Source organism: Podarcis pityusensis, assembly GCF_964106645.2.
Source record: "Podarcis pityusensis genome assembly, chromosome: 8".
NCBI lineage: Eukaryota > Metazoa > Chordata > Lepidosauria > Squamata > Lacertidae > Podarcis > Podarcis pityusensis.
Genome location: NC_138033.1, coordinates 55,955,463 through 56,027,551, shown reverse-complemented (window position 1 = coordinate 56,027,551; position 72,089 = coordinate 55,955,463).

Here is a 72,089-nt window from a genome sequence, read left to right as displayed (position 1 = left end):
GGTAGGGGAAGGCTGGAGTTCAGTGATTACATATCTATATATACCTCAGGAAGTTACCACTTGGTAACTGCTCATCCCGAATGTTTCCGAAACTTTAGGAGAGATGGGAAAAGGCTTCAGGGAAATATGGTCACAGTCTGTTCATCTTTATTGTTTCAACAGGCTTTATTTGCAGAACAAAAGCCTAACAACTGTTGTTCTTTGTAGATTTCTCACTGAAGGATTGGTCCATCAAAACAATCTTGTCATTTATAAGCTGTGGGATGGTCACAGACAACAAAATCCTGCCGTCTCTGCAGAATGATAATAACAAAGGCTACATCTGGCATAGTCTTACATTTATTCCAGAATTAACTATCCAAATTACTTCTAGGCAACTTATTGCAGACTGTAATTTATAGGTAAGCAAGAAGCATCAACATTTGTAATTGAGATGGTGCCTGTAATCCCAAATACATCACACTAGGTAATTGTCAGTTTTCTGTTGCTGAATTGATAGCATTATGTGGTGGCAAGTGGCTTACCCAGATAAAATGAAGAGATGCCTTTTATCATTTCTGGTTGTGGATATTTCTCCCACCCCCACACCTCATCTCACCATATGTTTCCACTTTTATGAAGCTACATACATGGTTCTCCCCTTTTGAATCTTAAGGGAGAGGTTTGTTTCTTGAGTGGTCAGCTACTGACCATGTCTCAATAGTATGAGGAACCACAGGAAGGTGTGGATGTAAACGTGTCTGTATGCAGTTTTGACAAATACACACCTTTTTGCAAGGAATTTTTCAGAATATAATGCATTTTTTATGTTATTTCCACTAATATACCCTCCCACCCCAGTATATGCATTTTTGTAAACATTCTTTGGTTGGTGAACTGCACCGCAAAATTCAGATATGTGTGAATTTTGAAGGATGGCTGTTCTCACATTGTTTTAGAACTTGTGAATTTGAAAGATCGGGCTTTAAAAGCAGTCAGATTTGTCTCCTGTCCCTATTGCTACCTGACGCTTTTGTAACCGATAGACACCTGTATTGGACTACAGACCTACTGCATGTAAAAGGCATGCTCTGCCACTCAGCTGAGACCTGGCCATGTTTCAAATACGTCCTCTTCCAAAGCTGACTCACACTTGTTTCTTCATCACTTATCAATGGGCCATCAAGAGGTGACTTGCATGTATGAATGTTCCATCACAGATGACTTACCACAGAAAGAGCATAGGAACATAAGAAGAGCCTGCAGACAAAGGCAAAGCAACCTGCTCTGGTACCCAGAGTGGCGTGTGTCCCGGGGGGTGCCACCGATAGGGGGCTGACATTTTTTCACACTCCCTTTGGAATGGCACCCGGGGCGCCCCCTTGCCCCCACCTTGGAACTCCCCTGCCTGCAGACTCAGGCCAATGGCCTATCTAGTCCAGCATCCTGTTCTCACAATGGCTGACCAGATTCCTGTGGGAAATCTCAAGAAGGACCTGAGCACAAAAGCCCTCTCCCTTCCTGTGGTTTCCAGCAACTGGGATTCAGAAGCCTCTGTGGAAGCCAAGCATAAATTCATATTGCCTCATATCAGCTGAAATTCAATGTTTCAATGTCCCCCCGCCGGGAGCCCATAGACACATTCACTTTCAGTCATCTTGAAGGGTAGAGAAATTTGCACCAACTCTCAGTGAGCATAATGCGAAACCAACCCTCAGTGAGAATAATGCAGGAAGGAAGGATTCAGAATCCAAACTCTTTTTGTGAATGCTCCTTTAAGAGAAATAGCACCCTTGTGTTCTCTCAGTCAGCAAGGCAGTCGGATTTGTTCATATTCTTCATGTGTTGAAGAAAGTTTTTGAACCACAATTATGCATTCACTGTCAAGCAGATCGCACTTCTTGCAGGCTTTTTTCTTTAACTTAGCAAAAGTATTTTTTTAAATATTCAAATATTGTGAAAGGAATGTGGCAGCAATCAAGGTGAAAAACCTCACACTCTGCTTTCATAAGTCACAGTGACACACATGCGCTTTTTGCTATCCAGATAATGTTACTGTATCACTTCATTACCCAATGGCACATTGGTAATAGTAGTCTTGGGGTTTCCCTCCCCCCACTTTGCATGCTTATTATTTCTGCTTAACAAAGGGAAACTTTGCATTTCACGAAGTTTCCCCATAATGAGAGAGTCAACATAAAGGACACATTGTGTTTGGGCTCTGGTCTGCTTCACTTATCAAATTCTCTCTGTGTTCCAGATAATTTTAACAAATGTGCCAGTGTGTAACATGGAAAGAATTAAGCCTGCCTAATGCCTTTGACCCAGATATTGAGTTCCTATTGATAACAATGACAGTTCCATATGTGAAAGAAGCAAAAGAATATTAATAGATGGCAGCATTTGCCAGTCTTATTAGATGAGCCTGGGCTATGCTGGGTTTTGCAGCAGTGGATTCAAATCTAAGCTTAACGGAGCAATCCAATGCAAAAGAATCTGGTGTAAACAAGCCGGTGTGAGCTACATATGCTAGCATAGAGTTACACCAGACCCAAACCCTTTTCAGCAGCGGGGCTGCTCCTCTAAAATAGTGGTTTATGATGGGCTGTGAGGGTATGAAACCAAGCAGAATGACCTTGAGATCCAACTACAGTTGGTACCTCAGGTTAAGAACTTAATTCGTTCTGGTGGTCTGTTCTTAACCTGAAACTGTTCTTAACCTGAGGTACCACTAATGGGGCCTCCCTCAGCCACCACGCCAAGACCGCTGCACGATTTCGGTTCTCATCCTGAAGCAAAGTTCTTAACCCGAGGTGCTATTTCTGGGTTAGCGGAGTCTGTAACCTGAAACCTCTGTAACCTGAAGCATCTGTAACCCGAGGTACCACTGTAAAGCTCTTTCTCTCTGGTCCTGGTCCTGCCACCCCCCCCAGAAAAGCCCTTTCAGAGGTCTTGCACCAGCCTTGGCTCTGCCAGCTGGATGCTTTAGTTGAGATTCCTGCATTTCTGGGGGTTGGACTAGATGACCCTTAGGGTCCCTTCCAACTCTACAATTCTGTGATTCTAAAGCTGACATTTCTTTGGCTGAGTCAGGATTGGGGACTGAACTCTGGCTGAGCCCAACTGAGCTGGGAATCAGCCAGCTGAGCCAGAGAACCACTGCATCCTAAGCTGCTTATCCTAGCCCATCTTGTCATAGGATTGCTCCCCAAGTCTCTGTGATTGCTAGAGGAGTCTTGTTAGAGTGTCTTTTTCATTCCTCTGCCTCACTTGTTCATCTTTAAATAGGCACTGGAATTACTGGCAGCCTTGTTTGTCTATTGGGACAGCTTTGTGAATCAACGCCATAATTTGATTGCCAACAAAACGATGACATTGTATTTGGGTAGGGGACATCAGCTTTTGTTTATAGGCACAGAAATGTACTGCCACGGAGGCTTCTAGAATTAGCACACAAACACCTACACAGTGTGTCTCCCGCCAGATGCCTATGACCCTTTACCCTACTGCACTTTGGCCTCTTTGAATTGCCCCCATACCCCTACTTCCACCAAGAGTCCTTCCATTTCAACAATCACAAACAGTTTTACCCTTATCCCTTAAGGCTGATTTATCCCAAAATGGATAATTCAGTTGCTGTCAGCTTTCCCCCAGCAATCAGTATCAACATCTTGGTTCAAGGGAAGCCTGTCCCTGTTGGGAGAGCGCTCCAGGCTATCTGCAGCCCCCAGATCTCCGAGCAGGGCTCTGGAATAGGCATCCCCTTCTTCTCCAGGGTGCTCCAGCGACATAAACCAACTTGATTTATGCACACTAGCCTTCTTTTTTGCCACAGCAAAAAGAAAGAGGCATCGTAGTTCTAAACTACTATTTATTTACAAAATATTTACAGACAACAGCTTTATGGCGTCTGTTCTCTCCAGCTCCGAGAACAAACAGGACAGTGTAAAAGTGAAAATACGGTTTCACAGACTGACACCGGAAGAGAGATAAGACAGTCTTCCTTTCTCAGGCTCCACTCAGACAGATGTGTGAAATATAAAGGTAAAGGTAAAGGGACTCCTGACCATTAGGTCCAGTCGTGACCGACTCTGGGGTTGCGGCACTCATCTCGCTTTATTGGTCGAGGGAGCTGGCGTCCAGCTTCCAGGTCATGTGGCCAGCATGACTAAGCCACTTCTGGCGAACCAGAGCAGCGCATGGAAATGCTGTTTACCTTCCCGCCAGAGTGGTACCTATTTATCTACTTGCACTTTGACGTGCTTTCGAACTGCTAGGTTGGCAGGAGCAAGGACCGAGCAACGGGAGCTCACCCCGTCACGGGGATTCGAACCGCCAACCTTCTGATCAGCAAGTCCTAGGCTCTGTGGTTTAACCCACAGCGCCATCTGCATCCAATCATAAAATCAGCATCGGGGAGCTTGAAATCCTAACATCCCCTTCTGTTCATACAATGTATGACATCCAAGTGAGACAAATGGGACACAACCTAGATGGAGGACCCTCTCCCTCTCATTCAGGCCCTGCCCCACACCATCCCGCTGATGGGCCCTTATACACCACCCCCCACTACCCTGCTGCTTCAAGAGCCATGGCGACTTGGCTTTCCAGCTGACATACTTCTGGAAGCTGGAACCTCTTCTGAAAAGTGGAAGAGGACTGGGAGGCACACAGGCACAAGGTGAGTGTGTCTTTTGGCCCCGGGCCACCTGACTCGTGCCAGAGCGTGGGACCAAAAATGTGCATCTTTTGTTCACACTCTCTGGCATGACCAGAGCACGAGATGTCCCAAATTGGACATTTGGGAATGGAATCAGAAGCTGGGTGGCTTCTGTAATTCTGGGATGTCCTGATTAAAATGGGGCAGTATGATAATGGCCAGATAGCTCTTCACACAAGCCTTTTCTGTTGTTGTGGATCATGGCCCTTCTTCTGCACCAACAGCTTCCCCTTTCCCTAATGGCTCCTCCCTATGCTAGACAGAATTCAACACAAAGTATAGTATGACTCAGACATCACAATTGCTCATAAAGGATGATAAGGCTGCCATGCGAAGTGAAAAGCCTGTATAAAATTATCTGTTGGAAATAATAATTCTGACACTGACATTTGCCCTTTAGATATATAGATATAAATAAAGGGTAAATTAATCACACTGGCTCAGTCAGTTTCGAGATTGCAGAGGCTTTAGTGGTACTGCTGCTGCTAGGAAAGTTTTGCTCCTAGGAGATGCTGGCGATAAGGGATTTAATTGGAAAAGTGTAATAAAGAATTAAATGTTCATGGATCCCTGCTCCCACCCCACCCCCACCCCCTTTCTCTTTTTGGCAAAAATACAAATGGTATATGAGATTCTTTGTCGGAGGAAGCTGAGGTGAACAGCCTGTTATTATTCCTTTTGAATACCGTATCATCTCTCTCTCTCTTTCTCTATTTTTTGGGGGCTATTGTTAATAAAAATTATGCTTGGATTCCTGCCTGAGAAATAATTTTAAAATAAATAGCTTCTTTGCAGATATTACTGAGATTGTGGGTCCAACTTGCTTCTGTTTCACAGGAGGTAGATAATGGGAAGGAAGGCACACTTAAAGGTCATTTCTTATATGGTAGTTATATGTCTTACAATGCCTGAATGATGTTTGCTAAAAAAAAAGAAAGAAAGAGAGAAAGAGAAAGAAAGAAAGAGTCGCTGAACACTTACAACTCCTGGGAATGATATTTAGATGCTGACAAAGATACACCTATCTAGATAATGCAGCCGATATGACACACACACACACACACACACACACACACACAGACCATAGAGTGCATTCAGCTGTGCCTCATGAATAACTGTGGAAGATTCAGAAGGAACCGTAGCTTTCAGAACTGACTTTCACCTAAAATTACAAAAGAGAGGAAGAACTGAATAGCTTTAATCCATGGGTGGAGGAGGAAGGTGGGGTCTGTGTCTTTAACCCATTAACTGCTAAAAGAACCAGACATCCTAAAAAGCTGTGGGCAGAACATCTAACGGAGCAATCCTATGGAAGGCTCCTATGGAAGCATTAATCCATGGTAAAGATACCATCACTCCATCTGCCACACCCATCCTGGCTCAGCCAGCTGAGTTGAGCCTGGTTCATCATAAACCAGCATAAGCTGTGAAAAAGGGGTGTTCTGGAGGCATGGAATGGGCAGGGCTGAGGCTGGAACCTAAGCCTGTTCAGCTCAGTCAGGTGACTTGGCAACCTGATGTAAATTAAGCCAGAGGAGTCACTCAAATGCAATTTTAAAGGCTTGTCTTCCATCATGCCAGATTTAGGCTTGATCAGCCAGCAGTAGTCTTGTTCCTGAACAGAGTTTGGATCTGATACATTTTATGCTGGCTTAATTTATGGCACCTTGCTTTAGGCCAGTTTCTCTTGTAAAGGATTACTCCCTCAGGCTCAGAAATTAATAGGAAGCCAGCACTGCTGAGCCAAACAGACCTTGCTCAATGCTATCAGGATGTAAGGAGGGAGGGTAACTTGCCAAAATATTTCATCTTTTGCTACCATCTCATAAATTGATCAGCAAAACAGTTAGCATTGTGAATCACAGAAGATTAATTGTCAAAGAAGATAATTATCAGAGTTTTATTTTTTAATCAAATAAAAACTTTATTTTTAATCAAATAAATATTTTTTTAATGTATTCGTTTCCCCTCTTGCTATCTTTCACTTAGGAGCTAATGAGTCTAGCTGGGAAAGAAGGGGTCTCCAGTGTATGGATAAGATATAAATATTTGTTAGAAAAGAAAACCCCAAGATGGTTGTCACCAATGGAAGCGAAGGCACAGAAAAAACTCAATATGGAGGCCAAATGGCCGAAATATTGGGAAATTCTGGAACAAGAGGGAGACAGACTAAAATTGCAGAGCTTTGAAAAATAGAAAAATAAAGTGCGAGATTGGCTCCATTATTATCAAATAATGGAGGCATATAATTTGGACAAAAAAGTTGGTTTCCAGGTGGAAAAATCAAAATTGGAAACAGAATTGTTAGATTCCAAAATTAAGAATTTGTCAAAAATGTATAACTTGCTGTTGAAATGGAACACTCAGGATGAAACGGTGAAATCAGCTATGATTAAATGGGCACAAGATGTTGGACATAATATAATGATGGCTGACTGGGAACAGTTATGGACCACAGGTATGAAATTTACGGCATGTAATGCCCTAAGAGAAAACTTAATGAAAATGATTTATAGGTGGTACATGACACCAGTCAAGCTTGCAAAAATTTACCATTTGCCTGACAATAAATGTTGGAAATGTAATGAGACTGAAGGCACATTCTTTCACCTTTGGTGGACGTGCCCAAGGATTAAGAGATTCTGGGAGATGATTTATAATGAAATGAAAAAGGTATTTAAATATACCTTCTTGAAGAAACCAGAGGCCTTTCTCCTAGGCATGGTCGGCCAAATGGTGCCAAAGAAGGATAGAACCTTTCTTATGTATGCAACAACAGCAGCAAGAATACTCATTGCGAAGTATTGGAAGACACAAGATCTGCCCACCCGGGAAGAATGGCAGATGAAGTTGATGGACTACATGGAATTGGCGGAAATGACTGGCAGAATCCAAGACCAGGGAGAGGAGTTGGTGGAAGAAGACTGGAAAAAGTTTAAAGACTATCTACAGAAATATTGTAAAATTAATGAATGTTAGAAAAATGTTGAAATGAAGTTATATGGCTTTAGTAGAAATATTATAAGGAATTAAGTACAGATAGGTTAATAGAGTATTAAAGGAAAAAAATAAGGTTAGAATGAGTTAAGATAATTATAGGATAGAAAACAGAGGAGGATGGAAAGGAATTGCTGAAATAATTAACAGAAGTGGAATACAAAAAGGGAGGTGTGAGGAGGTCGTGGAAATAAGTGAATGAAAGATGGGATAATGAAATTGGTTGATTTATTTTATTGTCTTAGTCTTGTTTTGTTAATTTGATGTGTTGTGTTGTATTGTTTTTCTTTTTCTTTTTTTCTTTCTTCTTTTTTTAGTGTTTTTGGAAAAATAATAAATATTATTATTATTATTATTTTTAAAAAAGGGGTCTCCAGTGACAGACCTCAAGGCAAATCTTCCTAGCCGGGCACAGGACACACAGACATAGGCAGTGCATGCAGGAATCCTTTTCCAAGTGATTTCCCTCTGCAAGTTGTTATTCATGTCTGGCCCTACCATTAGGGTGTGGTGGCAGCCTCAGGCGGCAGATTCTGAAGGGTGTGAAGTGTGGACGAACTAGTTCTCAAGTGCCATGGATGTGAGGCAGACCATACAGAGACAGACAGGTGTAAAACCCTTGTCCAAAAGTAATTGAATGCTAAGAAAAGCTTCATGAATCAAAGAAAATCAATTATCAATTAAGGAAGAATGAGCCTGGACTTTTTAAAAACAAAAATAAAGCCTAGGTGTGCTTTTAAATTTTAAAGAATCTTCTCTCTCTCTGCCATTTTTCAGTTCAGAAAGCAGGAGCAAACTGATTGAGCTGGGATAATGAAATTATCTCAACCAACAGGCCTTAAAATATATGCTGTTTTGGAGAGCAAGGCCAAAATACCCGTCCCTTTCATATACCCAATCATACACTCTGTAGACCAATAAGGGTGGCCAGTTGATCATCAGGTTTTATAAAGTAGTATGCACAGGGGATCAGATGATCATCTGAATTTCTGAAGCCCAGCACACAGCTGATTAGCCAACAGCTGGTACCTGCAGGTTCTTTTTTGGCCAAGCCACAACATTCCCTGCCTCACACCCAACACCACATGTGATGTCTTCCTGTACATTTCTACAGGATATTCCATTTCCCAGCAGATATTTGTTTGGCCTCCACAGTAGGAATCTTTACATGTGAACTGAAAATGGTGTTGTTGTTGTTATTACCCAGTCTTTTGGATCACATTGAGTTTTGGTCGTTCTGCTTAGGGAAACAACATGTGAACTAAAACACAGGTATTTGAAATTTACACTTCTCCAAGTTCTGTGATGTTGTTTTCCAACTGAATAGTATATACACACATGTGTATATTAGAGGACAACTTGTCTAAAAAGCCATATATTAGTGAGAATAAGACATAAGATACATAATATCGGGAGAAATTGCTTGCAAAAAGGTGTATATCAGGCAAAAACTGCACATAAAAACTGCCTCAGCCCAGTATACCTGAAGGAGCATCTCCACCCGCATCGTTCAACCCGGACACTGAGGTCCAGCGCCGAGGGCCTTCTGGCAGTTCCCTCACTGCGAGGAGCGAAGTTACAGGGAACCAGGCAGAGGGCCTTCTCGGTAGTGGCTCCCGCCCAGTGGAATGTCCTCCCATCAGACATCAAAGAAATAAACAACTATCTGATGTTTAGAAGACATCTGAAGGCAGCCCTGTTTAGGGAAGTTTTTAATGACTGATGTTTTAATGTATTTTTAATCTTTTGTTGGAAGCCGCCCAGAGTGGCTGGGGAAACCCAGACAGATGGGTGGGGTATAAATAAATTATTATTATTAGGAATTTTTTTGAAGAACCTCAGAACATAAAAACATAAGAAGAACTCTGCTGGATCAGGCCAATGGCCCATCTGGTGCAGCATCCTATTCTCACAGTGGCCAACCAGATGCCTGTGGGAAACTCACAAGTAAAATCAGCACCCTTCTCTCCTGTGGTATCCAGCAACTGGTATTCAGAAGTGTTACTGCCCCAAACTGTGGAGGCAGAGCATAGCCATCATGGCTAGTAGCCATTGATAGCTCTCTCCAGCATGAATTTGTCAATTTCTCTTAAAGTCATCTACGTGTGTGGCCATCACTGCCTCCTAGTTCCATAATTTAACTATGCACTGGATGAAAGGGCTTCCCTTTATCTGTCCTGAATCTTCCATCAGGCTAAATGGAAGTGTGTAGCAGGCCCAGTGAGGATCATCACCTGGGAAGATGGGGCATGGCCTGGGGAGAGTTCTGAGGGCCAGATAAAGAGGCCTGGAGGGCCACATCCAACCTTTGGTTCTCCACCGTTGCCCTACACATACTCATTGAAAGCACGAAGCAGTTAAACAACTGCAAGGTGATGCTACCAAGATCCAGGAAGTTCTTTCCCATTCCACTTCCTGTTTCCCATTCTCGCAGCCTGCTACCTCTCCCAGCAAGCAATGTTTCTTGTTGATTCTAAAAGCCCTTCTGTATCTAACAGCACCGCAGGCGACTAGCTTAGAATACTGAACGCACAAAGCAGTGCGTAGCACAATCGGCGGAATCTGTCAATGTTAAACAAGCTGGCATTCCTGTCCTGCAAAGCCCTTCTGACTCAACGGTGCATATTTCAAGGCTGATTTCCATGTCAATTGCATTTTTTTGCTGCTATGTCCTTCTGGCAAAACAATACATTGAATCCATTCATTCATTTGCATCCTGTGAGTGCATTCCTTTTGTTGACGCCTTTCATCCGAGCTCTACCTTTCATCCCACCTCTTTCCCTTCAACACAGAAGCACTTGTTGCCGTCTTGTCTTCCTGTGATCTGTGGAACGTTTTAATATTCAGCAAACATACTTGCGGGGGCTTTGCTCCACTGATCACACTTTCACCTGAATGCAGCTAGCTTTAATATAAACATTTGTTTAATATTCTGTACATTTTTTGGAGTCTATTTTATCACATCAATGGGTTACTAGGAGTCATTTAATTTTAATAGGATCTGATTGGGCATAAAAGAAGCTACTTTTTCATTAAAATTTGCTTTAATATACATATATATTATAAAACTAATAAATGTGACTGATTTGAAAGAAAATTGTATGGACAGAAATCTACATCTGGGCATTTCATCAAGGTGGTTTTTTCATGAACCTTGGCTTTGGGTTTAAAATAAGAAAAAGATGAGGGTGCCGAAATGCCATCTGCACAAGCTGGATTATAGGCAACCTTTAAAAAGTGTTTAATTATCTGGCATTGTTGGGAATAAAAAAGGTCTATTTTTTATTAAAGCCACAAGGAAGCAAAATAGATACACAAGCATAGAAACAAGCCATTGAATAGCTGCTTAAGTAGAATAAACATAAAGGGGGTGAGGAGGAGAGAGAAAATATCTCCCAGCTGGAAGAGACAGTATAATATGATTTTACCCTGACTTTCATAAGAGTTTTAGCTTTCATCCCATCCTAGAAGTACTTGTTGCTGTCTCATCTTTCTTATGATCTGTGGAACATTTTATTCTCTGGCAATAAATTTGCTCTACTGGGAGGACGGGTGGAAAGGGCATGATTTTAATTGACAAAACTGCAGAAGAAGGGTTAATTTCTCCCTCCCTTCCCCTAAGGTTGCTATATACATGCAAGTTTTGGTTTATGAACATGTCCGTTAGATGAGTATTCGCATAAAGCGTCAATGATTTACTTTTACATAACGAGTTGAAGATTTACTTTGATTGCTGTGGGGAAATTTCTAATGCATTCCTGACCTCGGAATTGGTGGGTCATATAGCAAGGTTTCGGCACCAATTCCTTGTATTCAAATAAGCGAAATTTCACATAGCAAGTGTTCATAAAGTGGGAGCTGTGTGCGTATTTGTAATCTTCTATATATGGACGTCATACCATGGCTACATCTAGGAATATGAGGCATGATGGCATCTTGCAAGGCAGGGAAAACAAACTTTTCTAGCATCATATAATTATGGGAAATGACTCCAAGGATCATTTAGTCCAACCCCCCAGCAATGCAGGAATCTTAGCTAAAGAATCTGTGACAGATGACCATTCAACCTCTGCTTAAAAACCTCCAATGAAGGAGAGTCCACCACCTTCTGAGGTAGCTCATTCCATGGTCAAACAGCTCTTACCACTAGAAAATTCTCCCTAATGTTAAGTTGGAATCTCTTTTCTTGTAATTTGAATCCCTTGGTTCGGGTCCTACCCCCAGAAACAGCAGAAAACAACCTTGCTCCATCGCCCATGTGACAAGCCTTTAGATAGTTGAAGATGGCTGACTAGATGGCTGACTAGACTTGGGTCAAATTTGACCCAACAGTTCCTGAGATCAAGAACCATGTTTTCATTTGAATTTGGATACAGTTGCATGCCATTTTGTACCAAGATGGCAAACTGTACTTTTCAAAATGTTTTGGTTTCTTAGAATTCCCAAGCAATTCTGAGCATGAGGCTGCTAGTAAATAATAAAACAGAGCAGTGCATTTATTAATAATATTTACGTAACCTGCAGAGTGCAGATCAGCATATGTCAAATTGAAGTAGAATGGCAAGGATTTCTGACTCACAAATTCTTATTGATGGCAACAAGAACGTGATTCCTTCCTTGACATCAGGTAAAAGGGAGTAACCAAGAGTGGATTTTGTGTGCGGCAGGACAGTGAGTTCAGGTACTCAAAATGAGCTTCTAAGTGTATTCTTCAATTTTATGTAGTAGTGGCTGGTCCCCATTGCAACTGGCTGGGAAGAAGGCATGGAGTCCGACAGTAGGTGGCAGCAGAGCCAATGACAGGCAAAGCCAAGGAATTCTACTTTTGTCCTCATTCTCCTTCCTGTTGAGTTCTACAAGGGCAACACTGAGACTAAGGATGAGACTGAGCGGATAGCTAGGGTTGCTACCTTCTGAACTGGATGCCCGTAAGGAGGTGGGGGTTGGCTGAGAGCAGACTGAGGTTGATGAGACAACAGTGTCCCATTTTCCCCAATGGACCAACCCCCACTGATTCTAAGCACATTCCGTTTGAATCTGTCTGCAGTTGGTGGATCTCAGGTTCTTGTTATAAAAAAGAAAAGAAAAAGGAGATCTGTCCACACTCAAGCTAGAGTGATTCATCCCCCTCCCCCATACCTCAGCTTAACAGGAACAAATGAGAAACTCATCAGATTCATAAAACAAACAAGAAAGAATGGATTTTCCATTCATTACTCATTAGTTTGAATTCCCATTTGTTTTCATAACTAAAATAAATGACATGAAAGGGGCTCATTAATTTTAAAAATGAATTCACACCCCTAGGAACCTGTCTTGTGGAGCATTGCTTGAGCTCTGTTCCTTCTGGGTTTCAGCACAGCTGCACTGGCTTGACAGATTCCCACCTGTCTGCATCTCACACGCTTTCAGTTCACTTCAGTTTTTGGGAACCCTGAACAATCCATGTATTTCTTTTGATGATGGTGTTGGTGATGACGATTTCAGTTTATATATTGCCTATTGTCAAAAGATCCCAGGGTGATGTGCCACATTTAAAACACATTGTTGTTGTTTAGTCGTTTAGTCGTGTCCGACTCTTCGTGACCCCATGGACCCGAGCACGCCAGTCACTCTTGTCTTCCACTGCTTCCCGCAGTATAGTCAAACTCATGCTGGTAGCTTCGAGAACACTATCCAGCCATCTTGTCCTCTGTCATCCCCTTCTCCTTGTGCCCTCCATCTTTCCCAACATCAGGGTCTTTTCCAGGGAGTCTTCTCTTCTCATGAGGTGGCCAAAGTATTGGAGTCTCAGCTTCACGATCTGTCCTTCCAGTGAGCACTCAGGGCTGATTTCCTTAAGAATGGAGAGGTTTGATCTTGCAGCCCATGGGACTCTCAAGAGTCTCCTCCAGCACCATAATTCAAAAGCATCAATTCTTCGGCGATCAGCCTTCTTTATGGTCCAGCTCTCACTTCCGTACATCACTACTGGGAAAACCATAGCTTTAACTATACGGACCTTTGTTGGCAAGTAAAACACATTACAGAGCACCAATAATAAAAACAGAATAAAACAGAATAAAAAGCATAGTAACAGATAGCATAAATATAAAGTGATCATAATAACAACAGCCCCCCCTCCCCCAAGCATCAACAGGCCATAGATTATTTAATAGCCGACAGCTTGGGTAAAGAGGAATGCTTTTGCCTGGTGTCTAAAGACATATAATGGTGACACCAGGCAAGCCTCTCTGGGGAGAGCATTCCACAGTTGGGGAGCCACCACAGAAAAGGCCCCTTCTCTTGTTGCCACCCTCCGAAACTCTCTGAGAGAGGAGACATAGAGAAGGGGCTCAGATGACAAGCACAGGGTCTGGGTCAGCTTGTACAGGGAGATTGATGCTGATCCCTGAAAACCAAGTCTTGTGGAATAGTGTGGACAGTTACACCTTGCACAAAAAAGAGAACTTCCATCATCCCAAATGGCAAACATTTACATACAGTGATGCATGCAAATCAATGCAAATTTAGAAATGATTGCTGTAATTTAAGTAGAAATGCAGTACATCTCACTGGCGTGGGGAAGATCCCAGGTGACTTGCTGATTCTCCTGCTGTTGATAGGTACCTTCAGCTCTCACTTTTAATGGTTCTTTAACCTTAAGCCAGAACAGGCAGCCTTCAGATAATGGCCTGTCCTCTTGCAGCCCTTCAAGACAGAGAATTGGCCACTACTGAGTCGCGACCTGATCTAAGGTGGGTCACAAGAAGAGCAGGACCACCCTAAATGGTGAAGAAATGAGTCCCATGTTTGGGTTAAAAAGAGAGTCCTCAGTCTGGAAAGGTTGAAGATACCTGAAATAGAGGACTGTCCTTGGTAAAGTGGGGCTATCTGGGTGCCTTCATGAGATGTTTGGTTCACTCTGCAAACTTTTTGTATAGCCAAATGTAAGCACGAATAGAATGACGTTCAGTTCCTGGCTGGTAACACAGTCTCCAGCACAAACCAGCCAGGGGCAGGTACAATGTCATTTTCCGATCAAAAAATAGCTGCCAAGGACTGCACTGAAAGCTTTCTGCATGAATCCAGACACTCCTGATTGCAGACTCAGCCCCAGATATGGATTATTTCCATTGAAAGCTTTCTTTAATCAGAAATATGCTACACTCATCTTCTGTTATCAAAGTCAAATGAAATAGCCTATGTCATTTAATTACGGCAACCTGGATCCATTTGTTTGTGCTATCATAGAATCATAGAATTGTAGACTTGGAAGGGACCCAGAGGGTCATCTAGTCCGACCCCCTGCCATGCAGGAACCTCGACTAGATGATACATGTAGATGGCCATCCAAACTCTGCTTTAAAAGTTCCAAGGAAGGAGAGTTCACCACCTCTCGTGGGACCTTTTGTGTTTGTGGGCTTGTTTGCAAAGCTTGCCAGCAGACATACATAGTATCCTTGAACTGGGCACGTTTCCTTTGCAGTTTATATTGAGTGTTATTTATGACAGACAGTGTGGTGCAGTGGTTAGAGTGTCAAACTACCTGAAGCTCACTGGGTGATCTTGAGCCTAACCTGTGTCACAGGGTTGCTGGAAGAATAAAATGGGGAGGAGAACTATGTATGCTGCCTCAAGCTCCTTGGAGCAAAGGTGGGATATAAATGAAGTGAAGTGAAGTGAAGTGAAGTGAAGTGAAGTGAAGTGAAGTGAAGTGAAGTAAAGCAAAGCAAAGCAAAGTAAAATATTTACATCACATCACATCTTATATTATTTTTATATTAAGTATTCTGTATTGCATACATTTCTATGCACATGACAATTAAATATTTATATTAGAATTAAATATAGTTCCACCGTCCCTCAGACCATGTGGTGGGCCAGACTATATTTTGGGGGGGGGGGGGGGATGAATGAATTCCTATGCCTCACAAATAACCCAGAGATGCATTTTAAATAAAAGAACACATTCTACTCATGTAAAAACACCAGACAGTTCCCACGAATAACCCAGAGGTGCATTTTAAATAAAAGGACACATTCTACTCATGTAAAATCACCAGGCAGGCCCCACAAATAACCCAGAGATGCATTTTAAATAAAAGGACACATTCTACTCATGTGAAAACATGTTGATTCCCGGACTGTCCATGGGTCGGATTGAGAAGGCAATTGGGCCGTATCCAGCCCCCGGGCCTTAGGTTGCCTACCCCTGGCCTACTCCACCCATTTCCCTCAATCCCACTCCCCTTCCATGTGGCTTTAGGTGCTGGCAACCCACACTGCACCACTGGTCACAGCAATGATAAAACAGTTTTTTTAAAAAAATAATAATCTTAAATCAGGTTGAACACATTCTAAAAAAATTATGAGTACCTAATCCATCTCTAAAGCAGGGATGGCTGATAACTCTGTTGGAGGTAGTGATGCTTCTGAATATCACTTGCTGGAAAGTGCAGGTGGAGAGACTGCTTGGGGGGCTTCCCATAGGCATCTGGTTGGCCACTTTAAGAACAGGCTGGTGGACTAAATGGATATCTGACTTGATCCAGCAGGCTCTTATGGTCCACGGTCGACACCTGATTGGAAACCCCCATGCTAAAGTAGCTGTTTCAAACATGCAAATCTCCATCCATATGTGGCACGTCCCAAATCCACTCTGAGTAGAGAAGGGCCCTTTTAATATATATCCTTTAGAAGCTTACTTTCCTAATTAATTCACTGAGCTGTTTCTTTCCATATGTGTGGCACTTGGAGAACACATTACTGATTTTCACCTGAGACAAAAGCCCTGGCTGCTTTCCACAGAACATTAGAGCTAATTCTGAAGGAGGACGCCACATCTTGTGTAATCTGATTGTTTTCTCAATTTGATACAGTGCTGATGCGATTCTGGTTCTTAAACATTCCAACTTGGCATCCCAGGTCTATGTAGGACTTCATAATATGCAATCCTCATATAAATTGATCACTTAGTATGCATCTGATGCAATACAAGTAAGAAGAGAAAAGAAAAATACAGCATTCCCTTTTCAGTACAAGGCAGAGAGTGAAATTTGCTTCTGTGTAAGTGCTATTGAAATGAATGGGAATTACTATGGTATGGGCGCTATTCATTTCAGTAGAACTGGGAAAGGGGAGTTCCTGGTGGATTCCTCCAGGATCTATTAATACAGGCATGAGGAACCTGTGGCCCTGCACATGTTGCTAAACTTCAATCAACCCCAGCTAGAATGGCCAATAGCTAGGGATGATGGGAGTTGTAGTTCAGCAACATCTGGAAGGCCAAAAGCCCCCCAGACCTGTGTTAGTACTACCAGCACACTGAGATTCACTGGCCCAACGTAAATATTTCTCCTGGTTATGTGCAGCTGACAAATTCAAAATGGTTACTTTCAGTTAGGCATCTCAGAGGAATCCGGCTTATGACGAGTGGTAGCTTCCAAATCAGCATTGACTGATATTGGCTCTCCAGGGATCTTTCCTAGCGCTATCGGGAAATCCTAAAGATAGAATCTATAACACTTGGCTTACAAATCATGCACTCTGCTGCTGTGCTACGGGCTCTCTTTTTGAAATCCTTCTCCTCATGCACATTTGACATTGCAGTGCTTTTGAGATGTCCCATTTGCTGTACAGTGGTACCTCTGGTTACGAACTTACCGTAATTATCTCCGGAGGTCCGTTCTTAACCTGAAACCATTCTTAACCGGAGGTACCACTTTAGCTAATGGGGACTCCCGCCACTGCTGCAGCACTGCCACGCGATTTCTGTTCTCATCCTGAGGTAAAGTTCTTAACCTGAGGTACTACTTCTGGGTTAGCGGAGTCTGTAACCCGAGGTGTTTGTAACCCAAGGTACCACTGTACAAAAAGAAGACAGTTCTGCAAGCACAAAAGATTGTGGTGCATCAGCAGCTGGATTTGGTCCAAACTTTCATTGGTCGCAATGACAGATTTTGCAGTGTGAACCTTCCATGGAGCTGTCCTGCAGCCAAAACAAAACATGTAGCCTAAGGACAGGAAATCTGCGCTCCTTCAGATGCTGCTGGACACAAACGTTCATCAGCTCTGGCCAGCATGGCCAGTTGTCAGGGTAGCCCTTTAGACCGCCAAAGCTTACTTGAACTGAACTGAACCCTGATGTCTACCTCTGATGTTCCTGATAAGGACCCAGACACTGAGAAAGGCAAGGTAGAGAGTATGGGACAGGGGTTACTACTGCTCTGAAGGGTTTTTGGAATCTGTGACCATACTATCTGGGGAACCAAGAGTGGAGCGGTGGTCCGGAGCTCATATCAAGCACACACCTCCAATAAATCTTAAAACGATGGTCTTGCAATAAGTTTTTGCTCCCTCTTGAGCTTATTACCTCTGTGGATCCAAGAAACCACATCTCATTTAATGTTCTGCTTGCCCAGGACATTGCCACAATCTGAAATATTTATTTCCCCTGGATGAGTTTTACAAGGAAGAAAATACAATATTGATAGGCAGGATTCCTCTGCATATCACACATGGAGTTATATTGAAACCTGTATTGCATATGCAGATATCTTGAAACCAGATTGTAAAATTTGCCTTTAATTTGAGTTATATGGTTGGCACCTGTGCATATGTTTTTGTGGTCCTTTATACATCCCTTAAAAAAAAATTGGGAAAGTCTCATGGGGAAGATTCATAGCCCCCCCTTTTTTGCCTGTTTTAAGGATCTCTCTGCCCATTGGCCCAATTTCTTCCACTTTATGCAAGGAATTTGTATCAGCACAAAACTGAGGGAGAAATGGATGTAACATGCTCTTAATTCTGAATACAAACCATTTGCAACCCCCATTTAGTGTATTGGTTACATAAATTATGATGCAGAGCGAATTGAATCTCTCCAAGCCGTCACTAGTAGCCTGTGATGGAAATCTTCAATAGATTAACTATTGTAAGTGTCCCTTCCCAACCTGTGTTGTTCCATTTCAATGCTTTAAGGCTTCCCCCCTCCCTATTCATCTTGTGGTGCTTTATGAGTCTTTGCCTAGACTTTTGACCATCTGCCAAATGGTCCCTTAACCATTGCAACAGAGAATATTTCACTCTCCCATTGAACTCCTTGTTTCTTTGGCGTTTAGCTTGACTTGCAAACCCCTGAAAAGAAGGGGGAAATATTTAAGTCAAAGAGGCTAATGAATTCCAAACACGTTCCTGCACTAAATTTCTATGTTCTTTACATGTGGAGCTTAGGCATCATTATGTAATGTGACATTATTCCCCTCAACTCCATTCTTTATTTGTCCGCTCTCTGAGAATATTGCATTCGGAGAGTAGCTTCAAATGGGAATTTTCCCATGTCAAAGTAACCTTCCTTCTTGCTCTCAGAAAATCAAGAGTTTCCAGTGCAAAATAAATTAATGTGTATGTGCGTTGTTCACTTTCATGAAGAACAGGATGAAGCAATTGCACCCTCAGTTGGAGGTTTCCTAGAATGTAGATTTATACTTGGCTACTGCAGAATATTAAGCTGAACTGCTCCCCAACCCAAGAATTGTCACTGGTCTTGTCAAAACTCTTTTGACTTAACAATGGATTTCCCCAAGCATTTTGCTTGAGGAAGAATCTTGGCAGCTGTGAAAATCACCCCATTTGATGAATTTCTGGGGGTCCTACAAAAGATGGGGGAGGCAAATCTATTGCTTATTAAGAGTGAGGGCAGGAACATAGCATTTCCTCTGAATTGGCTTCATTATATAGCCATGCAGCCAAATCTATTTGGATACATAGAAGTTGTGTTTCCGGCACTATACAAAATTGGCTACATTTGTATTCTCTGGAAGATGGAGTTTTGTTCTGTTTTTAAAGTGGCTGACGAGTGAGCAGTGAGCAGCCTTTTAGACAACAGCAACAGCAACAAAAAGGAAAGCAAGTGAGATAATGTTCCTGGAGCTTCCCCTGAAAGTTACCTTGCATCTAACAAATGGACAGCATGGTCTTGTTGAAGACTTTTCTATGCGAGCAGTGATTTGATGGCTGAAGGCTAGGCAGGGCAGCAAATCCTGTTGAGCTGTGAAGCATCAGGTCCCGAAGAAATATGAAAGAGTGAGTGCAGATGCTTCAGTGAAAAAGAAAGAGAGGAAGTAAAAAAGATGATGTCCATTTATGGTGGGAAAGAAAAAAGTACTTGCAGTCCAAACCCTGTTGTCCATGGCTGACTTGTATTTCTGTACATCTGATGTATTGACATATGAAATCAGGTTCCAGCATTGAATGTTGATGTTTTCTCTTTCCTTTGTCGTAGGCATACATTATGTGATCCCCCCCCCCCAATATTCCAGTAGTCCAAATATTGCTATGCCTGGCATGAAGAGATAAATGGTCCGGGTTTCTCCATTGTTGACTTATTGTTTGATGGGCCGCAATCAGCAGAAATAATGTGAGCGGTTTGGACTGAGCATTCTTGTTTGGACCTTCAAACAGTGACAATAAAAACAGCTTGGGTTCATAGACAATCTGTTGCTTGAACTATTGTAGAAATTTACAATAGAAAACACTGCACTGCTGCTGCCAGTCAGTTTAGACAATACTGAACTACATGGGCAGTATTCCTGTGTTCCTAGTGAATAGGAAAACCATGGTATTAGAAGATCAAAAGCTGCCAGATCCAATATCAGGTTATGGGTGACATGATGTGGCATGGTGGTTACAGTGTTGGACTAGGACCTGGGAGGTGCGAGTTCAAATCCCCACTTGGCTGTGAAGCTTACTGGCTGACCTGGGCCAGTCACTGCCTCTCAGTTTGGCCTACCTCACAGAGTTGTTGTGGGCATTTCATGAGGAGGGAGAGAACAATGTGTAGCACCTTGAGCTCCTTAGAGAAAAAGGTGGGATACAAATGCAATATTATGTGAGGCAAGGCATACTGGTGTTGAACTTTCTCCATGATCTTCCCAGAAAGCATTTGGCAATGCCGCTTGTAATCTTTTCATACCCATATTTAATGCCTGGTGTAAAATTGTCAATGTGATTGCTAGTTAAAAAAAAGAAGTAGGTAATATGAGCATCATTTTACATGATTGCATCTACTCATCATGTAACGAAGCACCTAATTTTTGTCTTAGTTGCCCACATTAGTCTGAGAAAGTGTATGTAGAGAATAAACTATTCCTTTAAAAATTACAGACTCTTTTCCAAAATTTTAAGCAGAATGTATAAATTTGGGTGATGAAATATATTTTATTCCTCTGATATTTTTTTAAAAACATAAAACAAACAAACAGTAGTCTTCTTTCCGGTGTTAGGAATGACCACTGAAAAGGTCAGGTTGATAATAATACATTAGAATCCATTAAGCACGAGCAGTGAGGGAGTTATTAAACTCTAGGTTTTGGGTAGGGGGGGATCATTTAAAAACATAATGGCATTGAAGCATAGCAAAGTGAGCTGAGGGAATCTTTTTGTTTGGGTATCCTAATAGAATATAATGGCCACTTTTGAGCCATTATAGTCCATCAATTTAGCAAGTTTCATGCGCTGAATATCCTTTACTGAGAAAATTCACCAAACTCTCATGATGCTGAGTATAACACCATATCAAGTTTGGGAGCTGAGGAAAGGATTCTACTATTGTTGTTGCTATTATTATTATTATTATTATTATTAACAATAACATTGGGTTGTATCCAGGGTAGTGCTAAGTAATGTACCCCATAAGGCCGATATTTACTTACTTACTTATACATACATACATACATACATACATACATACATACATACAAACTTTATTGAATTTTTAGAAAAACCAGTTACCAAGACAAGGCCAGGATTTATGCTCACCCAATAGAACCCCTCAGCTCCACCTGCATCACTCTAAATTGGTTCTATGTGTTTCCCCAACCCTTCGGAGCAGGTTTCAGGAATCTGGATCTGCCCCTCATAAGTTTCTGGAATGCTTAACAGTAGTATATGAAGAAGTAAACTTAAAAATATTCATACAGTCAGTTGAAGCCGTACTCCTACTATCTGAATTAGTCAGGGTGAGGATGTACGGGCTGATGTTGTCTATACAATGATGTTCTGGCCTATGGTATGTATTGAAGTGCAATTATTGTTATGCCCATTACTGAAGGGGCCAGTGTCACGTATGCAAGTATGCGAACTGACCACAAGACTGGTAAGATCCAGTTAAAGAGGAAACTAACAGCTGAATGTCAAAATGAAAAACAACTCCGTAAAACTTACAAGCAAGGTTCTGACACGTACAGTAAAAAATTGGTTGAGTAAGTGTTTTCAAAGACTGTGGTTGGATGAGAGATTGTAAAATACTGGGGCAGCATCAGGTAGTTGGGTAGAGCATGAACAGCTAAGATGACATATACTTGTCTATATCATATGTGTCCTAATGGAAATACTCTGACAGACTTTTTGGTCTCTGTCCAGTAATGCATTACTGAATAAAGTCTGGAAATTTGGTGTGAGCTGAGCTTCCATACTTGAACCTTGAAGGAGAATTTCCCCTAGAATATGTGAAGGAGGCTAATATTTTGGCCCAAGCCAGTGTTTTAAATAAAATTCTGGCAAGTTATAATGACCACGTTGCTATTTACCAACAACAACATTCTGGATATTACCCTCTCTCCTCTTATTTAAAGCTAAGTTACAAAGCATTGGCCAAATAGTCATGGATAATAAAATGCTGACTGATCCCAAACTTTAGCTAGGGGAGTTGTGGCGGTAGTAATATTCTGGCCCCTGTAAATTAGAGATATAAAGCATGCTTTAAGTAGAACCAATATGTGTCGAGATATTCCCCACTTTCCATGCCCTTTCAGTCCCGTTAATTTTCCATTACAGCATGTCAGCGTTGAATTGATATATAGGCATCTCCAACTGCTAAGGTACACTGTGTACACATTTATTAAGATTAATTAAAAAGTAACAAATTGTAAAGTAATAACATTAACAATGAGTGGGAAAAGTGTAGACATTTTGACAGTCTCTCTCTCTCTTTTTTTGAATTTCATTAAAAGATGGTAGCGACAAAAACCCAGGAGACTCTTTCTACTTTACTAAAGAAATAGGTCACAGATTCAATTACAGTCACTGAAGCATGGACTCAATCTATCATGGCAAATTAAGTACATTTTAGCAACCTACTTTCCTTTAAAAATTTTATAGACACTTTCAGTGGAAGAAGAAAGAAGAGTATAGAAAAAAAGAAATTGCAAACCGAAAGGTCTCCCCCACTCTTTTTTCTTCCTGTTGCTGCTGAATGTTTGGTATGTTTTGCTACATGCATAAGACAAAAAGAACATCGTAATAGTATACTGAGAAAGGCAATTGCTTTTAAAAACCTGATTCTATTTGTGGAGTTTTGCTTTTGAATGGAAGCATGTTGCATTTTAAATCTACATGTTATACCAAGTTGGGGCTTGGCTCTAAAATGAACAGAGCCAAACAGTTATATGTCCAATGATGTCATACTCAGAGAAGACCCATTAAAAGTGATAGACTTAAGTAACTTAAATCCAATTATTTTGACAGGTCTACTCTGAGTAATATTGGGCATCGCCCAAAATCTGGAGCGTGACAAATAAATTGCAAATGAAGTAATAGATATAGGCAGGGCAGGATAGCAGAGGCTTTGGTTCAGATTTAAAATGTCCAGAACTATTAATTAAACATTGTTTCTTGAGGCTTTACTGTGATTGTTGAAATTATATCCTGCCTCTCTACAACTCTGGGGAAAAATCCTCCCAAAAGCTCAACAACTTCAGTCCTAAAAAAGCTCAACAATGTTCACTTCATCAAATCTGGCCCTCTTTGAAAAAAGTTTGGACACCCCTGCTATAGAGGCAATGACCGATTTACACACGTCCAACTGATGCACAACCGCACATGCGTGCATCACGCCACCCCCCTGGAAGTGGCTGGAAAAGGGGGTTGAACGGGGATGGAGCAGGGTGGAATGGGGTGGGGGCTTAATGGCATGGGGTGGGCTTATACAAGCTCCATCATTGCACACGATGGCCTGGAACACAACCCCCCCACAAATCGGGGATTGTACACACCCCTCTCTCTATACACATGGGGGGGGGGGAGAGAGATGATTTGTAAGAGACTGTGTGTGTGTTGTGGGCTGGGGGGGGGGATTCTGTTCCAGGAAGCTGAATGAATGAGAGAATGAAGATGCGTACACACCCCTACAGCCCGCAGAAGTGGTTTAGCTGAATGAAAATATTGGACTGATGAAAAGCCTCTCCACCCTCTGCCTATAGCGGAATTGATTTTATTTTGACAACAGAAATTTATAAACATTCCCTTTCAGCAAAGTTGTCTGGCAGCCATGTTTGCTGCATTACTTCCACCGTAACAACACAGCAGCCAAGGGGGGAAAAAAAAACAGGGGAGGAGGGGAGGAGAAACTGACAAATGAGACCTAATCTATTTCCTCTCCAAACTTAATGCTTCGTTTTGCCAAAGTGCCCCCAGGAGATGAGTGCACTTTGGAATATGAGGGTATTCTCCAGCCTTTAGCAAGTTAGATGTATATTAGTTTTTATATTTAACCTTTGCACCTGGAAGAAGCGTTTGAAGAAGCTTCTTAACCTTAGCAACAGCACAGTTTCTGTTTCAGGAATGTCGCTCCTAGTCTGGTCCTGTGTAACTAATGTAGAAGGACTGCTTCTTAGCCAGCAGGAAAAATTCCATGAGAAAAGCAACCATAGATTTAGATGAGATGTTCATTTGTTCAAACTTTTTCCAAGGCCTTTATATGGACCACTGGAGCCTATATTCTATAACCAAAATAGGACTCTCCAGATGTTGTTGTCTAAAACTCCCATCATCCCTGACCACTGGCCATGCTGAGTAGGGCTGATGGGAGTTATGGTCCACAACATCTGGAGGGCACCATTACAGCTTTTATATTCCTTATCCACCATGCGTCTCAGGATTGGCCCTTTAAAGACCAAGGGGAAGGAGCCTGCTTCAGGTGGCACTGTGAAGGTGGCAGTCAAAAAGATGAAGGAAATAATTGGTGTATACTGCAGCAAGACTTCTTAATGTGTTGGCCCATGGGTTTAGGATAGCATTGGGGTTTTAGGTAGCAACATGACTTGTGTTGGCCCTGGTGTAACTCAGACTGGAGCTCTACCTCCAGTACATTGAAGTTCTGCTCTACAAGAAGTCATCTGCGATCACCTGGAGTAGCTGGGCTTGTCACTTTCACATATTAATCCCAATAATTCTGTTCTCTTTCCACATTAATTGTAAATTTTTACTTTTAAAAATCCACTCATCTATTTTAATTCATATAAGGCACCCAACTGTTGCTGTCTGGTGGTAGCATTAACTATGTCTGTGATTGTCAGTGATGAAAGTGGTGATTGCCACAAACTTGGATGTCTTTAAAGAGAATTAAACCAATCAATGAGGATCAGCAATGGCTAATAGCCACAATGGCTATGTTTTGCTTCCATAGTCAGAAGCAATAATGGTTCTGAATACTAATTGATGGAAACCATTGAAGGGAGAGTGCTACTGAGCTCAGGTATTGCTTGCAAGCTGCTGATGGGAATCTGGTTGGTTACTGTGATTGGACTTTGGCCTGATCCTGTAAACTCTTCTTTTTTCTTTTTTAAATATGTATTTCCATCTACATTTTCTCTCAAAATACATATTTAATGTGTACTTGCTCTTGAAATATGCATATAAATAAGTATTTTGATGGGTTTCAGCTACTGACAATTGCAATGTGACTTTCTGCAGAGTTTTGGATCAATTCATTTCATATCTGAACATGCTTAGGAACAACAATGATACCAATTTTTGCTTGTGGTTTTCTGAACCCAACCCCTTGTCTCTTCTGTAATGCAGGCTGACACAGAATAGACGGACTTACATGGATTTTACTGAACCGGTTTAGTGTCCTGGAAAACGATCCTTGGCTGAGGAAGCTCTGGCAGAAAACATGCCTTGCGTAGGCACTGAAGCTGCTCCTACTGTAACTCAGCCTCTGATGCATTGCAGCGCTGCACTTTGAGAAGTCATCTGCTACTTTTCCATGTGGAAGAGCTCCTGGAGTAGGCACTAGCTCTTAGTTATTATGAACAGAGCCTTGATAAAGTGGTAGGAAATATACAGATAAGGGAAAAGACAAGGTTCTTTGTCTTGTGACATTTTTCAAGTTGAAAAAGGTGCTACTGGCTAGCTAATAGGAGGGCGAGGAAGAATGAAGAGGAAAGCATGTTTTAAATACTAAGGGATACTGAACGAGGAATCCCAGAGGTAACTATTTATCCTCCGTGGGCAAGGTTCTTGAGCAGGTGGTGGCAGACCAGAGCCAGTCACTCTTGGAGGGAACAGATTTTCTAGATCCATTTTAATTGGGTTTTAGGCTTTGTATTGGCACAGAAACTGCTTTGGTCACCCTGTATAGCAGCAGCAGCAGCAACAACAACAATGTTAGGAGAGAGACAGGGAAAATGTGTCCCTGTTAATTCTCTTTGATGTCTCAGACACAGGTGCCAGGAGACCATGGGCTGATCTGAGTGCTGGTTGTGTGCTGTGACTGGGCTATAGAGAAGGAGGCAGACACATTTCTCTCTAGAATATATATCGGGGGTGGGAAAGCAACTGTGTTAGGGTAAGTACTACTCAGTGGAGGCTGGTCTATTAGGACAAACTGGGTGCTGTCCACCAACGTCAGTCTCCCCTGAGCCAGCCTGCCACCTTATAGCGAGTCCTGGGGGTGGTACTACTTGTCAGTTTTCTCCCCTTTAGTCTCAGTGTTGCCCTTCCAGAACTCAGCAAGGAGGGGGATGGAGGCGAAACTGGAATTAGTTGGATCTGCCTGCCATCAGCTCTGGCACCACCTACTGTTTAGGCTCCCTGCCTTCCACCCAAGCAGTCTCAATGGGCACCGTCCATCCCTGATACTACTTTGCAGCCTTGGTTTTCACCCATTGGATTGGCCTGAAGAGTCGATACATCCTGAGAAAGATGGTGAGAAAGATGGACCATATTTTAAACAGTAAGAATAAAAAGGGAACCGTCAGTGCAGCTGAAAGGTCCACTCCTTTGGGCTTGGAATGCTCACTTAGTTGAGCAGGATACATGTTTATAAGCTATTATAACAGATCTGAAAAAGATGTTGGCTTTCTACACTGTCAAGTTTTTAAAACTGCATGTGAACACAATATATATTTAAATATGCTGAGATCACTGCTCATGTAAAGGAAGGCAATGCCCAATAATATTTTTTGTGAAGGGCATATTTTTTATGCTAGCAGGTTAACAATGTTTTTAAAATCTATATGTCAAACAAATAATTAAGACAACCAATGAGCAAACATCTGTTTTTCTGAAAGCCTCCCAAGAGCTTAGCTAATTAGAATGAGGGAGGAAAGTGAAGACTCTTTGATACTAGGTGAGGGAAAGATCTTCCACAACAAAAAGAAAAGCACATCTCGCTGTTCGACAAAAAATGCACCCCCCCATCAGAAAGTCAAGGAAATATTCAAAGTAAATAATATTATACATCGTGAATTGATGGAAACATAAAGTCTTCACGTCATGCTGAAATAATTGACTGGGCTCTCACCTCTGGTAGTCTGAGAATGAATTAAGCTCCAATAACATGGCTTTGCTGCCTCAGCTAAGTTTGCACTGAGCTCCATAAATAACCATGCACTTTAGCAAATGTATTCATTTGACAATTTATCACATGCACACATCATTGAGAATTGTGGAATATGGACTCAGATAGTAGCAAAATCAAAAGTATATTGACTGGCAAGTAACAGAATGAAAATTCATCACAATAGTGTTTACATAGGACTTCAAGCACTTCAGAAATATTATTCTGTTAACCCTTAAAATCTTGCACATGTAAGATTTGCCACTATAATCTTCATTATCCCTCAGTTACCCCCTCAGCAGCTGAGATCTTTGTTTGCCATCCTTCTTTGAATGCCCTTCCTTTTACAGATCATGTAAAAGGGTCCTTTTACATGATCCTTACAGATCCTGGGTCCAAATGCAGACTTCCAGGCCACTAACTCTTGGGACTTTCCTCAGACTTCCTTCAGCTTCCTGACTTGATGGAGTCAAAACAGAAAACGGAACCAGATGCAGATTGGTAGCTGTGTTCAATGTACTCCACAATCAACAGGATGGCCAGATTAGTTCCCTCTGCCAAAGTATTCTATACTTTCTGCAAAATCAAGTTGCTAGCCAGTGAAGCTTTCTCAGAGAGCTTTTAGGTGCTCCATTTCAGACTCAGTCCATGAGTGACCTGGTCAGTTTGAAAGGCCTGGATTAATACATTAGCAGTAGTTCTCTGGACTGGCTCACTAACTGGATCTCAGCTGAAGTTCTTTCTCCATTTTTTGTGTGAGGTAGTGCAGCATGCCTCCAAGAAAGCAAAAACACACACAACTGTTTTCATTGATGAAATATTGGGCAATGAGTGCGTTGAGAGGGTGCATTCCATAGCTTTGAGGGAGAAGGTCAAATTCCTTGTAAGATTGCCAAACAGCACGAGCACTGCTATGAACCTCACCCACAGTTTTGCTGCCAAACCCTACTGCCAATGCTGAGAGGCTCATAAGTACAAGTGTTGTGTTCAAAAGTAAAAACAGGGCCTGACTTTCCCTGGAAGCATCAAACCTCTATCTTTCCTTCTGTTATAGTATGCCATCATTTGCTGAGTGGGACCCCAGATCAGCTGTTCTGCATTTGCTGCAGAAGAAGGGATGAAGGATGTGAGATTGGCCTAATGGGCCAAAAAAAGGGTGTACTTTAAGGATATTTGCAAGTGTGTGGTAAGCTTTATTTGACCAAACACGAAGGTGAAGTAGAGGAGGTTGGTCAAAAAGAAGAATGTATTTTAATATGGTTTGCACGGTTAAAGTCTGGAAACTGCATATGTTCTACCCTTACACAATTTGTGTGCATACTGTCCTTGACATTGCCTGTCATTTAAATGCTTTTTAAACACATGACATCTAACATGCCTTTTCCACCCAACATTTTCCAACTGCTCTGAGACCTGTATCAATCATCTCTCCAGATATTTTGAAATGGACCATTGTTCTGATTTCACCTGGATATTTTAGCAATAGTCTGTTCTGCTACCTTCTCAGTGAGAAACCATTGACCCTACAAAGGAGGGGGGAGGTGTCTCACAGCTCCCATCTGCACATTGAAAGAGAGTGTGGAAAGGGTTTCAGGGCTATATGAGCTATGCTCCCCCAGCAGTCATGTTCTCCTCATGTATATATGTCCAAAATGCACAAGAAGGAATCCTGGATGCATATAAATGCAAATACAGTGTCCCTTCTTGCACGCACTGGTATGCACATACAACTCCTTCCTGCATGCTTTGAACCTATGTATGGGGCAAGAGTGGAGGGCTGCCTTAAAAAAAAACCCAAGATGCTTTAGTAGCTGGAAAAACAATGATCCATTTTAATTCAAATCTTCTCTCAGCCATGAAGCCCTTTAGGTGGAAGCAAAAAAGTCTCAGTTTCTCCAACCTGCCTACTTCACAGGACTGATGTGAGGATAAAAAAAGGCATAGCATAATCCCATGTAAGCAATTATGAAACTCCTCAAAGTAAATGTGAGAGATGAATATGATATTAGATAAACCTTCCTTTCTTGCCAATGTGATTCCTTCTAAAAAAGCAGATCATACATTTTGCTTGCCCCTAAAACAGCCAATGTATTTGAATAGGTGCAGAAACATTGTAAAATGAAGCCAAGGTAACCCTCCCCCCATTTGCGATGAGTTTCTTTCCCCTATTCCCAATAAGTCACCTTTCATCCAGTCCCATGCTGAAAAAGGTCTCAATGATTGTGTCATCATCCATCCTATATGTTGAAGATGGATAGTAGCTGTCTGCATATAGCCCAGTCTGCCTATGGAAGATTGGGCAAAAATACACTCCTAGGTTAATAATGTCTCCTGCGATTGTCGCTTTCAGTGGGGTTACATAAGGATCTTATGAAAACGTTCTTATCAGTTTAAATGTCTGACTCGGTTCCAGCTAGTGCAGAAAGAAATTCAGTTACCAATTTGGTGGGAAGATTTTTCAGTGATGAAAATGTTTTTGCTCCATCTTGTGGATGGGAAAAAAAAGGAACCCGTGTTTTCTTTCAACAGTTCTGCTTTGAAAACTTGCTATGAATGGTCGCAAGCAGATTAAATCACCATATTTAATCTAAAATGTTGAAGACAGCAATCCAGTTTTGTATGTTTGGTCTTTCTTACCTGAATTTTCCTTCCTGAAATGAGGAACCAATATGTACGGCTGTGAAAACGTGATGATGCTCTCTCATGACCCTCTCTGCTTCCTACCTAGGGGTTGTCTGAAACCTGATTCACCCTGATGGTTATGGCATTAGTAGTGAATTCTGCTTCCTAATGATGGCCATGCCAGAGTGATACCTTTCCCCTTCTCCCTTCATTCACTAGCACATCATACTGAAACAAGAGACAAAACCCACATTTTAATGTGCCTTCCATTGAAGGCAATGGACAGTATCCTGGAAAGGTGGGAAACTGTGGCGTGAGGAATAACTGAAACACCCACAATTTCAGCAGTGTGCACCAGTACACTGTGAGTTCACATTAAATCATAGTTTAGTTTAACTATGTTTGAATGTGACATGTGGATGTATAAAAAGCGATAAAGGTAAAAGTAAAGGACCCCGACAGTTAAGTCCAGTTGCAGAAAAAGTGATAGTTTACACATATATCTTTATATATATTTGTTATCAGGACATCAGTTATACATATATTATAAAGTAGAATTCTAAATCATTCTCCAGTACTGTAATATATTTTATAAGCAACTGCTATCTTTGCATTATTCTTTTCCCTTTCTCAAACATGGGAGAGTAATGTATTTCTTGTTGAACAACTCCGTCTATTGCAAGCCCAACACTGACATCTGGTGTCTGAACAGGGCTGAACATCAACCAAACCTAGTTTAATAAATGCTGGTTATTTTCAATGACAATATATTTATTAGGGGTGTGCAGAGTCAAATCCTGATGTTAATAATTTCTCTCAGGCCAGACTGGAGTACCCAGAAAGCTAAAGAGATCTCTGTTGCTTTTTTTCTATGCTTTTCTGTGCTGATACAGCTCTATATTCTGCTATAGAATATCTCTATGTTTCTCTAATTTTCTTCTAAGCTTGCAAGAAGTGTGGCTAGAGAACTCTAGAGAAGTGTGACTTTTGAAGGATGGCTATGTTCAGCCTGTGCATCATTTTGGGAAGTGTGAATTTTGTAAGTTTGCAGTTAAATGTGACCTGAATCTAATTTCTCCTCTCTCCCCTGGCTGCCATCCAGTAGTGCCACAAACTTCTTGGCACTCTCATGTCCAGTCTCCTTGGGCCGCTTGCCTTGTCTACATGGCAGGGCTTCCAAACAGTAACGAATGTTGCAATTGGGCAATGAAACGAAACGTTTCATTAACTGTGACGTGGGGGAAAGGCCATCTTCCAAGTATGTATGGAGGATGCATATAGATGGCATGGTGTGAGATTCAACAACAATGTCATCAACAGATCAGTAGGAGGGTCACTGTGCTTCACAAGAAGAAGCTCCCACGTGCAACTGATGACATATCCACTCAAAAGGATCAGGTAAGCCTTCTTCCTGAGACCCAGGGGACACACAGGAAGCTGCCTTATACCAACTCAGACTATTGGCCTACCTAGCTCAATATTATTTATACTCACCGACAGAGGCTGTTCCAGGGTTTAAAGCACAAGTCTTTCCCAGCCCCACTTGGTGATGCATCAGATTGAAGCAAGGAACTTCTGCCTGCAAATCAGGTGCTTTGCCACTGAACTATGCCTCTTTCATTATTTAAGGCTATCAATGACCATTAACCATGCTGAAAGTCTGTAGGAACATAGAGGCAGAAGAATCTGCCTTATTCAGAGTCAGACCACAGGTCCATCCAGCCACGGTCTCTCCCACTGAACTTCTGGCTCAGGGCTTGTTAGGCCAATGGTCTGACACAGAATCAGGCAGCTTCACATCTTAATCCAGAGACCTTTGTTTAAGATGTTGCTGGGCTCCCAACTCATAGCACCCCTGAATGTTGGCCATGCTGGCTGGGGCTGATGGAGCCTAACTAACAACATCTGGAGGGCCACATGTTGCTCATCCCTGTTGAAAACGCATATATGCAAAACCATATCAAGAAAACCACTGATAACCTATCATGATTAACAATATTCCTTCATTCCCTCTCACACTTCAAACAACTCAATCAAGCCAGCTCAGTCTTGTCTACCTTGATGTCTCTTTGATCATTTTTATCCACTGTTCATGAAGCATTTCTTTTTGCAGAAAGGATACTTTGCTCTAAGGATGTGCATGCGATTCCTTCCTTTGAGAAGCAGCAACCTGCAGTTATAGCTGGTATTAGTCCAATTGGAATCAAAGATTATGTGGATGTCAGAAAAGAACCCATGGTCAGACCTGATCATTTCAGTGTGATGTAAAGCATTCTTTTGATCCGTGCAATAAAAAAAGGATAGAAGAGTCAAAGTCCATTTATCTCCTTGCATGTCGTCAGAATGCTGACCCTTGAAAAGCCTGCAATATTTTGAATTTTAAGGCATTTAAACTAGAATGAACATTGAGGCCATAATTTCACATTGCAAAAAACCCAACATCCAGTTTAATGAATCAAAAGAAAAGCTTCTTTGTGTCCCATATGTAGTTGTTCTTTTTTATAAGAAGCATGGCTTTGCCAAATGCAGGCATCCCACATCTTACGTGTGGTGGATGTGTTCAGTTCCAAGGGCAACGTGTATACACAAAAATTGCCTATAGCCAAAACCACATTACCCTTGGTTCTGCCCTGCAGCCTGTCCGCTATAAGATGGCCCATAAGCGGGGGGGGGGGGGGGAGAGAAAGCATCTCTACTACAGACAGAGCTGGTACACCAAATGGGCCTTTCCCAGGAAGCAGAAATGAAAGCTTAAAAGCTCTTTCCATGCCAGATCTTCTTGATGTTACCCTGCACAAAGAGAGCTTTTAAGCTCTCAGGCATGCCAGCTCTGGGACTGGTAGGGATACTGTTGCAAGATCTCACAGGACAATCCGTTTCTTCGAACTGGTTCTGGGAGTGGAGGGGATGCATTTCAGCCTGCCAGCATGTGTTTGAAATCGCACAGGTTAAATGAGCTCAAGATGCAGCTTATCTGCATCACTGAAGACGGAAGCAACTAAATAGAGATACCCTCCCCCACTTACCTGTGCATGCCCTAATGTTTAATTAACTTTTATCATTTCCAAAATATGTTGTTGTGGTATGTTGAAAAATGTGCAAGAACAGAACCTGATGTGTACAAAGTTTTCATTCTCTCTCTCTTGCAAGCAGGGACCAACTGTGCATTAAGAATATACGGGGTTTTACTCAATGTCAGTGCAAGGATTTCTGCAAATGCAGCAGGACTCCCCCGTCTCCTCTCTCATCCCCTACATGCCCCCTAAATCTGCCCTAGAGGAGCCTCCAACCCCCCAGAGCAGATTTGGGGCATGCATAGGAGGAGGATGTGGGGGAAGTCCAGTTGCACTAGCCTTTGCCCTGATTCAGCAGGCTCTTACATTCCTAAGACCTTGGAAAAGCAAGGCCTGCAGGTGATTGAGAAGCCATTAAAAGCTGCTGCAGTATTTTCCATTTTCAGTGTGAACAATGATGCATGCAGAGGCTCTCTCATTCCTTTCAAAGGATGGAGGAGCAGGTAAAGAAATGTCCCTGTAGATTTTATTCTGTTCACTGGTGAAGATGGGGCAAGCCATTGCAATCCCAACATCCACTATTGCCTGAAGACCAATTGCAAGCATCAGTGTCCACACACAGGGCTTATCAGCAGAATGGACCACTTAAAAAAATAGTGGACTCTCCTTCACTGGAGGTTTTTAGACAGAGGTTGGGTGGCCATCTGTCAAGGATTCTTTCACTGTGATTCCTGGATTGCAGGTGGTTGGACTAGATGAGCCTTGGGGTTCCCTCTGAACTCTACAGTTCTATGACTCTATCACATGTATGAGAAAATAGGGTTGTGCCTCCTGGCCCAACGTCTGACACTGCCATGCTTCTGAACCTGATGTTTTTAACTAGGATAGCTGTATTCGAGTAAATTTCTCTATGCAATTGAGAAACCCCAGTCTCCCAAGACTCCCAATCATACAGAGTCAATCCACCTTAGACCATTGCTGAATATGTGTCAGTCAGAGAGGTTGAACCAGCTGGAGTCAGGGATGCTGATGGCAGAGCCAGCAGTCATGGTCCTGATCCAAATCCATGCCTTACTCACAGAGGCTTTAGAGCCACAAAGATCCACTCCTGCCTCCCTCTGCCCATATCAGGGGAGCGTCTTACATGCATTGGAACCCCTCTAAAAATTTAAAAGGAAATGGCACGGCTGAGATTTGGAACTGTAAGCACACTTATTGCTGGAATATACAAGCATATTCGGCTCCCTTCTTAAGACATGCAAACAAGACAGGGTTACACCATATAATCTTCAAAAGATCAAGAGAAAATCTCTCTCTCTCCCCTCCATTTTCATCATAGCAAAGTGAGGTGTTATTAGAAGTGATTGAAGGGATTCTTAAAACACTGTACAGTTGCATTAAACAGAGGCCACCTTTGTGCATTTCTGACACCAGCATGTCAGGAGAAGGTAATAACCATGTTTGCCAATGATTCATAATCTGTGAGTAAAGGTATTGTTTCTCGGTTGCTGTCTGTGTATGCCAGAGATGAAAATTAGATGTTGCAGAAAACCAGAGGAACGTTGAAGGTAATGAGATCTCCATGGGCATACACATAGTTTGTTACAGGGATGAGTCAATGATCTACAGTCAGGGGGAAGGCCTGAAAAATTACACTTCAATTATCTCTTTGAACAGCAACACCAGATCTCACCCCCTTAAAGATGGGGATAGTGACAAGGTTAAATTACAGTGGAGAACTTCCGGACTTTAAGTGACTTTTCTTCTCAAAGATGGAAGAAGAAAAATAAAGACATAGAGGCAATAATTACTTAGCCTTTAGAGCTGAAAGAAACAGATTTTGCTAAAGGGCAGAAAAGTGGTATTCAATTTTTTCTCCACCAGACTATTTCTCAAAAATATATTGCATTCCTTCTGAAATATGCTTCTTTATTTTCTCCCATATTTTAGTCCATGGGTTGGCAAATGTTAAGCGGTTTGGATTATCCCTACCACTATTATGGCCAGCTCTACCATTAGACAGAATGAGGCAGCAGATATTGATGAATGGATGCAGTATATTGGACAACACAGCTATGTGGGTCATGTGGTCTGGCCCACACCCTCTGATGCCCTCAGGATGTTGTCTGGTTGGCATCTGTTCATTGAATAGGGAGTGGGCACCATCTTGCCTGTCTGAGGCAGCAAAGTATTGTGAGCCAGCTCTGACCTTTATCGAGATCAGTCCCCAGTATGTCAAGATTTAACTGAAAAATGTTTGTGTGAGAAAGGCCAGGTTGGCAAACTAGGTTAGAAGTTGCTCCCTGACGATTTTCATGTGAAAATAGATCCTTAGGTTCATATTCAAAACAAAGGAGCCTCAAGTTGCATTCTGACTAGATTACAATTCAAGGCAAGATCTACTCCTCATGAGCATTTGATTTTGTTTATACTTCAAAGATCACAAAGGACACAAACCCTGTCATTTTGAGTGTATCCACGCCCTATTCTGAATTTTGCATTTTTTAAGAAGAGGGGTGTTCCTGAAACACAGTGATTTAATTTGTTTTGTTAGGATATTCCCAAAAGAATAACTGCATTGCAACTGAAATCCATAGCGTTTGACTGAAGCCTGCCTACAGCATTCACTTAAGATATTTTTATATACATAATACATAGACATAAACAGAGCCTTCGTTTATTAAGTGCCTATCATACTGTTCCATAAATGAAACCCTCAACTTTTTAAAATGGGGTCTATCTACAACTTCCACATCTGATATTTTGCAAATAAAACATTGATGCTTCCCTTTAAGTCGGCCATCGCTCATGCAGTAGGTTTTACAGACAATAACAGTGCATTAGTAATTTGGGGTGGGGAAAGATGTATTATGCTGTAAATATTTAAAATCAAATTTGAAAAAAACGGACAGAGATAAATGTGGCAGGAGTATAATATTGCCAAGGGTGATGCGCTCCTACGAAACTTCGGCTTGTGAAATTTTTGTTTTATCTGGTAGGTGGCAGGATTGAAAAGGAAGTTCAAACAAATGTGGCACTCTAAATGTATGGTGTCTTTTGGATGCATGGTGTCTTTTGAATGCAAAGAAGGCATTTACCTTACCCCATATGTGCCCACTTGACCTCTTGGATCTGATACTTTTACAAGGCCGCATAATAGTTGTTCAAATTTTGCGAGAAACTGACTTTTTAGTGTGACAGCACTGACTCACTGGAACTCCCTGCCAATTGATGTCAAGCAGGAACCTTCATTGGATGGTTTCTGATGCCTGCTAAAAGCTTTGTTTAGGCAAGCTTCCTCAAGCATGTAATTTAACTATATATATTTGTGAAACTGTTCATTTCCTCTGTATTTTGATAATTTTTATTGCCCACTATTTTTAAAGTTGTTTCAATGCTTTTTTTTTTAAAAAATGAATGCTTTATATAAACTGATCAGAGATATTTTTGGTTGAGCAGTATATGTAAAGCTTACTAAATAAAGAAATAATTTTTTGAAATCAGACAGCCAGCAGGAGGCTGGATTTCCCTCTTGAGGAAGCGACATGACTTTTGAAGTTATGCAGATGGTCACTGGAAAAACATTAGGAGAACAACAGTAACAATAATTTTAGACAGTCCATTTAACAGAGAGAATAATTTCTAATCATTAGATACATTGTCATTGGCTTCTGTTATTACGGGTTGGCAACTTGACACACAATATAATAACTTTTTTATTTTTTAAAAAATGATATTTTTTTGCTGTCACATTCGCAGGCTTTAAAGGAAAATTAAAACCAGGTGTATCCTTTGCTAGCCTTTTACTTTTATTAGCTGTCATTTGTTTTTTTAATACAGAAGTGACATCTGATGTATTACTTAATCAAGAGGAAGAGAATTATGCATTGTACGCAATCAGTTACGTTTGCCATATCAAAAAAAAATTAGACTAACAGATGAGGAAAATAAATAAGATGAACTTCAAAAATGAAAATGCTTAGCCTTTGGAATTTTAGTTGACAGCTTTTGAAAATTAAATTATAAGTCAAGTGCTGATAGGTCTGATATCTTCTTTGCAGCTTTTCAGATGATGTATTGCAGCTTTAATGGAATATCATTTATCATCTCATAATAACAAATGTAGTATTTCTGGGCTTGTCATCTCTTCTGTGATGACAAATAGTCCCAACTTGTAGAAGTGATAATGGGATTTTTGTAATGATCTCTCCAAACTGGCTCCGCTGCAACACAGCCTGTTCCCTTCCAAGTGCACAATACCTCTTTAGCAGCAAATGCCATAGCCAAGTCTCACAAGTTTGCTTTATGTACACCTTTGTCGGCAGGTTGAAAGTCCCTTGGGTGGATTCTAGTGGAGACCAAAAATGATGGATTCTAGCAGAGGACAAAATTGTGAATTCCACAGTTGTGTTTTGGTGGCAACAACGCAGCAGTGCACATCAATTCAGTGGCTGTCCTGTTCTACCTTTCCATATAGACTTGTCTACTGAGGAGTGCTCCTCCATGTCTGTTGCGGAATCCCTGATTATTGCAGAGAATTCCAGGAAGTATTCCAGGACATTTGCCCAGCTAACACAGTGTGCTGTATCACCCATTAATCAAGTTTTTATCCCTTCCTTCTGCAAAAGGACCAGATTGCTCCATGCATTGAGTCCCTAACTCAGCAGCTCCCATCAGGTTTTGAACCTTTCTGACTCTCTGTGAACTGGACAAAAACCATAGCTAGAACAAGTATACCGTATTCCAGGAGCAGGCAACACCCCCCTCCCGTTTGGACCACATTCTCTTAGGGTATTCTGTTGGAGGCCACTTGCCAGTGATAGGTAGGTGGAGAACCAAAAGCTGGCAAGGAGACCAGGTTTCAAAACCCCACTCAGCCATGAAGCTCACTGGGTATTTCGGCCAGTCATTATCTCAGAGCAGAGGTAGGGAACCCTTTTGACTGGAGCAATTCATCTGTCGTTCACATTAAATTAGAGAGCTGGACTAGTAGATCTGGTTGACCGTGGTTCATAACCTCATGCAGCTCACTAGATGACCTTGGGAGAGCCATTATCTCTCAATTTAGCCTACTTCACAGACTGGTTGGGAGGAGAAAACAGAGAGAGGGAAAACAGGTACAGTACCCTCAGCTGCTTCTCCTTCTACTCCATCATTTTGCCCAGAAAGAAGCTTCCATGTTTCTGCAACTTTCTCAGGCCACTTTAGAATTTTGTAAAAAAAATTCTCTATAATTTTAGTTTGGTTTTGGAAACACCCAGGAATGCTGCAGATTGGAAACTATAGGAGAGAAGATTTGAAGAATAAAAGAAGAGACTCATAAGCACCCCCTGGCCACACTGAAGGTAAGACAAGCATCTTTTCTTTCTTTCTTTCTTTCTTTCTTTCTTTCTTTCTTTCTTTCTTTCTTTCTCTTCCATTCCACCCTTGAGAATTTTGCTGATTTCTTTTCTTCCACTTTCCTAATATTCTGGCTGCAATTTCTTTTCTCATCAGCCAATGGACAAAGATTTTTTTTTTAAAAGAAGAAATTCTCAGCACAAGGACTATCAGCAATTTGAAGCAAAATGTGGTTAGCCTGCGCTACTGACAGTTGCCTAAGGGGCAAAGAAAAATCTAAGGGTTATTTCTTCCCTTTCCTCTTTAGGATATCAAAATAATTCTGTGAAGTCGGGAGACTAGAGGTATTGACTTTAGGATGACAGATTTTTTAAAAGTGCTCAAAGTGTTGAGCTTGGCTAAGCAATGATAAAGTGGGCCCTTGATAACCATCTACAAGTCTAGAAAAGGGTGTTAACACCAAGGAAAGAAGAATTGCTTAATGTCATGTCCAGGCATATTGCAGAAAGGACAAGGAGAATATTTAGAGAAGGACAATATTAAGAGAGGGACAATTGTTGTTCAGGGGACACAGCTATGGGCAGAAAGAAAACTTGTCAGGAGTGCATGCAGGAGTGCATGACCAGTAGGGCTTCACAGGACTGGGGCTTTCCTAAGTTTGTTCTGAAGAGGCACAGGTGAGGCTGATTGGTAACTCACTGCACCTGGTGGCAAGAGCCGGGAAGGGATATAAGGTCAGCATTTCCCTTTGGCTCTTTGCTGCGGCAACACACTTCCTGACTTGCTGTGTTTGGCTTCTTGACTCCTTGTTCCATACCCTTGGACCCTTGGCTTCTGGACTCCTGGCTTCGGGACTCCCATTCCAGCTCCCACCCTGCCGTCTTGCCCCTGGTCCCGATGTCCGCCGCCAGGACTTCGACTGCCCATAAACAGGACCGTGACAAAACTGTCCAGAACCCTCTTTAACTAAGCAGAACAGGAAAGATCTCTACACATCAGATCAATACTCTCTGTACTAAGAAATGCAAACTGACATGGTGGGTGCAAGATGGTGTGCTCAAGAATCTGCAAATGGGGCTCATTTTCATGATTTCCATTTTACTCTGCACATCTACAACTCCCTTCACTCCTGACCATTGGCAATGCCAGCTGTGGTTGATGGAAGTCCAACAACATTGGGAGAGCCTCAGGTTCCTTGACCCTGCAAGAGTCCCTCCCTTAGACATACCCCAGTCTTCTTGCAGTAAACTAAAGAGCGTGGAGGCAAGGGTTTCAAGCACTGGCTGTTACATCTAGAGCCAGCTTCTCTTGTTAATTGCAAACCACCATTACATGAAAAGACTCTGGGATCTACACAGTAAGTGGCTGAAGATGGTGTAGCCATTCTCAGCTTTGTAGGCATAAAACCATACTCCAAATAGCACTCCCCAAAACAACAGGGAGAAAATGCAATTTATATCAGCAGGAGCAGTCAGTGCAGTGTGCTCCAGGTGTTGTGGGACACTGACTCCCATCAATCCCAGTCACCATAACCAATGATCAAGGATGTTGGGAGTCCCATGTACCTTGTTGCCTAGCCCTGTACCAGAGTGTCAGGGCTAACACTACAGTCCAAAGCACCAATGGGTGTGTATGGGGGGGGGGATTGTGTACTTCTATTCTCATACAAAAGCAGAAGAGACCACAGTTTTCTACTGAAGCCCGCATTAGAGGCTTGAAAGGAATGACGGATGACCAGAGCTAATCATTCACATACTGTCAGCTCGATTGCACATTCCTTTTTTAATGCGATCTAACCCCTGCAGCAGCTGAGATATAGTGTACATCGTTGCTTTAGTCAGGGTTTCATTCATCACGAGAGAGAGAAAAGGAGCCCCTTCACCTCCTTCTCCTCCTCTGTTACAGATACTACATAGTGACTGAAAAGAAACAGCCAAAGACCAGGGGCTCATTCCACCCAATGCTACTCTTGCATAAACACCATGAATTTCCATGGAAGTGGAGCCTAGAGGCATGGCTTCCATTCACGCAAGCTTTCCCCAGCTTGGTGCCCTTCAAGTTCATGGGTAGAGAACCTTGGAGCCAGGAGCAAAATGGGCCCCTCCAGGTCCTTGTTCTGGCCTTTGGGACTCTCCTGCCTCCCACTTCACAGGCTACCACTTTCACCATCCCTGGTTCATATGTCCTTTGAGTGCTTTTGCCTGCTTGGAGTATGTCCCTGAACTGCAACGGTGCCTGTTGCTTGCAGGTTAGAGAGATGAGGAGCGTGTTTATGGAAATCCCTCAGTTTTGCATGGCTTGAATGTTGCCTACTATGTAGAAATCACCTCCACTGCTCCATCCACTTTGACTCTGGCAACACCCCTATTTTACTGTGGCTCCACCCACCACTGGAATGCGGCTGCTGGAAGTTGCCCATGAGGTTGAAACCATTGGGCTGAAAAAGCTTTCCCACTCCTCAGCTATGCATCCCTGACAGATGGCCATTTACTCTTTGCTCAAATACCTCCCTAGGCAGTCTGTTCAACTGTCAAACAGCTCTTACCATAAGGCATCCCTCCCTGCACCATTCACCTCTAGCTCAGTTCCCTGAAATTTCCACCCACTGGTTCTAGATGTGTCCTCTAGTGCATCAGATGACATATTGTCATTTTCTGAGCAGACTTGGGAGGAGGAGGGTAGTGGCTTCCTGAGAGTGGGACCACCAGTACCAGTAAGCTTGAATGGTTTTAGCCTTTCCACCCCTAACCCTACCTGGCTTGCCCCACCCCACCTTGCAATTCCATTGCCTGTTAATGGGGCAGACAAATTACAGTGAGGTGTTCCAGATCAATTGAGAGCATTTCACAGATGAAGACATTAGGAGATGGAGAACACACATCTGAATGGAAAAACAGCAATTGTGCCAAAATAAAGTCCTTGTTTGGAAAGGAATTCAGATGAAAATTTTAGAAGCAACTAAGGATGGAAGGATCTGTCCATATTGGTTCTTTCCCATCTCAAATCCAGTCCTCCTCATTCTGAAGGAAAAGAAAAACTCATTAAAATTCATCAGCATTTTACTGTAAATTTAGCCTAAGAAACACATTTTTATATACAGTTTTGACTAATGTACATAATTTTGCAAACAGTTTCCCCTAATATGATGCATTTTTGTCTGTTTTTTCACTAATATGATCATTTTTATGTACACTTTATCCTAACATATGGATTTTTGTAAAGACTGTTGGAGAACTACATTGCAAAATTCAGATAAGTGCAAATTTTGCACTTCGCTTTTATGTATGAACTGAATTGAATTTCTCCTCCCTCCCTTGGAGCCTCCCTAGCAAAAAAAGAAGAACAGTATTTACCTGGTGGTCTGTGTTCAGTTAGCCGCCGGCCATAAAAGCTGCACAGTGTTCCTACTCTGTGTTCCTCCTCCAGATACTGTTCCCCATAAGCAGAATGCTCTTCCTGGTGAGATGCTCCTGTCTTTTTCATTTATTAGGAACACAGGTTTATATCGAACTAAGTTGTACTCAAAACTGACCCATTGGAATTAATGGACCTATGTTAGTCAAGTCCATTAATTTCATTGGGTCTGCTCAGAGTATGACTAGAACTGAATACAACCAATAGGAAACTGCCTTATACAGAGTCAAACCATTCGTCCATCTAGCTCAGCAGGGCCGACTCACTCATGAGGCAAAGTGAGGTGACTGACTCAGAGAGCAGAATCTACAGGGGCAGCAGATACGGCCTTCAAGGAATTCATTGCCTGCTTCTGCTTCCATGGTAGCAGCACCAAGTCTGGTGCACTCCTTGGCAGCTGGATCTGGTCTTGGCAGCCCCTACAGCAGCCTCTTGGGAAATATGTAGGCAGCACTGATGTTCTTCTCCCACCCTTGTCCCCGATGTAGATCTATATTCCTCCCTTGATCCTGATGTAGATCTTCACTCACCCCTTCTTCCCTGACAGTGGGTGGTGCACCATTTTGTGATTTGCCCCAGGCGCCAAAATGTCTGAGGCCAGCCCTGTAGCTCAGTGTCGTCTACACTGAGAATCAGTGGCTCTCTTGGCTTTCATTTCTACCTGGAGAAACCTGGGATTGAATCTGGACCTTCGGCGTGCAAAGCAGGTACTCTACCACTGAACTACCATCTTTCCCATTTATTAAGGAGGATTTTAAAAACATTCCTCTTCACCCCAGTGTTTTGATTGCTGAAAGAGACTGTTCCCAGCAGGCTTGAAATGAATGACTATGAGGACTAGGATTTTAAAAATGTTTTTGGACATCTATTTTTTTAAATGTTCTTAATTGCTTTCAAAACGTATGGGTTCTCATTTCATTTTAATGGTATTGATTTATTCCTTTTGTTCTTTGCCATTCTGGGCTCCTTTAGGAGGAAGGGCAGATAAAAGTCTTAGAGGTCTTGAGCTGGTGGACATTGCCAGTCATTTGGTTGCCCACAGAAACCCAGGTCTCCCAAAGAAACAGAACTGACCACCTTCCTTTCAGCTCCACATTAGCTGACAAAAAATATACTGGAGTTATGTAAGATGCAGGTATCGCCTCCATCCCTGCGCAGGGAAACAGATCATTAATATTTTACAGGTTTCTCATCTCCTCTGTTAGCGCAATTTATCAATGCCCAACAGGTCTTCTGCCAGCTATACATCAAAACTATTTTCAAAATATTTCATTGTCAGCCTGTGGCACCCTCATTATTTATTACGATAAGGGACATGATGAACAAGAACAGTCGGTGGCTTATTTACTTAAATGCACTTTCCCCCCACCTTAAACCAAAGGATCTTTTGAGGATTAGGCCCAATACCTGTGGAAGGGTCAAAGCATTGCATTCTATACCCTCACCTTCTGGGGCTATGCTGTGTTCATTTACACTCACAAAATCGGCAGGCAACACGTAGTTAAACCATGGAACTTGCTCCCACAGGAGACAGTGCTAGCCACCAACTTGGATGGTTTTAAAAGAGGATTGGACAAATTCATGGAAGAGAAGTCTGTCAAGGGCTAATAGCTGTGGAGGCTTTGTTGTGCTTCCACTGACAGAGGCATTAGACATCTGAATACCAGTTGTTGGCTCCCAGTACGTTTCCGAGCACAATTCAAAGTGTTGATGCTGACCTTTAAAGCCCTAAACGGCCTCGGTCCTGTATACCTGAAGGAGCGTCTCCACCCCATCGTTCAGCCCGGACACTGAGATCCAGCACCGAGGGCCTTCTGGCGGTTCCCTCATTGCGAGAAGTGAGGTTACAGGGAACCAGACAGAGGGTCTTCTCGGTAGTGGTGCCCTCCCTTCAGATGTGAAGGAAATAAGCAGCTATCTTCTCTTTAAAAGACATCTGAAGGCAGCCCTGTTCAGGGAAGTTTTTAATATTTAATGCTTCATTGTTTTTAACACTTGATTGGAAGCTGCCCAGAGTGGCTGGGGAAACTTTGCCAGATGGGCGGGGTATAAATAATAAATTATTATTATTATTATTATTATTATTATTACTGTTGGGGATTGCAGGTGGGCATAATGTCACTGTGTTCAAGTCCTGCTTGCAAGTTTCCCACAGGCATCTGGGGGGCCACTGCAAGAGCAGGACGCTGGGCTAGATGAGCCATTGGCCTGATCCACAGAATCAGCAAGTTGGAGTGTGATGCCTTCCAGAATCTGCTGATTATTAATCTAGCTGCCACAATAAACAAAAGTATTAGCTCTTTGAAAATAATATTTTGAGAATTTGCCAAAAATAGACAGCCATGTCAACCAAGAGGCATTTGTATACTTTTGCCAGTTGTTTGGTTAATTTCATTAAAATCCTCTGACCAGAATGTGATTGTTTCTTTGCATGACCACCACATATGGGAAAACGTACCAATTTCACCACAACTTCTCCAGCCTCTGGGGGATAAGGAGGCGTTAATTCTATTCAATTTGACTGGTGTGAAATGCCAACATAGGATAAGTTTTAAAGATTTTCCCTTCGTTCTTGCCGAGACTGATTTAAAATGAATTCTAGACCAGATGGCTTCCCACTGATTGAATTGTCAATGATTTCCCAGGGAAATGCAGCCACAGGGCAGCGGATGAGCTACACATTTCAATTCCTTCTTGTTTTGTTATTTCCTACACACCGATATCTCTTGTATCCACACAGGCATTGATAAAACACAACTCCAGAGAGTGACCAGAGGGTGGGTCATTTGGCAAGGCCCCCCAAGAATAGAGGTGAAATATACTCAGAGTCGCAAAGTGATTTCATGCTCTTTATTCAGCTCATAGTGGTGAGGAGGAATGAATGAATGTCCCCTCAAAGTATCTGCTTTATATACATTATTTACACAATGGGCTGCACATGATTGGCTAATTCCGGAATTCTACTGTAAGCCAATCAGGTTGTGGATTCGCTTCTATCTGGAGAATGATTGGGTGGTTCCTGCCAACCAATCATACTGCTGCATTGTTCTAGGACCAATCAGACTGCTGCATTCTGAATCCTATTGTTCTAGGACCAATCAGACTGCTGCATTTTGGATCCTATTGTTCTAGGACCAATCAGACTGCTGCAGTTTGGATCCTATTCAACTCAGTACATAACAAGAGGGTTCATCAACCAGAAATGCAACCATTTTCATTTTACCTAGAGCGTCCAAGAATATAAAATACAGCCAAAGAGGATTTTCAGTTTATTTGCCTTCCCTCTTGAATATGTCCGAGGCCTCAAAATCCTGGACATGATCTTTACATGCTAGCCCACCACATACATTTCTGTAGCATAGTGTGTTGTAAATGTTACTAGGCAGATTCCGAGAAACACACACATGTCAACAGCACACTCACACCCACACACCCAGTACTTTGGAAAACATCATGAGGAAACCTAATCTACCAAGCCTCTATATGAGAGTTAGTCAAAATGGTGCCCTCCACATTTTGTTGGACTACAACTCCCAGCAGCCAGCACAACCGATAGATCAGGGATGATGGGAGTTACAGTCCAGCAATATCTGAAGAGCACCATTTTGGCTACGCTTTCTCAGGTCCTTAGCCTTCAGCTGCATTTCGTTCTCTCCCACCACTTGTAAGAGTGAGCTAAATTATCTGAATGGAGGCCCCAAAGATAGCTAGATTTGTTGTTCATATTTGTATCTTGCAAATGATGGAATAAAATATAGTGTTGATTTGGTTAGAAAATCATGTAGGGCTTAGGGGTTTTTCTAAACTTATCTAGGTCTGTTCCAAAAGTGTGTGGTGTGTGTGTGTGTGTGTGTGTGTGAGAGAGAGAGAGAGAGAGAGAGAATTAAATTCATACACAAACTACCACAACCACTAAACCTGAGAAGCAGCTGTTTGTTGTTGACAGATGCCTCCCGGCCTTTTTCTTTTTTCTTTTCTTCCAGTAATCCTGTCATCACCTAAAACCCATTCACTACGAAACATCTGTTCAGGGTGAAAAGATTTTTAAAAAGGTGTCGGTATTTCTTTTCTATTTCTTGCAATTTATAGTGGCAAACGCTTTCAGGGTTAGATCTGCATTTTCGGTTTCCTTTGGAGAATCGCTCTTGTTTTATCTGACAGCAAAGGGGAAAGTTGGCAATGGGATGCCAAAAGTAAGACATTTTTATTTTACTTTGGATTGTTAGAAATTGGAATGTTACAATCAGTAACTAAGGGCCCAAACTGTTGTGATGTTGGCTTGAACTTTAACAAATAAAAACTACCCTGACTGTGGAGCGGGGGAATGAGCAATGTTGTGGGGCTAGAACCATAGAATTGTATGTAAAGCTGAAGGAATCCTGCAATGCCCAACGTAGGGCTTGAACTCACGATTCTTGAACTCAGGTCTGTCAACTGAGCGCTCTCTCTCTCTCTCTGTCGAATCCTTTATCATTGCACTATTTTTTGTGCGATTGGTTCCCCAAACTACTATTTGCCGTCATGGGAAAATAAAAAAGCTGTGTGTATAATGCTTGTCTTTTCCTGAAAACAGCTTGGGGCGGGGGAGTTGGTATACAAAACATCATAGAAAAATTGTTAAAGGCAGGCCATCTAGGTTAGCATTGTGTACATCAGGGTTTCCCCAAACTTGGGTCTCCAGCTGTTTCTGAACTACAACTCCCACCATCCCTAGCTAGCAGGACCAATGGTCAGGGATGATGGGAATTGTAGTCTAAAAGCAGCCAGAGATCCAAGTTTGGAAAACCCTGGTCTACATTGACTGGCAGTGGCTGAAACTAGGCCAGAACTGAGACCTCCTGCATGTCACACCCCAACAAACCTGCAGCCTGTCTGCCTCCACTCTTGCCTCATGTCCTAGAAAGACAGGAAGCTTCTGTATGGTGCTGCCATGGTCCAGCTAGTTCAGTGACACCTACACTGACTGGAAGCAGATACTGAGGGTTTGAGGCACAGATCTTTCCCATGGAACCCTAGCAGAGGGTAACAACAAGCACTTTTCTTAGCCCATCCAAAGCATGCTCTTCTAGTCATTCATTTATTTAAATCAACAACATTTGTATACCGCTGAATTGTAACAGGATTGTAACGAAACCTCTAAGCAGTTTACAAGGAATTAAAATGAATAATAAAAAGAAGTAAAATATTTAAAACTGGCAGTAAAGTATAAGAGAGATGGAAAATATGTCAACACCCATTTTCCTGGATAGGCTTGCCTAAACAAAACAAAACAAAACAAAACAAGATGATTTGTATTAAGCAGACACCAAAAAGTATACAGTGAAGTTGCCTGCCTGAGTTCAATAGTCAGGGAGTTCTTGTATAATGGAATATACATATACATATAACCAATCAAAAGATTTTCAGGACTTCCAAGTGCAGCTGCTGGATTAACATGATAGATCAAGGTGCAGTTGGAGATATTAGTGCTCCAATGAATCAATAACCCACAAGCACAGGACTTTTGCAACGATCCATAATAGTGCTTGAGGAGACACTATGGGTATTGAAATAGAACAAGCAGACAGCACAGTTGCACAAGTGGCCACACTTGTAAAAAGGAAGGTGAGAACAACTTTTGGGCTACTTGAATCATGGGAATTGGAAGAGTTTTCATTAGCTGTTTGAAAGCATGTCAAAGTGCAAGTAGATAAATAGGTACCGCTCTGGCGGGAAGGTAAACGGCGTTTCCGTGCACTGCTCTGGTTCGCCAGAAGCGACTTAGTCATGCTAGCCACATGACCCGGAAGCTGTACACCGGCTCCCTCGGCCAGTAAAGCGAGATGAGCGCCGCAACCCCAGAGTCGGCCACAACTGGACCTAATGGTCAGGGGTCCCTTTACCTTACCTTTAATAATGCTAAAAAGGCCACCTGGGGCTCTGGTGTTCCCTATGGTCCTGTTTCACAACTTGGCTTGGTAGTAGATTTCCACTGGCAGTTCTATGACATCCTTTTTTTTTTTTGAGAATGTGAACAATCAGGTTTTTATCAGTAGGGGGCAGCAAAGTAATGGATATGCACATACGTTCTCTCTGTTTTCCATTGGGGGCAGCGACATGCAACTTGGCAACAACTGGATACATTTTGAGATTGTTCTGACACATAAACACCTTTGAGCTGGGTTTTCAAAGGTTATTTATGCACTAAAATGGGAATTAGCAAAATGTCCTTCCATGCCAAAAGTAATTTTGAATATTGTACAGTGATGGTTACCCTGTTCTTTGTCAGATACTGTGTGTGTATACACCTACACCGATCACAAACAATGCTTGCATTTAAGCCACTACATGTATGGACACAATTTTTTTTTTTTTTAAAAGCAAATCAGTCTAACAAGGCCAAGGATAAATGTAGATGATAAAAAGAGTTTTGTGATCCAGCTTTGTGGAGAGGCATCTTTTTTCACTTGCTTCTTGTATGCAAAAAAGAGAGCATTTTTTAAATTAAATGTTTGCTTCAGCTTTAGGTATCACTGCACTTACCCGTGGTGATGCTATTAATATGAATAGCAAAGGCATTCATAATATATCGTCACTGCAGCAATTCCCTTTTAAGCCATTACTTTTCCCTGCATAAAAAGTCAGCAAATTATCCAAGTTTGTTTCATTGACTTTCTCACACCTTGAGAAATAGCCCATTTGTATTATCACCGTTTGATATATTTCCCATTTGCCACTTTCCTTTGGCAAGCTGGCATTTTAATTTAATTATACTTTTTGTTGTTAATGGTCTTTATTTTTCAGTGTCTGTGTGGTAAAGTGCTTCAGGTTTGAATTCTTCTCTCTCTCTCTCTCTCTTTTAAAAAATATCCATTCCTTCCCCACCTCTTCCGCATCCCGTTGCCAAGCTATATAGTGCAAATTTATAAACTGTTAAAATTCAGCGTAAAATTTACAGAGGTGGAATGAAGCAATCCGTAAAAGAACCCCTACTTAAATGATTAAGTGTTTTCCTCACTTTCAGAATGTGAGCCCTGCATCCACTTAATCTTCAGACGCTGCTAATTAGGAATAGGGAATGCAAAGCAAAAAGATTTGGAAATACAAAGAATGCCCACAATCTGTGCATCTGGGGCATTGCACAAGGGCTGTCTTGATTCCACTCCAGCGCGGAATATCCACAGAATTTAACGTGTCACACAAAATTCAGCATCCTTTGCTTTCTTCTTTCTTTTCTTTATTACATTGTTTTTAACATCTGTTCTTCTTTTATAGCTTTCTACATAACTCTCTCTCTGACCATTTTAGCCTCAAATCAACCCTGGAGTGTAGGTTAAACCGAAGGGGGTGGAGAGTGGCCTAGTGATTATCATGGCCACATTCGGATCTGAAACTTGGTTCTGTACTGTGTGCATACCATACATCGAAAGCGCATGACTTTCCCAAAAGACTCCTTAGTTCACCCCTCATGGAACTACAACTCCCAGCACCTATATGAAACTATGGTTCTCAAGATTCTTTGGTAGAAGTCATGTGTTTTTAAGTGTGCTTTGAAGGTGTGGTGGGTTGTGTAATGTTAGCATCTGGGCTAAGGAGAGGAGAAGCTGAGCTCCCGTTGCTCTGTCCCAGCTCCTGCCAACCTAGCAATTCAAAAGCATGCCAGTACAAGTAGATAAATAGGTACTGCTGCGACGAAAGGTAAACAGTGTTTCCATGCGCTCTGGTTTCTGTCACAGTGTTTTGTTGTGCCAGAAGTGGTTTAGTCATGCTGGCCACATGACCCGGAAAGCTGTCTGTGGACAAATGCCAGCTTCCTTGGTCTGAAAGCAGATATGAGCGCCATATCCCATAGTCGAATTTGACTGGACTTAACCATCCAGGGGTCATTTACCTTTTACCTCCAGTTGTTGCTGGACTCCAATTCCCATCTGCCCCAGCCAGCATGGCTCCTGGTCAGAGATGATGGGAGTTGTAGTCTGGCAACATCTGGAGGCAGCCTGATAACACACACACACACACACACACACACCACAAATTTAATAAATATACATATTAAATTCCTCCATAATTTTCAACTAACATCTGACTTCCCCTCCACTCCTCTGTGGTTTCCCCATAATTCCTAATATAGCTGCATATTATAACTTATTCTACAGACTATCGTCTCCATATTATTCAAAAAAATAGTTTACTGCTGTTCGAATCCTACTTGAGTTCTAATATGTTTACAATAGCTTTTTAAATACAGTGGTACCTCAGGGTTAAGTACTTCATTTGGTCCGGAGGTCCGTTCTTAACCTGAAACTGTTCTTAACCTGAAGCACCACTTTAGCTAATGGGGCCTCCTGCTGCTACCGTGCCGCCAATGCACAATTTCTGTTCTCATCCTGAAGCAAAGTTCTTAACCCGAGGTACTATTTCTGGGTTAGCGGAGTCTGTAACCTGAAGCATCTGTAACCTGAAGCGTATGTAATCTGAGGTACCATTGTATTCTACAAAAGGTTTCTGATCCTCCTTAAAACCTGCCTCTTCTTGATCTCTAATTCTCATAATTTGCCAATTCAACGTATTCCATCAATCACTGATGAATGATGGCCTGACAACCAATCTATACTATTTCTTGTTTGTCTTACTTCCTTCAAATCCCTTCCGACCGCTATTCCTGTGTCTTCCACCAAGCAGTAGAACAGTTAGGTAATTTTAGAATATGGACTTAGAATCACAGAATCTATGTGCCCCATTTCTAAGCCATGTAGGGCTTTAAGCACCAACTCTTAATCCTTCCTCTGACACACTCTCTCTCTCTCTCTCTCTCTCTCTCTCTCTCTCTCTCTCTCTCTCTCCTCCTGTTTGGTAATGAAACCCAGTAAGAGCAGCCTTCCCTTCCCATTCACAACTTTGGGTCCCTGTCAACTCGCTCATTCTCATTTCATTGATACCAAGTGGTGAGGGTCCCCCCCCCCCAAAACACACACACACACACACACACACACACACGCACACAGTCTCTCTGTGCTTCATTCCTCTCGCCGCCTTTTATCTTCACAGCTGTTTATTATGGGCTCTTCGCCAGGGAAAGAGCTGATAATGGACATTTTGTGCTGTTTGCAATTATTGCCAGTTTTTAAGGCTACCAGCCAGCACTGACAATGACGCTGCTTCCTAGAAGGCTCGTGTTTGCCTTAGGGATGGACAGCAACAGCCCCCTGGCAGAGAGGAGCATAAGCCTGTTGGAAGGATGTGTGTGTTGGCAACAATATGTTCAGTGCTAGTTTTGTGCTAGGTTTGCACAGCTCACATTTCCATCTGAAAGACCGCCTCCTTTCCTAGAGATCCTCTCAGGTGTTGAGATTGGCAGAGGAAGACCTATCAGTAATTCCTCCTCCCTCAGAGGCACAGGGGTGGTGGTTGGCCTGGGAAAGGGCCTTTTCTGTGGTGGCCCCTCAGCTGTGGAACTCCCTCACCACAGACGTGCCTTCAGGAGAATGCTGAAGACACAACTCTTTACGCTGGCTTTTGACACTTGTGGGGGGAACAGGGACACTCAGGGATCACATCAGATGCTGGGATGGCTTTTGTAATTCCGGGACTGTCCCTGGAAAATAGGCATATTTGGAGGGTATGTTTTCTCCCAGTGTGGTGTAGTGGTTAAGAGCGGTAGTCTCGTAATCTGGGGAACCAGGTTCATGTCTCCACTCCTCCACATGCAGCTGCTGGGTGACCTTGGGCCAGTCACACTACTTTGAAGTCTCTCAGCCCCACTCACCTCACAGAGTGTTTGTTGTGGGGGAGGAAGGGAAAGGAGAATGTTAGCCACTTTGAGACTCCTTAAAGGGAGTGAAAGGCGGGATATCAAATCCAAACTCCTCTTCTTCTTCTTCTTCTTCTTCTTCTTCTTCTTCTTCTTCTTCTTCTTCCCAGTCTCTTTCCTGCTAAGTTCTGCAAGGCCAACACTTAGTAGGAAGCTGACAGGTGGTGTGCCTCCTGCTCGACTGGTTGTAAGTAGGAATGCAGACAGGTGGCTCTGGCCAAGGTTGGTGGGCCAGTGTCCTCTTTGCCCTAATGGACCAGTCTCTGCTGTAGCCCAGCATCATCTATAATCACTGGCAGTGGCTCTCCAGGGTTTCAGACAGGGGACATCCTCAGCCCTACGTGGAGATGCTGGGAATTGAACCTAAGCTACCCCCCCCCCCATGATCCTTCACCAAAACCTTGGAGTGGATTGTGCCATTTGCATTCAAGAAGTGTTCTATAAGATTGTGCTCTTCTACAGAGACCCTATCTCAACCTCATCTTGGAATAAATTAAGCTTATGTGGTATTATTATTATTATTATTATTATTATTATTCCACAATCTTCCCAGCAAGTAAATAGATTCAATTAAGATCACTTGAAGGTGGCATTACTTTTGTTCTTGGTTCTTTGGTTATTTTACTCACTCTGCTCCTAGGGTTACTCACTGGAGGTGCGCAGGGAGAACACCAAGGTGCTGTTCTGTATGCTCCAAAGCTAAGCATTTAGGAACCTTGAAGACACAAGGTGCTTCAGTTTCAAGAAAATTGAGTTCAAGTTCTGTTATGTGCAATGGAAATAGAAGGAAAACACAACTCCGAAAGAAGACATTAGAACACTCCAAATCATTTCCCCATGGACGTGCACAGAAAATGGTAGATCTTGTTGAAAGGTCATACAAGGAGATCTGCAGTGATCATTGCAATGCACCCCTAATTATAATTATTGTAATCTTATTACAATCTTATAAGATTACTGTAGAATCCTTGAAAGTTGTAGAATCCAAGGAGGGTGTGTGTCTGTGAGGGGGCATGGCTGTGACTACCATAAAGGGATTATGCACTTCTGAATTTGCCACTACTCTACTGAACCAAAGGCTATTGAATGGATAGAGGATGGGACAGGCAGATGAGGAGGTACTGGGCAAGCTGGGGCACTGTGGCCCAACTGAAAATTACCCCAAGGCCCACTCATGACAACACTGCTGCAAATGTTACCCATTCCTGATACATACTAATAGTAAATTCAGGTGCAACATCTGTATCACCCAAACTGAGAAATATATTTTTGGGGGATGTTTGTTTCTTTTGCATATTGCACCCCCCAAAGATAACAGCCTAATGAGTACTAAGCATGCTGGTTGGTAACAAAATTTTGATTGTCCCGGAGGCAGGAGGGGAGAGTAGAATTGGCAGCCGGGTGGATGGAACAGAGTGTCCTAAATAAGGGTATGTCTGGCAGGCTGGAGTACTGAATGCTCCTCATTGCCACAACTTGTTGCAGAACCCACTTTTTTTTTAAAGCAACACTGAACCCAAATAATTCCCACCCCCTAACATTCTACCTATGGGGTGATACTCCCCCCCCCCCCCGCAGAGTCTGATTATCCAAAAAGCAACAAGTAAGAATATAGCAAACAATACACAAAATGAATGAATGAATTATCCATGCAATAAAACATCCTTTGTCCAGCTGCATGTTGGTTCTGGCTGCCCTCATTAAAAATAAGTGCACAGGTTGAAGAGATCAGCCAGTTCCTGGCCCAGTCATTTATCATCATTTTTAGAAATATTACCATATTTCTTCGGATCGGACCCAAAGCAAAAGCTCTGTCCGGTAAGTTTTGTAGTGACATAAAGCAGGTTATTCATCTTAAATGGGGGACGGATGCTAAATGCTCGGCCCATTAATTTGGTTGCGTTTTTTAAAAAGTTTCAGATAACTAGTCTGAAGTCGTTTTGCTGGGTCATGGCACAGTAAGTCTTCAGTTGCTCAAGATTTCTAAGACTCATTTCTTCTCTCTGATGTTTATTCTAGTTCAGGCACTATGGCATCTTGTTCGCGCAAGCGAGCTAACCTCTTGGAAAAAAACCCACTCGGAAAATGGCACTATTAGCGTTTACCTCTAATAAATTTCCTTTTGAAACAGAAGCATTTCTTGATTTCATTAGTAATGCCATCATTTTTATAGGATGTACAAGGAGGGGCAGAAGTAAAATATGACCCTAAATCATTTTCATAAAGGGCAGTTGCTTGAATGATGGAAGTACCTGCAAAGTATAGCCTTATTTTACCTTCAGAAAGTATACCTACACTTTTACAAATTTTGCCTACGTTTACCTACACAAATGCTGAGTTGTCCAGAGGCTCTGCTTGCCCTCCCAGAGCAGCTTAACAGTCCATCTGTCTTCCCAGGGACTTCTGGGAATTGTAGCTCAGAGAAGGAAATAGTGGCCTCTTAACAACACTCAGCAGCCTTAACAAACTACAGTTCCCAATATTATTTGGGGGAAGCCGTGCCTGTTTTTAATGCATAGTGCAGATGGGACCTAACATAGGTTCATTAATTTAAATGGGTCTACTCTGAGTAGAACTTAGTTAGATACAACCTATTGAGATATATTTTTCTGGTTAATAGACAAAGCTATGGAAAACAGATTTGGCAATAGGATTTTGCCAAATTGTACAGTAAAACACCTTCAGACCTTTGGAGCAGATGTCCAGAATCCCACTCAGCTACACGAGCAGTTCCCTTTCCCAAGGTAAAAGGGCAGGCTCACCACATTTTGAGGCACGTAACAAGGGACGCGGGTGGCGCTGTGGTCTAAACCACAGAGCCTAGGGCTTGCCAATCAGAAGGTTGGCGGTTCGAATCCCCGCAACGGGGTGAGCTCCCATTGCTCAGTCCCTGCTCCTGCCAACCTAGCAGTTCGAAAGCATGTCAAGTGCAAGTAGATAAATAGGTACCGCTCTGGCGGGAAGGTAAACGGCATTTCCGTGCGCAGCTCTGGTTCGCCAGAAGCGGCTTAGTCATGCTGGCCACATGACCCGGAAGCTGTACACCGGCTCCCTCGGCCAATAAAGCGAGATGAGCGCCGCAACCCCAGAGTCGTCCGCGACTGGACCTAATGGTCAGGGGTCCCTTTACCTTTAATGTGACTCACCTTGTCACTGAAAAATGAGTGCACTCTTCAGACCATTAAGACCAGGGTCTAAAATCATCTAACCGCACCACTGCCTCCATATTATCGGTAGAGTCCCTTTTATAGTTGAGTACTGAGTGTAAAATGTTTGACATATTACTCTTTCATTACAGTCATACCTTGGAAGTTGAACAGCTTAGTTCCTGAATGTTTTGGCTCCTGAACGTCGCAAACCCGGAAGCGACTGTTCCAGTTTGCAAACTATTTTTGGAAGCTGAACGTCCAACGGGGCTTCTATGGCTTCCCATTGGCTGCAGGAGCTTCCAATCAGAAGCCATGATTTGGTTTTTGAATGTTTTGAAAGTCGAATGGACTTCCAGAACGGATTCCATTTGACTTCTAAGGTACGACTGTATAGCCTTTCTGCGAGATTCCTGGGGCATCTGGCTTGATTTTGTTGGAGTCTGAGCTCTGGGGAGCTTGGTTTGATTCAGCAAAGCAAGCCTTATGTTCTTATATAGCTTTCAAGGAATAATAATAACAGCGAAGCAAGGGTGAGAAGTTCAACTAACGACCCTTATTTTATTTATTTATTTATTTATTTATTTATTTCATAAAATTTTACACATCACCTGACTGCAAAAATTAATAATCAACAACCTCCAAGTGGTTTATGAGAAAGAAAGAAAGAAAGAAAGAAAGAAAGAAAGAAAGAAAGAAAGAAAGAAAGAAAGAAGGCCAATAACATCAGTAAGAAGATTGAACAACAATTATTCCAGCTTTTCAAAAAAGATGAAATAAGATTAAAATCTGCATCAGCTTTCTGAATATCTAGGTTGTTGTTGTTGTTTAGTCGTTTAGTCATGTCCGACTCTTCGTGACCCCATGGTCCAGAGCACGCCAGGCACTCCTGTCTTCCACTGCCTCCCACAGTTTGGTCAAACTCATGTTGGTAGCTTCGAGAACACTGTCGAACCATCTCGTCCTCTGTCGTCCCCTTCTCCTTGTGCCCTCCATCTTTCCTAACATCAGGGTCTTTTCCAGGGAATCTTCTCTTCTCATGAGGTGGCCAAAGTATTGGAGCCTCAACTTCACGATCTGTCCTTCCAGTGAGCACTCAGGGCTGATTTCCTTAAGAATGGATACGTTTGATCTTCTTGCAGTCCATAGGACTCTCAAGAGTCTCCTCCAGCACCATAATTCAAAAGCATCAATTCTTCGGCGATCAGCCTTCTTGATGGTCCAGCTCTCACTTCCATACATCACCACTGGGAAAACCATGACTTTAACTATATGGACCTTTGTTGGCAAGGTAATATCTAGGTAAGCTTCTCTATACAAAAGTAGAGGTGCCTGCCTGATATCAATAGGCAGGGAGTTCCAAAGTGTAGGTGTTGCCACACTAAAAGACTGAATTACTATAAATGTGGAATGGGTATTAGGCAGCACCTGCAAGAATACCAGTTCCACTGATCGAAGCAGTCAGATGGGAGTATAAAGGTAAAGGTACAGGGACCCCTGACCATTAGGTCCAGTCGTGACCAACTCTGGGGTTGTGGCACTCATCTCGCTTTATTGGCCGAGGGAGCTGGCGTACAGATTCCGGGTCATGTGGCCAGTATGACTAAGCCGCTTCTGGCGAACCAGAGCAGCGCACGGAAACACCATTTACCTTCCCGCCAGAGCGGTACCTATTTATTTACTTGCACTTTGATGTGCTTTCGAACTGCTAGGTTGGCAGGAGCAGGGACCGAGCAACGGGAGCTCACCCCGTCTCAGGGGTTTGAACCGCCTACCTTCTGATCGGCAAGTCCTAGGCTCAGTGGTTTAACCCACAGTGCCACCCGCGTCCCGATGGGAGTATATAAGTATGTAAACTGATCCCAACTAGTTTAGGGTTTGTATGCACAGCAACTTGGCCACAGTGCCAGCTAAATTTTTGAATTTCTATATCATTTCAAGTTAGCTGAATGCGAGTTTTGTTTCAAAGTAACATGGCTGGAATATGTGTATAGTTTTGAATGTTATGGTAGAAAAAGACCTGGAGAGGTACTTAGCAAGTTCTGAAACTGATACATGCAGACTGAGAGCATAAACCACACGAGTTTCTTTTCCCCTATGTGCAAATATATAATGGGCAGGCCTGCTGAGGCATAGTTATTTTTTGTGCATACTATAATAATATTTATCACCTACATAGCACTTTTCATCTTCAAAGTGCTTTATAAACATTAATTAATCCTCACGACACCCCCGTAAGTTAGGTAAGTAAGGCCGTTAAAATAGGGTGAATAATTCACAAGGAATAATTTGTCTTAGATGATCATCACATATGTGCCTGGAACCAATTGTTCAAGCTGAAGACAATTTTGGAAAACAAAAATATGGGTGGGTGGAAAACTGGTCTCCCCTTTTGTTGCACCCTGTTGGATATCAAAGCCGAGGTGTTGTATTACCTGATTTGCTAAAAAGAAAAGGGGAAGAAAGGAAGAAAGTTTGGTTGCTTTTAAGATATTTTTAGAGCTTAGATGTTTGAAACTTGGCTATCCTTACTTATTAGGAAATGAATAGATTTTAACACATGCACAAATATGCCCCCCCCACTCCACAACCAACCAGCATGCAGTGAGTGATGGGCAAATCTGGCAATTTCAGTTTTTCTCTCTTCCCTACTTTTCCATTCTTCATCTCATTCCTCCATACTGCCAAATCATTTTGCATATTGCTTTTTTTAAAAAATCCTCATAAAAACCATCACAATTTTAATGCAAATTTCTCCATGTATACATATTTTCTTCATGTAATTTGACCGAATATCCATATTTTTGCAAATCAATTTCCCTGAATATAATGCATTCGTGGTACATTATTTTCACCAATAAACATACATTCACACATCCATACATATTTCTATGTGCGCTTTACTCCATGATACACATTTTATACACATTATTTGACTGGAGATGTGCGTTGCAAAATTCAGAGAAGAATTTTGGGCACTGTGTTTCCATTCACGTTTTGTATCAGAAAGTGCAAAATAGGTAAGTTCACCTTAACATGTGAACTGAATTTTTTCCCCGTCCCCACTGACAAATAATATAGTCCCAAATAGTTGCTGCCCTGGGCTTCTTATTGGAGGAAGAGCTTGATAGTAATGGGTCATTGCATCTGGCTGTTGACCAGAATGTTGGTGGTTCAAGCCCACCCAGGGCTGCCTGTGGTCAGGATTCCTGCATTGCAGGGGGTTGGACTAGATGATCCCTGGGATCCCTTCCAACTCTACAATTCTATGATTCTATCATCACTACCACCACCACTACACCAGCTATCATGGCTTACCAATATCTTTTCAGGTGCAATTCAAAGTGATGGTTTTTGAGCTCTAAAACCTTCAATGGCTTGGGTGCTTGAGGGTCTGCTTCTCTCTGTATTAGCTTGCTTACTCCCAGAGATCTTTGCCAGAGGCCCTTTCCTCGGTGCCTCCCACTTTCGGAGACCGGGCACATAGCAGCTGCAGAGAAGAACCTTTTCTAAGATGAAGACATCTCTGGGAGCTTTTGATAGGTAGCCATATGGTAGAAACTGCATGGGGGAAGTGGACAGGGAGAGTGTTGGCTCTAGACATGACACCAGAACCTAGAGCCACCCAATGAGACTGAACATTGCAATATTCAGGGTGGGTAAAAGAATGCATCACTGTAAACAAGAAGGCGGGCAAGTGGGGGCTGTCTGGGAGAGGCTGGTGAGACAGTACTTTGTTTGTCCTAATGGACCAGCCTCTACTGGCTTAAGTCAACTCCAAGTGCAACTGGTTCTGGATCCAAGAGCCTTTAGACCTTCTAGTGCAACCCTAGGTTCAGTGAAGGAGATCCAGAGACAGAGCATCCCCAACACATGGCTGGCCATTGTTCAATGTTACGGTCCCACACTAAGGCAGAGGATGCTTGCTTGAAGCGCAGGATGGCATTTGTGGGCCTGTAGTGACAAGGATCTAACACACAGTTCCACAATGGCAACCACTGAAAAGGCTAAAGAAAACAACAACAACCCTATTTAAGGTGCAGGGACCCTAAAAAACACAAACTGTGTCACATAAAATTAGAAATCAGTTCATAAAAGAGTAATAACTGACCTGCACAATGTACATTTCCTGAAGTACCAACTCATGTTGGTAGCAAGTAATAGCTAATGAAGGGTGGTTAACGAGACCCTATGCATTTTATTAGGCTCATTTTGCTAATCCTGAAAATTAAGGAATTCCAGGTGTATGGAGCCAAGTATGCAAATGATTTCCTTTTGGCGAGCTGCCGGTATCATAAAGCAAGATCCTTCAAAAAAGAGTTGACATTAAATTGCAACTTGCACAACACGGGCAGGGGTGGGTTTTTTTGGTAACGTGGCAAAACGTGAAAGTGACTTGATGATGATATGGACTGAAAAGTCAGTGGGGGGAATAAGATATTCTTTTCTTCTGCTCTTGCACTGAAGTGTAGCATTAACAAATCAAAATGGTAAGAAATACAAATGGTTCTGTTTTTCAAAGAGCTGCATTCTGTAGAGGTAAGTATAGCAATAATAATAATAATAATAATAATAATAATAATAATAATAATAATAATAAATTTGCATGCAGCTTGCAAGCTTCAGCCTGGCAGGAGCTGGCTGCAAAATACAATATAGACACTCTGTGTGTGTATGTGTGTGTGTGTGTGTACCCTCCTTCACTTCCCTCTCCCAATTAACCTCCATCTCCAGGGCCTCCCCTTGTGACATCACCAGGGCCTGTTCCTGGGTCTCAGGGTCTGGAATGAACATGACCAAGCAACCCTATCTGATTTGCATGCAGGAGGTTTCAGGTTCAACCCCCAGTATCTTTAGGGAGGGCAGTAAGAAGAACCTGGAGAGCCCTAATGAGTCACCACTAGTCAGTGTAGACAATACTGAGCTAGATGGACTGATAAACTGACTCAGTACAAGGCAACTTCCTATGTGCTCAATTTGTCCCATCCCCCCTGCTATGTTTGCAGTGGTGTAGTGAAGAGGGAACATGGGAGACTTTTTCAGAATAGGAGCAATGACAGCATCTGCTAGAGCACCAGTGGAACTGATTGACTCTCTTTGTTCTGGCAAGTTTTCCTATCATTTGTGATAATAGTAGTTTAGAGGAAGTCGGAGGATGAACAAAATAATCAAACAAAGGCTGTATATACCATTCCTTTTCTTTGATGGGGTTACTACTTCATGCTAGCTATCTATATGACAACACTGTTTTGCAAGATGGCTTGCATTTCCAATAAAAGGTTAAAAGTCACATTTCAGCTGACTAAATAACTTTTGCTAAAACTCATGTTTCTATGGTTCAGTCTGTTCTATAGCAATCAATTATATGTCTGCTGATTTAAAAAAAATGGGTTTTATGCTATAATAATAATAATAATTTTATTATTTCTACCTTGCTCATCTGGTTGGGTGGCTCCCAACAGAACACAAAAAAACTTCAAACATTAAAAAACTTCCCTAAACAGGGCTGCCTTCAGATGTCTTCTAAAAGTCAGATAGTTGTTTTATTTCCTTGACATCTGATGGGATGGCGTTCCACAGGGCAGGCGTCACTATCAAGAAGACCCTCTGCCTGGTTCCCTGTAACCTCACTTCTCACAGTGAGGGAACCACCAGAAGGCCCTCGGTGCTGGACCTCAGTGTCTGGGCTGAATGATGGGGGTGGAGACACTCCTTCAGGTATACTGGGTTAACATCAACATAGTTCAACACAACTGCCTGCAATTTTAGACTCTGCATGGAGTTGTGGTGATGGGGGTCACCATGATGACCTCCTGCACTTCGGAATTTACCACTACACCATTGCCTGCTTGAATGCGCATCCACTGGCCTAGAAGCTTTTTAGCAGCAGTGGTTTACATTCTCCTCTCAATCTGTCAAACCAAGAGAACCACAGAAAACTTTGACCTCATGCCAACTTTTTTTAAAAAACCAAACAAACCCCACAGAAATTATTAGAAATTATATTTTATGTAAACCACTGAGATTTTTTTAAATGAAATGCAACATGTGTTTTGCAAGCAAGCAAGCAAATAAATAAATAAATAAATAAATAAATAAATGCCAATACTGTTTCACAGTCAAATGGTACACAACTAATAGCTCAGGCAATAGATATACTAAAGCTTGCTTAGAAGTTCAGATCATTTCTGAGACCTTGTAGGTCCACACCAATTTGGAAGCAATTTGATGGCAGTGGAAGTCAAATATAACTTTCACAACTCTCTCTAATGCCTATTAGCTCAATGTGTTGTTTACTGCTAATCATATTAAAATGACTTGGGTGAGAAGAATTTGGGTGACGCTCTGAGAGCCGTGTGTGTGATTACCTCTACAAATTTGCCACGAAAGAAAAACTGTCAGGAATTCAACTTGACTGCTAGTAATCATACAGTGTGATTACTCAGGGCATTAGTTCACAGTCAGAGTTGCATGGTAGATAAGAGTCACTGCCTACGCCTTCTGGGTGGGTGGAATGTGAGAAACTAGTACCAAGAGATCACTGCCTATGATTGCTCTTGAGACAAAAGTCAGAAGCAATTGTTTCCAATGTGATCCTTTGCCAACTGGTCTGTACTTAACTCTACTAGTTACTAACAGTATTACTTCTTGCTTATCATGCCCTTAATAGACTGGTACCAGTTTACTTGCTCAGAGACCTGCACTGGTTGCCAACTTGCTACCAGGCAAAGTTTAAGGCATCCATATTAGTATATAAAGACATTAACCACTTGGGACCAATTTACCCGCCATACCTACTCAACCAATTCGATCTGAGGAAACTGGCACTGATACAAGTGCCACACAATACCCTTTTTGCATTTGTAAGAACTTGGTATTTTAGTGTGGCAGAGCAGGACCCATTCTTTGGAACTCCCTGCCTATTGACATCTGCTAAAATCTGTTTTTAGCACCTGCTAAAAACATTTTTTTTCAGGGAAGCTTATCTGAACATGCAGAATGTCAACATAGGTTTTAATCTAGTTTTGGCATATGCTTATTTTCATTATTTTCTGAATGTTTCACCAACTGTTTAACTGTTCAACCCGGACGCTGAGATCCAGCGCCGAGGGCCTTCTGATGGTTCCCTCATTGCGAGAAGTGAGGTTACAGGGAACCAGACAGAGGGCCTTCTCAGTAGTGGCACCCACCCTGTGGAACACCCTCCCTTCAGATGTGAAGGAAATAAGCAGTTATCCTATCTTTAAAAGACATCTGAAGGCATCTGAAGGTTTAGGGAAATTTTTAATATCTAATGCTGTATTGTTTTTAACATTTGATTGGGAGCCGCCCAGAGTGGCTGGGGAGACTCAGCCAGATGGGCGGGGTATAAATAATAAATTATTATTATTATTATTATTATTATTATTATTATTATTATTATTACTGTTTTACTGATAATTTCATTCCTTTATTCTTTTTGATGTTCTTTACTATCAAGCAATACATAAATTGAGTGGGGAAAATAAAACAGAAACTCTAGTCTTCTCTTAAGAAGCTGGGATGTGATGAGTTAATCGATACAGGGACAGTTGTCCCGAGTCCCCCATATGTCTTGGTCTCCCACTGCTTGTGTATGGGGGCAGGAAGGAAAGTTTTGTGATTGTTTCTGACATGCTGTGTTGGCCAGACGCATTTCCTGTTGCGCAACTTGGGTTTCAGTGTAATCTGCAATGCTGCAATTTTCAAAGGATCCAGAGGTGCAAGTCTTGGGCGATGCACTGCAGGGGTGATGGCACACAATTCAGAGCTGCCCTCCAGCATCATCCATGATACTACTAGCATGCTGCATTCATTTTCCTAAGCAGCATCACCCTTGGATCTTGTTGGTACATGGGAGAACCTTTTGAAGGGCTGCATTCCCCCAGAAGTAATCTATTGGGGGCCACCTATTGGTGCTGCGAAGGTCGGAGCCAAAAGCCAGCTGTGATGTCTAATTTCTCTCTCTCTGTGTTTCTGTGGTCCATTCTCTCTCAGCTTTTCCATAGTCCCTTCTCCCTTTATCTTTCTGATACCCTTTCTCCCATTGTTTTTAACACACACACACCTCTTTCTTGCTGACACCCCTTCTCTCTCTCTTTCTCAGAGATACAATTCCAGTGTGGTTTAACAATCAAACCCTCTTCCTAGAGAACTCTGAGAGCTCTAGAAGGGAAATAGGGGTCTCCTAACAACTCTCAGCACCACTAACAAACCGCAGCTCCCAGGATTCTTGGGGGGCAAGGAGCCAAGACAGTTTCAAGCTGTATCATAGGGATTTAAATGCATTGTGTGAATGTGGCCAGTGAGGAGAACCTGGGAAAAGGTTACATTTGGTGCCCTGCCAAGTCTTGCCCATGGCCTCACCCAAAACTGACATGTGGCTCCAGGTGAGTTGCCCAGAGGGGAATGTGGACCTCAAGCTAAATATGGTTTTCTGTATCTGTATTAGTAGAACATTATTATGTGCTCAGGATATCAGTTTCAATTTCTTTCTTTTCATTTTTTTAGAGCCCGGGAAGAACACTCCAGCTACATAGGCATGGAGTGAAAGAGTTCGACTAAAAGAGGTTCTGACTATGGCAGTGTTAAGATTTATTTGTTCACAGCCTGAGTTAATGGCTACTATACTTAGTAGCAGCTTGATCTCACTGCTAGCTGTCACATGCTTTCCTGCGCTCAAGGAATGCTGGTGAAACAATGCTATATTCTCTAACCTTCACTCACTTCTTCCTTTTTTAATGAAGAGGAGAGCAACACGCTGACTGCGAAGAGGACAACGCACTACATCTGTGTTATGTGTCACACTTTACGTCTCTTTTTAGTACCCTTTATTTTTAAAAATCAACAAAACCACAACAGCCTTGAAGCATCGATCCAGCCTCAGTGCCTCTGCTTCCTTTTACGTTTACATACACACCATACACTTAAAACACATGGCTTCCCCCAAAGAATCCTGGGAACTGTAGTCTACCTCTCCCAGAGTCACAATTCCCAGGAAACTTAGCAAATGACAGTTCCTAGGATTCTTGGGGGATGTCGTGTGTTTTAAATGTGCTTCAATGTATTGTGCATTTGCCGCCTAAGGCGACAGCCATACCATTTCTCTATAGTACTATGATACCACTTTAAAAACAGGTGTGGCATCCCCCAAAGAACTCTGGGAGTTTTGGTTTCTTGAGGGTGCTGAGAGTTGTTAGGAGGCCCCTGTTCCTCTCCCAGAGCAACAGAGCTCAGAACAGCTAAACAATCAATCCCTCATTCCAGACAACTCTGGGAATTGTAGCCTAGAGAAACTGAAATCGGTGTTATTTCTAATTTTTCCAGTCTACAGTTCAGTTCTCCACATCTGTTTGTGAATTTAGGAGACCCACATTCCCCACACAGAGCTACAATTCCCAAAGTTCCTTTTGAAGAAGAATTGATTGTTAAACCACTCTGGGAATCGTAGCTCGGTGAGGGAAATAGGGGGTCTCCTAATGTCTCTCAGCACCCTTAACAAACGACAGCTCACACTCCTAGAATTCTTGGGGGGACGCCCCGACTGTTTAAAGTGGTATCATAGGGCTTTAAATGTATGGTGTGGATACACTCAAAATCTTGCCAGCTTCTAACTTCTGAACAGAGGAAAATACTACTATCTTTGCTGCTGTGGCTGCTGTTGTTATATAATAATAAGCAAACAACCCTTTCCTCTTCTAGGAACCGTAACTGCACATTAGCAGGGCTTGTTAAGTGCAGATCCCCAATCTAATATGAAGCATGGTGCTTTTTCATAAGCTTTGGGAACCAGATTTAAAAGCATATTGGTGCTTGCGCACAGCAGGCAATAATGATCCATTATCCCACAAGCCGGGGAGCTAGAAGCAACACATAAATAAGAAGCAATTGGGCCATCTGCTTTGATTTCTCCAGCATCCCCAGAGGACGCACGCAGGAGCTCACACTTCTTTCCATCTGCCCTTACATTATCAATAACAGTTAAATTATGCCGTGCGCTACAAGGGCTGGCAGATATGGATCGGGGGACACAGCACCTGAAAAATATAGGCAAAAATGCATATGTTGCAAGCCAGCTGTTTATTTACAGGATCCTGACATTCTTCCTCACTTTTCTCTCCTGCTGCCTTTAAAAGAGAAGAAACCAGGGGGAGAAAAAGAAAGCTTCCAAGAGACATTTCAGTTTAGCGTGAACTTGAGAAGAAATTAAGTGCAACGGTATAACACCCCATGAATATATTTCAGTTTTCTTTTTTTGCGAGGGGGTGGGTGGGTTGATGTTTTGTTTGGTTCTCTCCTTCTTTCGAAAAATGTTGAAGCTTGCATGGAGTAAGGAAAACGAAACAACAAAAATAACCCCAGCCCATGAAACTGAACAGATTTTAAATTATGAGGGGGGAAAAGGTAGTGAGAACATCTGGGTCAGTGTTACAGCTTGCTATGTTTATAAAACATGCTGGAAGCAAAGAGGGCGATGCACTCTGTACATTTTTTTGGCTGCTCCGAAATCCTGTGCAAAGCTGTAACTTTTATGAAATGTTAAGTGTTTATGAAAGCTCAGGGAGTCGGAGAAGCGGGACTGAAGGTCAGGCGGCTCCGGTGCTTGGCTAGCAGGCACCAGGCAGAATTGTCTTACCGCAAGCTGCAGGAATGCTACACACTTTCAACGGGGGAATAATTGCATTCTGAGTTCATTCAATTTTCGACCTGTTTGATGGATGGTTGCCAGTCATGCTGAATTGCAGTTTGGGGTTTTTTCCCCCTTCTCTCTTTCTCTCTCTCTCTCTCTCTCTCTCTTTTTTTTTTTTTTGGTGAGATAGCATAGTGACCACAGAGATAGACGAGGACATTTCTTAACTACTTTTTCTTTTGCCCTCGGTCCATGTTGGGAAGTGGGGGGCATTGATCAAGGAATATTTCAGAAGATTGCCGGCATCTAGTATCAGCCTTATAGTTTTTATAGGGGAGCAAGCTATGAGCCAGAAGTGCCAAGTGCACACATGCAATTCCGCTGCATACGCAAACTCTGGACTAGGGCTATGCCAAATGTTTTTGCATTTCATTGGGGGGGGGGGAGGGCTTTCCCGAAACCCATCTGCTATCTTCTTTGTTGCCTGTTTGATACCTAATCTGCTCCTCTGATCTGGTTTCCCCTGTTGTTGCTTTGAGTAATAATAATAATAATAATAATAATAATAATAATAATAATACATTTCATCTTTTTTAAGGATCAAGAACCCAACCAGCTAGGAATTATGCAATGAACATGTTGACAATACAATGAAGTCAGTTCAGAGTGAGGACAATCCTTTTGTCCCTTTTCAGTTCATGAAAAGGGGAAAGGTTTGGACCAACCTGACTCGAGATTAACTATTTCTTAACCCACCCACCCATACATGCACACAGCATTTCCCAGGACTCCATTGCTGAGCCACTTTCAAAACTTAAAATTGAAAAACAACAACAACAACAACAACCCTAAGCTGCAGTTGAAAGGAATGTTGAACTTGCCATTAATTTGACAATTTAGTTTTGGTCATGTTTGCAACATGAGCTTTAGCCGTACAGATGCTTAATATGTTTTAACTTGAAAACAAGGAGTCAGGAGTCAGACAACCCAAGCCAAAGCTTATTAGCACAGAATAAAGTTGCTGCCAAAACAAAGACCTAGCTTGAGCAGGAAGCCTTTATAGTCCTATCTGGTCAGGGGGGAGCCAATCACCAACCTGAGTGGGTGGAGTTATCCCAGAGCCCAGGATCCCTACAGAGAACACTCCAGGCTCTAATCCGATGACTCCCCTGTGTAGGACAACAGTACAATAACCTGCAGATTATGCTGTGAAAAAACTCAATATGAGAACAAATTGGCCAACATATAGACAACTATTGGAAGAGGAACAAGGAAACTCAGATTAAAACCCTTTGAGGAGATATGGCAATATGAAATTGAGAGATGGCATTATATACAACTAAGAAGTATATTTAATTCTGATCAAAAGAAAGGCTTTGCAAAAGAGGACTCAAAATTCAATATTTTAATAATTCAGAATAATAAGAAATTGTTATCTAAAACATATAATCTCTTACTGGACTGGGAATTGATGGATGAAGAAGTGAAAGAAACGATGATTAAATGGGCCCAAGATGTCGGACATACTATTTATCTAGAGCAATGGGAGAAACTCTGGCGAGAAGATATTCAATTTACCACCTCATACACAATCAAAGAAAATTTTGTTAAGATGTCCCACAGGTGGTATCTGACACCAGCTAGGTTGGCAAAGATATATAAATTGAAATCCAACATTTGTTGGAGATGTGGTAAAGAAATAGGAACAACAATACATATGTGGTAGAGATGTGAGGAAATTAAGAAATTCTGGACAGTAATACATGAAGAATTAAAGAAGATGCTGAAAATATCAATAATTAAAAAACCAGAGATATATCTCCTTGGATTGATAGGGGAAGAGATACCACGGTGTGTGTGTGTGTGTGTGTGTGTGTGTGTGTGTGTGTGGAATCTTCTTATATGCAAGCACAGCAGCTAGAGTAGTGATTGCTGCTAAATGGAAATCACAAACTCTACCTCCAAGGGATGAATGGATTTGTAAATTAAATGAATGCTTAGCTTTTGCAAAACTAACAGCTATTATAAGAAATCAATCGAATCAAAAATTAAAAAAGGAGTGGAAATGTTTTGATGAATATATGGAAAAATATTGCTGAAAAAAAGATATGCTAATACGCCTAGATTAAAATATAAAGTATCTGAGGGAATGTAAGTTAGTAAGGAAGAATACCTAGATGAATTGAGAAGTCTGCAGAATGCAAAGATAAATGTAATCTCAGAATGTAGAGGAAATTGAGTGGGGGAGGAGGGAAGTGCGGGGAGGGACAAAAGAATATTATGTTTGATTGAGGATATAAATGATAAATATATGTGGGGATGAGGATGATGTGATGGCTTTGGTATATTTGCATTGTTATGTAATATGGAATAAAATTTTTAAAAAATTAAAAAAGAATAACCTGCAGATTCATGGTTCTGTATCTCAGCAGCTCCATATTTGCATGCCCAACATCTCATCTGCTGAACAATGTCTGAAAATGTGGACGTTAGAAAAGGGTAGAAGCTGTATGCAAATTCTAAGAATATAGGTACAGCCTGATGGACAGCCAATGGTCCATCTGGGTATTTGTCCTGTTTTCACAGTGGCCTACCAGATGCCTGTGGGAAACCAGCAAGCAGGATTCAAGTACAAGAACACTCTCCACTCCAGTGGCTTCCAGAGACTGGTATTTGCCATCCTTATTCTGGGTGGAGAAATTGAGGTGATCTCCTACAGTTTCTCAATGTGGGACCTACCATTAGCCATGGCAGCTGCATGGCTGCTTTTATTGGCTTACACTACAAGTGGTAGCAGTACTAACTGTCTGAGCAGCTAGACCCACCATTTTGCACCCTCCACAACTGCCCAGACCTAGCAGGGGGTATGTGGAGGCAGCGGGGGCGTGATGACAGCCAGCACAAAAATGATTGTGGAGAAAACGTTGAAAAGTGGCCTTTCTCTTAGGGTGATAGTGGTAAGAAAAATGAAACTCTCTGAATATTCCCGGAAAAACATTCTCCAGAAAATTTCACCTCAGTTCTAGAATAAGAGGCCTGTATGGTATCAAAGGGGTAACCAGAAAGACACATTTGTTTTTAGAGCAAGAGTGCTAGTTTGGAAGCATCAGTTCAAATTCAGTTCAAATAATCACACATCTTTAAAAATATAGGGAATATGCCTATTTCTTTTTTGCAGTTGAGCTCCGACACCACCACCACTCAAAATCATACTGTGCATTATACTGATTGGCAGTTTCCCATGATATCATCAGTAAACCTCCCTCTGGCTTCCTGTAGCAGCTTTGCACTTAAAGCACATTTTCCTTTAAATAAACTAAAATAAGAATACTGTGAGGAATGAATGGATATAGTCAGGAATGTTCATATAGAACCCTATATGTCTCCAACTAAGTTCTACTCAAATCAGATACATAAATGGACTTACACTAGTTGTGCTTACTGTTTTCTATGGGTTATCTGAGTGGGACTAAGATTGGATAAAACACATGGCTTATAAATAAAGGTAAAAAGCTCTCCTGAATCACAGGAGAGAAGGTAAGGCGTGGTTTAGTCCAGGCTTTCTCAACCTTGGCCTTCCAGATGTTTTGAGACTACAATTCCCACCATCCCTGACCACTGGTCCTGCTAGCTAGGGATCATAGGAGTTGTAGGCCAAAAACATCTGGAGGGCGAAGGTTGAGGAAGTCTGGTTTGGTCAATATATGATCCACAAGTATACACATCTTCCTTTTCAATTTGCTGTAAGATGCCAAGTTTGCACCATTTCATTGTACTATGTTAGGATTAATTAACCTGATAGCCTCCAGATATTATGGACTACCACTCCCATCATGCCCAACCAGCATCTGCCATGATCAGGGATTATGGGAGGTGCAGTTCACAACACGTAGAGGGCACCATGTTGGCTCCACCTGCACCACATACTCACCTAGTTTGCATTGACCATGCTCTATCACAGCACATGTCATGCATAGTTTCCAATTAACATGGTGGAGAACAGCTGAAGATGATGGTCAGTAGAGGAAATGAGATGGATACTAAAGACTCTACAAAGGGGTCCCCCCCCCCATTATTACAAGCCAGTTGCAGGAAATGAAGGTCTGAGTGTGAGAGATAAGACTGAACATGCAATGAGTTTCTCCTCCCTAGTGCTCAAAACATTTCGAAAGGAAAAATTAAAATGGAAACACGATTTCTAACAATTTAAAATCATTTTGCATCTTGTTGAATGTAAAGATGGGGGAAGTTACTCCCCGCCCCCGCTCTGCTTTCACATACCATTCCCCTAATTAGCATGGAGTCTGCCTTCTCTGATGAGTTCATAAGCTGTTCTCAGACTGGCGGGATGTAGCAAGTTTGCAAGACACTGTTTAAAGATCTTTGACATCTGAGAAAGCCACAAAATCCAATAATCCTACTTTCAGAACTGCAGGGTGTCCTCTGAGATCAATCTCATATCTGAACATCACATAAAGGCACGGCACTGCATTATAGACTGGCTTCTATTGAACACCAACTAAGAAACAGCATTAGCCATTTGGGATGAAGAGTCTTTACCAGGGGGAATGGGAAAAGGTTGTCAAATTCTGTTTATTTATTTTGGGGGTAGAACTAAGGATTAAAGCTTCACTTAATTCCCCCCCATGTGCATTATTAATACCGTTGTTTTGACTTTGTATTGTATCTTTCTGAAAAGTACCAAAAGTGTTTTAAGTTGAACGTTGTGGTGCTAGAGTGTTGGGTGTTTACTCTGAATACATTAAAAAATGCTGGGATGTTCTTGAATGAGTTCTTGAATGGTCATGTGCATTGTTGTTGTTGTTGTTGTTGTTGTATTATTCACTAGATTTCAATCCTACTTTTTCTCTAAGGAGCTCAAGGTGGTGGCATACAGGGTTTCCCCCCCTCTCTACTTTATCCTCACAGCAACCCTGTACAGAAGGTTAAGCTAAGAGACAGTGACTGGCCCATAGTCACCCAACGAGCTTCTCCCAGGTCCTAAACCAACACCCTAACCACTAGACAACATTGGCTCTCTACTCAGCCTATCCAAGATCCTATGTACATTTACTTGCACCATCAAATTCAATGGATTTGTGTTGGTTTTTTTTAAATCCTGGGGTGCACTCTAACTTCAGCAGGTTCATGCACCATGTCATTATTTTAGATTTCCCTTCCAGCCTTAATAGCTTGCATGGCAGCTTTTGGCCCACATCCGAAAGTCTCAGGCTGAGAGCGCTTGTCCTCTTGTCCCTTTGTGCTGTCGACAGAGGCTCCTGCATTCAGCCAAGCTGTGATGTAGGGGTGAAGAATACCTATGCTCGGAGGCTCAGCCAATCCAAATCACACCCTTTCTACGGTTGACTCCTCCCTTTCTTTATACTTAAATGTAGAATTTGGAAACATCCCTTAATTCCCCATCAGTTCCACAAGAGATGAAATCTGTCAACATGGAGCAGGACTGACCAGCTGGCCACTGGTCAGAAAGACTACCAGGGGGTCAAGGAAAAAGATCAATCTCCGCAGATTCTGGAGCTGCACATTACCTGGCCTTATTTCCAAAGTGCTCAGTTTCATTTGTGATGAACAATTTGGCTGTGTTTCTATCCTGTTTTCATGCTATTGTTGTGGGGTTGTTGTTTCCCAACACCCTCAGCAAACTGCTTAGAGATTGGTTTGTTATATTAAGCAGTGTAATTTTTAAGATAAATCAACGGGAAATCAACATTTTAGGGCAGGCTTTCTCATCCTCATGCCCTTCAGATTTGTTGGACTATAGCTCTCACCATCCCTGACAACTGGCCAAAATGGATGGGGCTGATGGGACGTCCATCAATTTCTGGAGCCCCACAGGTTGGGGAAGGCTGTCTTAGGAATTCTTGATTGTCCCATTTTTTAAAAAAACATCCTGGTGCAAATCCCAATCCCATTCTCCTGTTAGGTCTCATTCTCCTCCCACGAACTGGCTAGTCCTTATTTCAAAATTCAATGCAAGCAGATATATATAATCATTTCCCATCTTGTAACAAAGCTTGTAACTTTTATAGATGCAATTTCTCCTAAAATAAGCTGTTACAGGAACACATTGATATCAGAGGTTTGTTAAACATGTGTCAGAGAAATCTTGCGATTTTCGTTTGTTTGTTCTAAGGCTCTGGTTGTCCTATCTCTTTAGGCATACAGCAAAGTCAATAAAAATTATGTATTAAGGTGGGGTTTGAAATTCTATTTTCATCCATTTTAATGATTTTTTACAAGCTGATTGCATTTCCTCTCTTCATTCCTTGACACGAGTCAATAGATATCCAATGTAAGTGTAGTTCATTTATATCTGAATTGATGATCTGTCCCCCATTAGCTTGTGTTTCTAACACATTCTGATACATTAGTAAATAGGCTTGTCTGATTAATCATTAGTACACGAAGAGAATTAGCCATCTAGTGCCAAATGGAATTATTGACAATGATAATAAAACCCAGATGCTGTAAGACCCGGAAGCTGAAAATTGCATTTGTAAACTAAATTTGAATGACAGGGAGGCTGCTTGGTTTATACATAGGATGAAAAGCATATTTTTCGCACTTGATCCCTCTTATTCACTGTCTGTAACTCTGTGTGTATTTTATTTTTTCTAAATATATTACAATTATATCCCACCCTTCCTCCTGAAGTAGCCCAGGGCAGTAAGCACGAAAAATTTGAAACAATGTGAGTAAAAATAAATTAAATTAAAAGCATCTAAGATAATCTCAGACTAGTTAAAAAGAATCACATGTCTTCACAACTAATAAATCCAAGGTTGCAAGGAAAAG